General features: G+C 41.3%; 3 protein-coding genes across 8 annotated transcripts; 2 read left to right on the top strand and 1 right to left on the bottom strand.

Moving 5' to 3' along the window:
• The first annotated feature begins 440 nt into the window (after positions 1–440).
• On the top strand, positions 441–11,588 carry atxn1l (ataxin 1-like). Its single transcript, XM_041942387.1, has 3 exons — positions 441–535; positions 2,591–3,783; positions 4,806–11,588. The coding sequence occupies exons 2-3, from the start codon at positions 2,713–2,715 to the stop codon at positions 6,258–6,260; spliced, it is 2,526 nt and encodes an 841-aa protein (XP_041798321.1). The 5' UTR covers positions 441–535; positions 2,591–2,712; the 3' UTR covers positions 6,261–11,588.
• A 3,522-nt stretch (positions 11,589–15,110) lies between these two features.
• LOC121627623 (zinc finger protein 821) lies at positions 15,111–30,095 on the bottom strand. Of its 5 annotated transcripts, none has more exons than XM_041933023.1 (6): positions 30,034–30,095; positions 21,612–21,743; positions 21,352–21,470; positions 20,017–20,115; positions 18,472–18,638; positions 15,111–16,413 (listed from the first exon to the last, which is right to left on the bottom strand). In XM_041933023.1, exons 1-6 carry the CDS (start codon positions 30,035–30,037, stop codon positions 15,477–15,479), a joined length of 1,458 nt encoding a protein of 485 aa, XP_041788957.1. In that variant the 5' UTR covers positions 30,038–30,095; the 3' UTR covers positions 15,111–15,476. The 5 variants fall into 5 exon arrangements, with proteins under 5 accessions (XP_041788957.1, XP_041789040.1, XP_041822688.1 ...); XM_041933106.1 differs by having other exon boundaries at positions 30,026–30,076; XM_041966754.1 differs by lacking the exon at positions 30,034–30,095 and adding an exon at positions 27,286–27,458.
• A 111-nt stretch (positions 30,096–30,206) lies between these two features.
• ap1g1 (adaptor related protein complex 1 subunit gamma 1) lies at positions 30,207–51,820 on the top strand. 2 transcript variants are annotated; one of them, XM_041965099.1, is made up of 24 exons: positions 30,207–30,318; positions 37,227–37,430; positions 37,549–37,673; positions 37,919–38,060; positions 38,235–38,331; positions 39,712–39,788; positions 40,197–40,205; positions 41,592–41,687; positions 41,924–42,004; positions 42,094–42,192; positions 42,276–42,331; positions 42,447–42,560; positions 42,665–42,805; positions 43,278–43,332; positions 43,498–43,620; positions 43,735–43,824; positions 43,960–44,084; positions 44,204–44,308; positions 44,457–44,598; positions 44,930–45,056; positions 45,253–45,357; positions 45,544–45,704; positions 46,802–46,900; positions 47,034–51,820. In XM_041965099.1, the coding sequence occupies exons 2-24, from the start codon at positions 37,230–37,232 to the stop codon at positions 47,133–47,135; spliced, it is 2,472 nt and encodes an 823-aa protein (XP_041821033.1). In that variant the 5' UTR covers positions 30,207–30,318; positions 37,227–37,229; the 3' UTR covers positions 47,136–51,820. The 2 variants fall into 2 exon arrangements, with proteins under 2 accessions (XP_041821033.1, XP_041821758.1); XM_041965824.1 differs by lacking the exon at positions 40,197–40,205.
• The last annotated feature ends 2,942 nt before the right edge of the window (positions 51,821–54,762 follow it).

Raw genomic sequence — 54,762 nt, 5'->3', positions numbered from 1 at the left:
CTTATTATTATTATTATTATTATTATTATTTTCTACGTCTCCTTCGTTATTCTTGCTATTACTGCTATCTGTAACAACAGGATTTCGCCGGCGTGGGATCAGTACAGTTTGTATCTCTTATCTCTAAAGGTGCACTGCCATGTAATGAAACCATTGAACGCGCGTAGCTCGAGCTCCCCCTGCTGTATAAAATTTCACACTGTACATTTGATGCGTTCAAACAAACTCCGTTCTCTTTGGGCTTGTGTCAGCAAGAGATCCACTGATTTATTTTTAACTATCTTTCTGCCAGAAAGCCACATGATCTGTGAGTTTCTGTTAAAACTCTTGAAAAATTACTGGTATTGGTGTACGTGTTTGACGTTTGCGAACGAAATAAAACAGGAAATTGAATAAACGTAGTGACGTCATTGGTGAGCGCCTCTGCTGGCCTTCGAAATGGGCTCGACTCCTTAGCCTTGATTTCTTCAATTGTCCCTCTGCATGTCAACTTTTTTTTATATAAAGAAAAGCCTGTTCGCGATGACATTTGGAGGTACGTCTACACAACAGCACAAAGCAGAGACAGCTTTGACAGGAATTTTGCGCATTGCCATGTTAGTTGAGAGCAGATGTGAGTCGAGCAGGACTGGAGTCAGTTCATGTAGCTAGTTGTAGTTGAGTTAGCCATTTAGCTAACTAGCCGGAACCTCTGGGCTGGTGCCCAGTGATAAATTATAGTGATAACTAAATGGCCTTGTATAACATTAGCTATCATTTGAACGCACCATCTGCGTTTAGTGTTAGTGTACGAAGTGTCATGCTGTCACATTCTTGTGATTACGGGAAAATGATGACTCCCAAGTTGCTAGCTAACTTTAGCCAAGTCAGCCACTAGCTAACGGTAAACATAGTTACTCTGAAGTGAAGTCTAGCGGTAAATACAGAAAACTCTGACTTGTAACTACATTTTTACAGCACCCCCTTCGTATTTAGTGCTGTGCATGGTTCTGTTTCGGGAAGCAGGTTTACTGAGTTTTCTGGACAACTGTGCTGAGTAAAACCAGGAATCCATTCGAGTTTCAATCATTGACTGATGCTAAAAAAAAGAAGCTGTTTCAAGGTAAATGCATGAGAAACATGTAAACCTGCTTCAGTTCCTTCGTGTTAGCTCGCCATTAACCCGTGTGTTTGTTAAAAAAAATCTCAACAGGACTTAAGTGGATCCGTCGCAGCTGTATTGTAGCACTGTTAGGACGGCGCTAAATTAAGTAGAGCGAAACCGAGAGGCAATGGTGAGGGTGTTAGTGGTCAGAGATGATCTCGCTTGCTCTTGGTCTTTTGGAAGGTGCCGCATTTGTAGACGTTCGTGTGTGAGTTCAGTGTGTCGGAGATCGGAGTTGTTATTATTTAAAATAATGCCCTCCACCCAAGCTTTGTCCAAATCCTTTGAACTTAATGGGAAATCCTAGTTAAGATTCCAGAGTTTCCAAATATGTTAAATATATCAGGTAGAATACTGAGTAATGATGCTCAAAACATTAAACATACTTTCATTTCCATTTGGTGGGTTGGTGCAGCAAAAAAACAACAAAAACAAAAAAAAACCCAAAATATATTTAAAAAAATATGTAAATAGAACAGAGTCTTTGGATTGTTTCATTCATTAAATTATGATCTGTAAACATTATACAGTTTCAAAGACACAGATGCAGAATATGTATGATACTGTCAGTGTGGAATAAGAAGGTTTTTCCAACCTCAAAGCCACTTTATAGGGAAATACAAGGTGATGTAAAGTGGTCCAGGTGTGGGAAATATTTAAAAAATCAGTTTGTCATTATTTGCGCTGAGAAGCGCTCTCAGTTTCTGTTTTATGGACAGCTGTGAGGCTGTCATGTGCACGGCATTGCCTGTGGTCAGACTTTCAAAATACAATCAGCAACATGAACATGTGAGCAATCATTCAAATGTCAAACAACCAGTAACTGGAAAAAAAAAAAAAGTCCACAAAGCCAGAAAGCAGAACTGTTCAGCGTTCCAGTAAAGGGACACATGCACTGACTCAACAGAACGAGTATGCTTGGTTTGAAAAGATCTTACATCTTGGCCAGATGAAGTTCATCTTGGGCCGGTCTAATGGTTTATTTTTGCTGCAATGAATAAATGGTCAGTTTCTGCCTCTACAGTGACAGATGAGTGTGGCTGCTCCATTAATGCTTTCCATCTGTGGTACAGCACAACCACCCAAACTGTCAATGACCACAAATAATTCTCTCAAAACCTAAAAATACAGATTGTATGATTTAATCATTTTCATCAATCATTATACTGATTATATTATTATACCTACTATGTTGATAGTATTCTTATACTGATTATGATACCATACTATACTTATATTACGTATGTATGTATGTTGCACTATGACTGAGATACCAACCGATAAGCCTTTCATTATACTGTATACCTGAATTTTAGTTTACTCACAGTGAAGTTAGATTTAATCAAATTTGAATTATTTTAGTATTTTTGTGATTAAGTTGCATGCAAGCTTGGAAGAGATGTGAATTGTGCTGATAGATCCTTTTGTTTTTGTGCTGTTCCTCAGGTGAATTGGCAGAAGAGGTCAGCCAGGTGATTTCAGAACTGGTTCCTGTGCGGGCTGACTGGCTTGCAAGTTTCAGTTCCTGTGCAGTACAGTAAAGCTCCTTGCTTGATCAGAGGATTGCAATGAAACCAGCTCAGGAGCGCAACCAGGAGTGCCTGCCTCCAAAGAAGAGGGACCTCCCAGTCAGTAACAGCAGTGGAGCTGCAGGGACAGCAGGTATTGGGGCTGCAGGAGGAGGAGGTGGTGGCAGCGGAGGTGTTAGTAGTGCTGGTGGTTGCGTTGGAGAAGATGAAGTGGTTTCCATCCAAAACTCTGCAGCTAACAGTGACACTCAGGGAGGGACCCCGTCTGGAGAGTGGCTGAGAGCTCAACCAGGCCTTCATTATGGAGTGGATAATTCTGATGGCATACCAGCGGTGCCCGTTGACCAGTACAGTATGCTCTACAAAGTGGCTCTTCCATCTGTTACCTACTCACCTACCAGTCTTCATCCAGTGTTAAGCCACATCTCTCCAGCCTACACTGTACACTCGCCTCTTCTGCAGCATCCAGGCCTTCCCTATCCTCCTCTCGGCTACGCCCAGATCCCTCATTCCTCTCTCCAGTTTGTTAGTTCCCCTTATGCAGCGGTACCTTACGCTCTACCCCCTGGCTTCGTTCCAGGATCACTAATCTCTCCCTCAGGCACCATTCCTCAGCCCCACGCTGTGTCCCACCTTGTTCCTTATTCATCTGTCATACAGGAGGGTGTTGTTTCCCCACCTCCCCAGGCCCAGGTGGCTGCTCATACCTTTGCCAAAGTTGCAGCATCCAGCGGTGTCCCGCTGATGCTGCCTTCAGAGCAAGCTGCCCAACAGCACCTTGGTACTGTGGGAGTCCTGCCTGCAACGGAAGTTGGCCCTCGAGGGATGCCGGTCTTCTACCACGCTCAGGGCGCCAGGGCTGCTACTGCCACCAGAGACCCCCACAGTGCCCAGCAGGAGAATGAACCAGAGATGAATGGAGGCGATAAAGAGCAGGGAGCCAGGGAGGTTATACTAGACTCAGCCTACATCGCTAAAAATGCACGTCTGCTGCAGGCAGCATCCAGTTCTGCAGCGCAGGAGCACAGCCAAGACAGAGGCCTGCAGAACCGAAGGCTGGAGGGGAGGAGCTCGCCTGGCCAGCGTAGCACTCCAGACAGCGACCTGGAGGTGAGACACTCTGATGGCCTCCTAATGTGTGCTAATCTAAGTATTCCCAATTTTTAGGTGTAAACTGATGACAGAGGCATCCAAAGTCCTTACATGGTAAATGTAATGGTCATTGACACTGATTTTAAATGGCTAGAGAAATCAGATTATGTGTTCATTTCTAAAAATTTGATTACGATAAACCCGATTACTTCTAGTAGTTTGCTTCTGGTGTGCATGGAAATATAGTCATAGTATTCATCTTAATCTGGCCTGACCTTTTTCTTACCTCAGTATTTCTAAGACCTAATAGCACATGTTAATTTTAGACTATACTTCCTTCCTTAGTTGTGTACTGTGGGTCTGTAGGTAATTGTGTAGTCTCTCACAGCCAGATAATTGCCACTTTGTGCAAATCTTGGCTGTATGTAGTGGCATGCAGATGCTGCAGTGAAACCCTCAGTGCTTCTTTTGTGAAGGTGTGCAGGGGAAGAAAACATGTTAATTCCTTAATAACTAAAATAGTTTTGGTCGTGTTCGTTAATTCTGGCTGCATTGACAGCTAATCACTTATGTGAATAAACTAAAAAGGGAGAAATAGTATTATTTTGCAGACTATCTTTATCTATCTTAGTAAGGATTTTTTCTTCCCACAAAAAACAGACAACAACCTGCTGTAAATGGCCTCTATATGGTTTACATTTGGCTGCCTAATTGGGAAGTCCCAAAGAGTTTCTGTAGTGTCTCCCTGTCCTGATGTCAAAACTTTAGTGGTCTGTTGAAGAAGTTGATGAGAAGAACAATGTTCCTCTATTAGAGTCGGAATATTTTCGAGGCCTGGATGATGAGATGATTAATATGTATTCATCTACTTTGCCCCACAGATATTTCATCCTTACATGCTCTAATTCAGGCTGCTGTGGGAAAACATTTGGATGTCTTGTTGGAAATAGTGTCACAATCCATTTTTGAATTGTTCTGCATGTTCCTGTACATTTAAAAGTTGGTCTGACTAACTTTTCATTTCTTTAATCAACTCCCAGGTGCAGCAGGTGGTTGGTCGTTTTGCGTCCTCTAGCCAAGGTGCTAGCGCAGTGCGGAAAGAGGTCTCCTTTGCTCCCTTGAACCTCTCTCAGGGTGCCCAGAGAGCCAGAGATGTCCACGGAGAGAGCACGGGTGTAATTTCCAGCCGGACTGCGTACACGGCCCAGCCTGTGAGCTACAGTGACCCTAGATTGACCGGTCTACAGCAGCAGACAGGGCAACCAGGCCATGCCGTCATGCTTGCCAATGGGCAGCCAGTTCTTATTCCTCTGGAGTATCACCTGCAGCATCAGCCACAACCACCGCAGCAACACTACCCAGGACAGGCTAATGATGCCTCAGCCAGCCATGCCTCGACCACCAGGGCCTCCCCTAACCCAAGCTTTAAAGCCTCTGATTCTTCAGCCAGAGTGTGCCTCCCTGAAAGGGTGGAGCCAACCACAGCTCAGCAGCAGCTCGCCCAGCAGCCTCCTGTCCAGCCTACAGCAGATGTGACTCAGGCCTTAGCTTCAAGCCTCGCTCCTGCCCCAGCTTCTTGCAACCCGTCACACTTCATGAAGGGCGCCATCATCCAGCTGGCTACTGGGGAACTGAAGCGTGTGGAGGACCTGCAGACTCAGGATTTTGTGCGGAGCGCCGAGGTGAGCGGGGGGCTTAAGATTGACTCCAGCATGGTGGTGGACATCCGTGCCAGCCAGCAGAGACCAGGTCTTGTGTCGCTTCACTTCACCGTGGGGGAACAGCAGAGCAAAGTTACCATCGATGTGCCCCCGGAGCACCCCTTCTTTGTGTTCGGCCAGGGCTGGTCGTCCTGCAGCCCCGAGCGCACAGCCCAGCTCTACGGCTTGGCCTGCCATCATCTGCAAGTAGGTGACGTGTGTGTGTCCATCACCCTGCAGCAGCAGCTTCAGGCACAGCAGCAGAAACAGCCACAGCACCATCATTCACAGCAGCAGCAACAACAGCAGAGCCTGTCCAGGACTTTGAGTAAAACCAACGCTTCGTCAGGAACTGGTCACCAGCTCATGGGACCTCCTGCCCCTCAGCAGTCACGGCAGCAATCTCATTTCAGGCTAGACCGCATCCACAGAGAAAGACAGAGGGATGGAGAAAAAGATGGGGTCGATAAGGAGGAAGCCACACATTTTGGGGTCATTGGGCACGCTGAGTCGCCCGTCAGACCAAGTAGGACCTCAGCAGAGCATCCACGGAGCCAGAGCAGTTACCACTTGCACACAGAGGGCTCTGCTTTTGCAGGGGCGAGCATGGGAGCGATGCAGGCTGCGCTAGGTGCTTCTCAGAGGCGCTGGTCCTCACCTGGCCTCCAAAGATACAATATGAAGGGAGACGAAGGGCCGCGCCCTCAAATAAGCACCTCCGGCCACACGAGGCCCTCTTTCATCCCCCAGGAGGTCAAACTGTCCATTGAGGGGCGCTCTAATGCAGGGAAGTAGCATCACATTTGGTAGCAACCGTAGAGGAGACTGCGACGAGTAAGATCGAGTCTGACAAGGAGAGAAAGAGGAAAAAAAAAGAGTGCGAATGTAGCCTCAGAATGTTGAGATTTTGCACACCTAAAATATACAAAAAATACAAGATCTTTGTCTATGTGGTGAGAAGTTCTGGGTCGGTTTGGTTGTCACTCAGCCAAAGGATACGAGCCTGTGGTTTCCCAGCCAGCTGAGGTCTGACAGGGACATGACAAGCTGAGTAGAAAGTATGTAGCCGATGTAATGCCTCTCATAGTCCTCACACACTGCACTTACTCTTCCTCCCTCCCTCCTTTGTCGCCACTTCCTCATAACCATGCATTGGAGGTTACCATCGCGTTCAGAACACTCTTGCTTCCTTTCTGACCAAACTGTCTCTTTGGAAGACCACAGACTACCAACAGTGTGTTTGTAGCACAGTGAAGCAGCTACCGGCTCTGCAGGTTTTGGTGTATGTCACAGATCACAGCCGGTGATCTTTTATCTCCTCCATTCCTAAGATCCCGTTCCCTATAAAAGCATTTACCCAAAAAAAAAAAGGAGAGCGGTGTTGCTGACATCAGCAGCTCCTGTGGCGATGTTGGCACTGTTGACGCTAACTGTCAGCGTATGTTACATTATGCTTCTCCGGCAGGAGTCTGAAAACCTCCTTTGTCAGCAGAGATGCCCTCTCGGCCTGCAAAGAACGGGATCCTCTCTCAGGCCAAGTGCGGCGTGTCCCACTTGTCTTACAATCGAAATAGTGATAAATCAATCAGTCTTTCTGTTCAGCAATCAGTTTCCACTCCAAAAAAATTGCCTTCACTATGCGCCATCATGCCCTCTGGTTTAAGACGAGGGCCCAAACGTGTGTGTGTGTGTGTGTGTGAGTGCGTTTGCATAAATGTCGCGGATGGAATAACGCTCTGTTCTCTGTGATAACTAAAGATCTTGCATTCCCAGTATCATCAGTGAGAACAGGCATCACTTAGCACATCACTTAGCGTTTCACTTTCCCCCCTTTTTAGAGTCCCTTCCCATCCAGAGCGACACCCTCCCTCCTCCTCACAATACCTCAAAGCTTTCCCGACCAGACTGGTGACTTTTAATGCAATTGTAAAGAGCATAATTATCGGAGGAAGCACTGGCTGGTCATCACCAAAGCCACCTGTGGGAATGAACCCGAGAGACGTTACCCAGTCACATCACTGGCTGCAGGCCACTTTAGCCTAAAAAAAAAAACCCCCGGAGGAGTAGAATGAAGGGACTTGGAGAGAAACCGAGTCAGTGATGAGCTGGTCTCTTTGTCCTCAACTTGAGTTACTCTTTGCTCAGTTACCAAATTAAAGCAATAGTTTTATTCACAGCACGCGGCTGTACTGCTCTTCCCCAGGAATCTCTCGTCGTGGGCTGTTTTATATCTCTGTACACATGAGGGGCGAGCTCTGACCCTCTTTCAGCCCTCAACTTTTTCAAGGTGAAGCACTATCTCGCTGTTCATCCTCATCGACGCATCAGTATTTCTCCAGAGGCCGAGCATGCCTTTGACAAATTCTCTCAAGAAACCACGATAGATGAAGCCGCTTCTCTTTGGTTCTCCATCTCACTGATGATATTTTATCTTTTGTGGATTTACTCAAGTGCATCTCCAAGAAAGGCTTGACTCTAATTAAGTTTGTGATCATTATCGAGTTGTCTTCTGTTCTGTCTTTCGTTTGGATGTATACGTTCCTTCGCTTTTGTACTAGGATATACTTTATCCAGTGATAAAAAAAAAATCTTATGATTGTCTTGTGTTGCACATAAAAATGTCACTCATTGACTTCACACTGACCTTGTTAATAGGAATCACAGTACAGTACGTGTTTTTGTAATGAAGGGAATATGTTTGAAGTATTGTTGTTGGTGTTTTGTGGTGAGAGAGAGAAAACTGACTCGCATTTTTAACTCTGTTTACAAATCAGCCAAGATGAATGCTGCAGTTTCCTACGTCTGACAGATTTTTATCCTCTTCTTGATATCCAAAAATCCTTAAGGGTGTAATTGAAAACAAGTGCAATTAGATCACACATAAAATCATTCAGAGGTTTCTAATCAGATGGCATTCCTCACACAGACATTCCCATCGGAAAGTGGAAATCAGACAGAACCTGAGTTCTCTATCTTCTGTCATAGATCACTCGTGGAGTATTTCATGCATGACCTGTAACGTTTCCTTTCATTGGATGTGCTCGGACGGGAGGATCAGTGGTCACGTGGTTGTCGCGTTTGTGTGCGGTTGAGGTGTAGGTGCTGTCGCCCGGACGCTGTTGTGTGTGCGTGTCTACCCGTCCTCTTCGGCTCTCTTAGCTTGAATGGAGCCCGTGACTGCTTGTGGTTCACCGAGCGTACAGTCGGACCCTCCGTCAGCAGACTCTCATCCTCTGGTGCTGTCATTATGAGCAGCTTTAAAGGGCAGGTTCACTTTTTTCAAGTCTGTCTTATTGCTGTCTTTGGCTGCACCAAATGCTTTAAAAAAAAAACATTTGAAGCTTCTATTGAGGTTTTAAAAATAAAACTTTGCATTTCTGTCATCATATTTCATGACGTCATTACCATTAAAGAAAACAACCCTAAAACAAAACCCTCAATTTAAAAAAACCCTTGGTTCGTGGTGTTGAATGAGCTTTTTTTTTGTTAGCGTGGTTGTATAAATGTAATCTACGGTGCTGTTAGATTGCTGCTGGACCGCCTTGTTAAAACAGGTGCTTGCCTCGCTTTGTGTGCAGCGAGTGGGGCCGCAGTGAAAATATTGTTATTGGAAGGCTAAATGTCACCAAATATGGATGGAAACAGAATATTACATATGATAAAAAAGTGAGTTTTTGAAATGATTTCAGGACTTTACAACGCTGCGAATTTGATCAGAAACAATCCTGTGCAGCATGATAATAAGGAAGCCTAATCTTTATGTGCAGCTGTGCTGAAATACATTTAAAAAACATTAAATTTAGTCGCTGTCCACACCGGCTGTGTAAAGATCCCGCAGCTAGTGACTCTTTCAGCACGCATGTGGACAAGCTAGCGTTGTTTTAAGATCAGACTTGAAAACATGTGAACCGTCCTTCATAATGTTTTGCAGTGGGAGATTCTGAAAATCAGTTTACTACAGTCACAGTTTGTATGTTTGTTTCATGCTGTAAGCAATATACATAACACCTGAAAACATTTCATGTCGTCTTGGCGTTTTCTATGCAGTAAACTCAGTATTGTACCCTTCATTGTCTTAAGTACAGCTCTCTGAAGCAGCAGGGCAGGTCGGCTGATGCAGTCATTTTATGCTCATCTGGTTATAGGATTGGTTTGTTTTTTTGCTTTCAATGACCCTTTTATAGGAGTACAAACCAGTATTTTGCTTTGCTACTTTCTACTTCTTGCTCAGTGGTCCCGATCTTCCTACGTGTGGCACACTGCTGAATCACAGATCAGTTAACTTTTATTGTCTTCTTATGATGCCGCACGGTCGGAGCCAAATCTCTCGAGCTTGTCCCGCATCATTTCGGCCCGGCCGCTTCGGCACGCGCATTGTGGGTCAGGATGCATCTGAGGGGATTTAAACGGTGCAAGCAGTGCCACCTGTGACTTCACCTCCTGTTAATTCTCACAGCAGGCCCACCCCATGCAGGTTGCCCCCCCCTCCGCCCTCTGCTTTGAGGAGCGTGTGCCATGTTCAAGCAGGAGAGCTCGACTGCTACCAAGATGTCCAATGAATCTTATTCACGTCACTGATAGTCTGTTGCTGTAAGTAATTGCACTAAATGCCCTCCTTTACAGTGTTGTAAGATGAAAACTGTTGGTGAATTGAAGAGTTTCAAAATGTAAAGCACACAAAATCATGGAGAAATTGCAGGTTGTGTGTTTCTGTAGATAGATGTATTTTTGTTTTGTTGTATAGATCGCTTCGATGATGCTTGTCGATAATGCCTTAAATTCTGCTTTGTACAATGTGTGAAATTTAAATAATGGAATGATGCTTCTGGTAGACTCGGTGTTCCCTTTTTTCAGACAGAGGAGGTCAAAAATGTCAAGGCTCGACATTCTTGTTGTCACACTTATGAGCGGAAATTCATATTTATGTTTCTTTTAGGGTGACGGTGAATTCTGTTTGGACCACAGACGGTTTAGTCATAGGTTGTTTTTTTTTTTTGTCTTTCCTTTTTTTTTCCATTGTCTGTTCCGTTACATTTTTAATATACTCTTAATGCTCCTTTTTTTAAATTCCTGTTTTTTTCTGTGTGTGGAAGTGAAGTAAATGGAAGCTCTTATTTAACCAAACGATGCCAAGAGTGTCAGCAGCAGAAAGTAATCCATGAATTCCACACACACACACACACACACACACACACACACAAATACACACACAAACAGACAGACAGACACGCACACGTTTTTTTTAAATTTTTTTTATTGTTGCACAAGATCAGTAGTTTTTTTATCCCTTGAATTAATGGATTGTGTTTGGTGTCTTCTACTTTGTCCCCCAGCCAACAAAGGTCGGTTTGCAGCAGTGGAGGCTGCATAAATCAGATAGCTTCCCACTGGTGGTAACGTAACAGTTTATTATGTTTTGTGACGTTGGCAGCGGGGATTTTTACTCTGTGTGAACTGCTTCCTGTTGTTCGATCCAATATTGAACTGCAAAGGTGAATTTAGGACGGTTTTGGTGTTGCTGATATCGAATTAATTCAAGAGAACGGTTAAAAGTTTTAAAGAAGTCTGTGTATTTTCAGATTTGACATTGTACTTTTTTTTGGCACAAGGTGACACTGCTTTTTATGTGAAGTGTAACTAAAAACAAGACAAAAAACAGCATCTTTTTTTTAAAAAAAAATGCCTAAATCTGCAAAATATATGCAATGATGTAAATGTAACATTCAATCCTCAAGTATAATCCAGGTTGTATGAACTTTGTATAGTGAGTTTTAATATCGTATGGCCGTACCAATATGTATTGATCTTTATCAGAAGCCTTAGAGTTGTCGACCGGAAGTGCACCCTTAGAATACCCTACACCTACCTGACTTTAACAAAGCATTAATATCTCTATTTTGTTGCATTTTTATTTGTACCGTTTTTGAATAAAATAGATTTGTACTGTATATTTGTACCTCTCTGTGAACTACTTAGGGCGGTTTTTGTTTTTTTGTTTTGCTGTTTTAATTCTATGTACTTTAAGGACACAAAGATATTGTATTTTTATTGTTACAGCTAACTTGGAGACATTGCATTTATCATGTTTGTTAAGTAAACACAATATAATATATATATATACAAATATAAATATAAACTATTATCCAACTTGTGTGCTGTTTTTTGTTTTTTTGCATGTATGCATTTTAGTAGTTGCATTTGGAGAAAGTTGAAGTGGAAGAAGTATTGAGATCTTTTACTAAAGCGCAAACAATAAGTTAAAAGCCCTGGATTCATAATTTTTCAAAGTTCAAAAGTATAATCAGCAATATGTAATTAGAGTATTAAAAGTACACAGATTAGACCCTGTCAGTGGTTCAGTATCACATGCTGCATTACTGTTAAATTATCATGTTAATGCTGCAGTTGGTTATGGAAGAGCTAATCTAAGTACTTCACATACTGTTGGGCAGTTTAACCTGTAATCCTGCATCTTACTCTTCACAGTGAAACGTACAGCTGGCACATGCAGTGGTAGAAATCTATGAAAACCAATAGTAGCTGTAATAATTTGAAAGTTATGATTAACTTAATTAATAATTTAACCCCTACTACGACTCCTACATGCCACTGACAGCATTGACATATTTTACTTTGAAAGACGTGTGAATTAATGTGGTCTGAGTTTCCCACTTTGAAATTTAAAGTTAAAATAAAAGTAAAGGTAAAATGTAAAGTGGAATTTAAAAAAGTGGGGGGATTTCAGTGATTCAGATAGAAAATTAAACTGTTCACTACTCAGAAGTATATATTCAAGTTCCTCAAAACCAGTAAGTGAAATTTTGAGCTAATATTCAAGTCAAGACATGTACAGTGGTAAGTAATGATTAAGCTTCACAATTAGGTATTCAGCTGCTTATGGTTTAAATTTGTGTGGCTATAATTAACATACATATAAAGTACATTATTTTCGTATCAAATTTAGAGAAGCAGGAGTATGAAGAACAGAAACTGAAATACTACCGTACAAGTACTTCCCACCACAGAATATAACTAACTCCACTGCCTCCACCTCCAATAAACTACCAAACACATCAAGTCTGGTGTTAAAGCTCCACCTACACTTTATTTTTAAGGAGCAGTGTGTGAGATTCAGTGGATCTTTTGCAGAATATGGCGCTCACTGTTAAAAGAAGTGTGTGCAGCACAGTGAGAGAGAAGGGACACTGGACACAGCAGTTATAATAAAGTCAATGTTTATTTCCACATTCTTTACCAGGTTTCATCACGATCTGTACATCTGTTAATCCAGTAACAGAGGATGGCTTCCCCAAAGTGCCATCCAGTCAGAATGCATTGATATCGCAGCAAGCATGAATGTTCCCATTAGCAGTTTAGCTCATTCATTTGGCCTTGTTCGGAGAGATTTGTTATGTAAACATGGACATTGAGAGAAAATCCTGATAGAATAAGAAAGGCCAACTCCTTTAACAACATTTCTCTTTTGATTAAACTGTAAAAAACAGGCAGGCATAAACTAACAGTAGAACACAAGCTCATATTGAACCATTCTAGGACAAGTGCAGTTTCACGACATGCAGTGCTTACCTAATCCACATTGACAGAACTGCTCGTAAAGACCGACGTCACCTTCGCAGTCGAGTGTCAGACCACGGACGCCGCAGTTTTCTGTCGCATTAATCCACTGTAGGGCGAAGGGGATCACAGCAATTTCAAAACAACCTCTGAGAATACCCAGTATTCATAGTCTGAGAGAAGAGAGAAATAAATGACACCTGAAGACTTTGTCGATCTGCCCTTGGTACAGTATGTCATGAATAGGATGGCAGTGAGACCCTGTTGCTTTCATGTGCTGAACTAGGAAGAGAAAACATACCTCCAAAGACAAAGTGTCTGCAGGAGAGTCAAACAACTGCCTGAAACTGTCATATGATAGACCTCTGAATGATTCTTATGGACCAGGGTGTTGTAACCAGGCTCTGAGCCCTCTCACTGAGTTAAATTGCCTGAGAAGCTAAACTCTTTACATTGAAGTCTGTTTAAATTAAAGTTGCATTCTGCATAGTTTCAGTGATAAGTGAATCAGTTTCCCTTGGAATAAATAACACATCTGTTGCATAGAGGTTTGATGCACTCCTAGAAAAGCCTCTGAGGATGAAAATATATATGTTTTTTCTCCTTTGTTAAATTTGCTGTAATTAACAGCCAGGTAGATCGACTCTCTCGTCTAGGAGTGACTCAAACAGAACCAGTACTCGTCCTCGTCTCTGATATTCTTTGAGGAATATTTCAGAAACTGCTTATCTGACACTGTAAATGTTTGCATCTGGAGAAGAGGTGAAGTCAAGAAAAACTGGAGGTAACCTTACAGGCAGGGAATGAAACAAGGGATGTCCAAACATGGCCTCTAATTGAAGCATTAAAACAATTTCAGACCACTGACGGTAACAAAATAACCCCAACGTTTTCACAAGAAAATATATTCACATCATATTGCATAAATATGTGCTGGAATGAGGTGAATGAATATAGATTAATAAGATCTCTCTCCCAGTAAGGGCTGTATGTGTTATGGGAGTAGCCCCAGTGCTCAGTAACGGATGGGGACGAAATGAAACAAACGAACAATAAAACAGGTGTTCAAAATGAGTTCTTCTGTCATATAAATCAATAAATATCTTTCATTAATTCTGCTGACAGACAATATAAATTAAGCCCAATTTAAGTGGTACAGGTCAACATCTGTTGACGTCACTGCAGCTTTACGAAGCATGTGAATGCTACAGAAATTGCATTATCTGCCTGTGATCCTCTATATAACAATAACCCGCTTCCATATATTGTAATTTACTCACCATGAGAAAAACAAATGTGTCTTTGTGGGCAGAATTCAAGTAACGCGACAAATTCTGTTGTCAGCAAGTAACATACTAGGAACTGCTTCATTGTGACCACTTACTGGAACATTTTAGCGCAATATTCCTTAATGTGATGAGCCCAAAATATATAAGAGGTAACTAATGTATTGTACAGTACAATAACAGCAGCACAGACTGATTTTTTCATGTGAGCCAATGAAAAGCTCGGTAACACAAAGTAAAAAAAGAAGAAGAAAAGAAATGACATTGGCAAAACATTCGGAGTGTAACAATGTAGGGAAAAGGAAACAGATTCAAATATTGGCAAAGAGAATGTAAAGAGGCGAATGCATTAAGTTGTACAACTCAGGAGATGAGGGGGAATGTTGCTCAACACTGGGCGTGTTTAATAGGACCAGACATTCAGAGCAAATCAAACTTGTGGAACTGGTGAATGTTTGCATCCTATCAAAGTGCCTGAGTGAGAAATGCAAAAACAAACTGTGGAAAAAGGAAAGGACCCGCATCCTCTGTAGTAGTGTACAGTACATAGAGCTTTGGAAGCCTGGAGTTGGAACGCAGTAAGCCACAAGACAGAGGGCGCAACCACGGCGCCGGCTGAGGTAGTAGTTTGACTGAATGTGAACTTCCCAGGGACCCGCGGTGGCAGCCTGAAGAGAGAGGTGTAGCTACCAGTAAACCCGAGTCACTGGGCTGGCGGAGTGGACCAGAAAGGAGGGGGGCTGTGGCTACAAAGTCCCCACTCCTGTCACTGAAGGTCCATGTGCAAAAACTTTTTTTTTTTTTTTCCTCAAAGGAAGTATAACTGCTCCAACTAGAATGAAGTGTGTTAAATCTGCTAGCCCACTGACGAACAGATAAATCTCTTTACAACATGCTTTTATGTCATCATCCATACAACATGAAACATTCTCAACCCTGTTCCCAAGGCTTTCTACACTGTAATAAATTAGAAACTGAAGTAGTTTTTGCTGTATTTAACAAAGCAGTTTGAGTGTGAAGCTGAAGAGGCTGGAAGTGAACCAGCCTGGAATGGTTCGCTGTGACCATGGCAGCCTGATGGCAGAGTGCACAGGTTAATGATGCTGCTAGAAGCCAATTGGTTTCCCCCTCCCGGAGTGGCCTGGTCCAATTAGGGCAGCTTCATGAACAGACCATTATCAATGGAAGGGACAGGCATAGGGCAGGGGAACTGAAAGAGACTCATGTCTGCTGTGAGGGCAGCCATCGCAGCAGGGTCGTGCTCTATCTGTGTCCTCAGAGCAGGGTCGATCTTTTCCAGCCGTCGCTTGATCCTCTTCGCCTCCCTCTCGCGGATCAGCCTGGCCTGCCTCTTCTCCGGGGTCTCGTTGGCCCTCTTCAAACGCATGGCCTCCCTGTCTCTCTGCAGCCTGCGCGCCCGCTGCTCCTCGGACTCCTGCATCCTTTGCATGCGTTTGGCCTCGCGGTCCCGCAGCCTCCTCATTTCCCTCTCCTCTTCCGTCTCGCACGCCCGCTTGTTCTTCTTCGCCGTGCGCTCGCGCTCTAGACGCTGCAAGCGGGCCTCCAGGGGTTCGTTCTTCCTCCGCAGAGCCCATTTCCGCATCGGCGACTGGGCCTCCACTAGCTGCTGATAGGCCACGCAGCTGTTGCACACCAGCAGCACCCCAGCGGGATACACGGGCATTGGGCTCAGGATGTCGGGGATAGGAGGAAGGCTCGAAGAGGAGGAGTTAAGCGCATCAGGGATAGATGTGAGTGACGGACCTTCAGAGAGGAGACTGTCGGGTAGTGAGGGAAAGGAGGGTCCTTGGTCAGAACCTGTGCATGGTCCCGGGCCGTGACACTGGCTCGAGACGTGGCCTGGTCCCTGGCAGGTGCGATGGGCTTGACATAGGTTGGGATTGAGGTCAGGTCCTTCACAGGGGCGCGGGCCCTGGCATGAACTGGGGCCTGGTCCGTGGCAGGAGCAAGCGCCGGGGCCCGGGCTGGTCATGGGGCTGCTGGAGAGGGAATGGGACATGGAACAGGCGTCCCTTCCACCGGTGATGTCCATCCTGGTTGTGTCGAGGACATCTTTAAGCTTCTCCCTGAGAAAAGACACAGTATTAGAAAGCTGGTCAAAGTAGTACATCTCCTTACTTATTTTCTTCCATGCCAGCATCACACCCCGATACATGTTCTCCATTCTGAAACCTGACCTCCTGATCTCCACAGCTTTTCTTTCAAACTTGCGCATTAGTGAGGCTCAATTCTACATTTCAGAGGCTTAAAAGTTAATGTTATTGCTGCAAATTTCATTTTCCTTGTTCAGATTTATATTTATCTCTCTGGTCACAAATTTCTGATCTCCTTCATTTCTTTACTTCACAAGCCATATAATAACTTTATTTATGTAGTACCTTTCAAAACATTGCTACAAAGTGCTTTACAAACAAGGTATACAGGTACAAACTAGAGATACACCGATACCGATATCTGTCCGATATTGACTTAAATAGGTATCACGACAATGGGCCGATATGCATTGGATGCCATTATCTTAATAAATAATAATTCAGTACATTTACATGTTTGCATTTATTTGTTACATGTTGTTCTTATTGATTAAACACTGGTATCAGATTGGTACCCAGTAAGACTAAGACCCAAAGTCCAGGTATAGGTACCGAGACTGAATAAGTCAGACTGGTCCATCTCCATCACAAACAGTCTGTCCCTGTGTTCTTTCCACCTCCAGAGCTAATGATCACATCTGACTGTCTACGCTTAATAAAGAAGTTGGACTTTGTGTCCTAGCAACTATCACCAGTCTGCATCAAGGGCTAAACTGTTTGTTATATGACTGTAATATTCAGCTTGCATAACAATGACAGTGAAGAGCACGACACAGAAACATTAATGGCTATTAACACTTGTCAGCCGCCTTGCATTCTTGTTAGCCACTAGCCAAAATCTTATGACCAAAACCTGCTCCGTATGGTCCCATATCTTTAGACAACAGTTGATTTTGGCATCATCCATCAAGCTGCGATGATTGACATGATTTGAAACTATTGCATCCGGTGTGGAAAAGATGACTCATTTCCCAAACAGTCTACAGTATTTGTTTCAGAGATGAGCAAGATGCTGTGTCATGTGACCTGTGGTTAACTAAGAGAGGAGTTGAGCGCACCGTTGGCAACCCAAGAGGAGGTGACTGTTTCCAGATAACACTGTGAGAACAAAAACTCTGTGTCAGATGCTTTCAAATTGACTTCATTCACGGTTAATTTTCGCTGGCTGTAGCAACATCAAACAGCTTTTGCACACACAACTGAGATGCAGATTTTGTACATCTGTGCTCAGCTTATACGGATTTATGGTGTTTTTCTAAACTCATAGTAACACCTGATTCTGCCAACTGTAAGAGCTCATGAATTTTCTTTTCTTTCCTCTCTGATCAAAAACACATAACGGCTTCTCACTATGTTTCTCCTTCTACAGTGCATCTTGACCTTGCCAGCGCTGTTTAAATTTCAATGTAGTGGTAGTTGCTTAGCAACATGCAAGTTTATTTCCATTAAATCTGTCATTCCAGTACTAATTTTATTCATCCCTCATGTTCTGCATCCTCCCTAATCTCACTCTCACCACTGCTCCGTTGTTTTTGTATATGTGGACTGAAGACATACTGTATTTTCAGATAATTCTCTGAATGCACAGTGCACACCTTCTGATAGATCTGAACATCTTGCACTTACACTACATTTTATGTTATTTATTTATTGTTTTTTATCTTCTTCAAAACTGTGAAAGACTTAACATTTTTAACTTAAATGTATAATATGCAGGATTTTCCCCCCAAAAAATGTGCAATGTATAAACTGTTTCTGGGCTGTCAATAAAGGCGCACAGGTGAGGTTGGGACTAGACAACAAGGTAGCGACAAGCAGCCAGCATCCAAGAGGAAGCTACAAAAATGGCAAGCGCAGCAGCACACAAAATACAGCGAGCGCTAAGTGGACAAAGCGCTTCTGGTGGCGTTGAGCTGGGGAGGAGGGGCCATAATATCGCATTTATACCTATAATAATCGCATCTATTTCCTGTAAGAAATGAAAGCAATGTGCATTAAAGACCTGAGAGTTACAGCTGAGATGAGCCGAACCTGTTAAAGTTGTTGGTGTCTGTGAAGCGTGCGCCACAGACAGCGCAGTTGGAGAGGCGGTCCTCGGAGTGGATGAGAAGATGCCGTCCAAGAGAGCCAGGCGAACTCAGGGCTCGCCCACACACTGGGCACACATAGCTCTTGGTGTTGCTCATCATAGTTGTGTGCTGTTAAACACAGCAAAACAAGATAAGAACAAGAGACTGGGGGGAAAAAGAACTGATTTAAATACACAACCAACATTAAAAGATGTCAGCTTTCTGCTTGCTGTTGTGGTTCTCAAAAGTTAGAACAGAAACAAACTGGGTTCAACAATAAAATTATTGAGTCACTAACAGAGAATTACAGAACGAGTGAAACACTTTTCTGCTTGTAAGCCTCCCAGTCCTGATGGAGAGCCTGACAAGCTGAATATGGCTCTGAAACATTAATGAACTTATATATTTTAAAACGTAGATAATCAGTTATTTAAAAAAATCAAACATTGAAAAATATTTTTTATAAAGTTTAACAACTGCTAAAAAATACAATTATAATTGATGGTGTAAAGCTAGTATTTTATTCAAAATAAAGTTAACTTTTTTAGAAAAAGCAGGTAGCAGATACACATTTTTTAATGCAACAACAAAACATGTCAATGTTATAACATAATTTAGAATAAAACAAAATCAAGTTGACCAACTGGAATAAAGTTTACAGGCTAACATTTACTGACAGGACATTTCTAATATTACAAATAACTTGAGCAGTATTCAGATGTGGTCTCAGTGCTCAGTGCCAAGAAATGTAATTACTGCAACACCAATTAATGACCAGTGTCACTGTGGCAACTGACATTCTTGAAGCTTGTGCCACGGGCCATATGATTCGCGTGGGTTAACAAGTCAGACAATGTTGTTATTGCTCAACATTACAGTGGCAGAATGCACACTCGTCTTTCAGCAACTTTAAGTGCAAGAACCACAAACTGCCTGACATTTGCAAAAAAAACAACAACAAAAAAAACCCCAAAACATGTACAGTGTTCACTGCAAATGCTGAAGTAAGGTATAAATCAGCTACTGAATGTGACATACACAGAGAAGGATAAGGAGTCTGGAAGAAGAGGAGAACCTGCAGCCGCAGCATTTTTAGGAGAGCTTTGGCAATTATTTAGCATCAGCAAATATAAAATAATCTTTAAAATATTTGGCAGTGAATCCAATATTCTGACAACTTCTATTGAGCTATAACCAACTTAAGAATGTAGCATCTCGTAAACCAACTTTGACCGTTTTTTGTGAAGATCTGAATGAGTTTTTCTTCAGTTTTGGTTTTAGAAGACTCGTGTGCAGTTACATGACACAGTAAGCAGTGGAGTGGCTCATACAGATCAACACTTTGTCCCTCCACCTGCAATTCACTGAAGCACTGAAAGCTACTTAGGGGCTTTAAAGGTGATGACCTCCTGGCTTACTAGAAACGGACTGCAATAAAAGATCTAAAGCTGCTTTGTTTTCATGCTTCTGTCCTCGATTAGGACGGGAGAGACAATGTTGCTCTCACCTGGTAGACATGAGAGATGAGCTTCTCGGGGCTGCTGAAGTCCAGCGTGCAGAGAGGACAAACAAAGCTGCTGCCGTGATCTGCCCCTTCCTCGCTCTCCTGAGGAACATCAAGCATCATTAAAACACAGCAAAGCCAGACACGTGCTAGTATATTATCCATTTTGATATGTTTTTGTTTTTTTTGTTTTTTTTTTTTTTTTAAATTGTATACAATCAATTTTGTTCCCATTTGTAGAAAATTCACAGTCCGTATCCTGGCGAGTGTAATTTAAGTAGCAAACTGAAGCAAGGCTGAGCTGATTATAGCCGCTGGAGTCGCTACTCGCTGCACATGTTTCCAGCTGAAGCATTATTTCTGCAAGTGGTATGTGGTGATGTGTTGGGTGTGTGAATGAGCGAAATTCTCACAAGCTTGCGTGACTCACTAACAGTGACATGATGCTGTGTGCTGTCACAGATGTGACTCACACACAAGCAGAAATACAGAAGGTGCAGGAACAAAAAACATATTGGCTGATACCAGGAGAGTTCTGTGTTTCTCGTTTTTCTCCTCTGATTTTCTACTTGTGTAGCGTTTACAAAAGTCACACAGTTGTCCCAGAAGTGCCCAATAATTTTTGTGACTGAACAAAAATACCTTTTCACCTACAAATTTTACTCATTTGACATAAGAACCCAAAACTTCCATGTAAATGTTGGATATATGTTACAGTACATCTGCTCACTAACTGAAACCCAGTTTGTGTTTAACGGCTGTAACAGATGGGAAGGAAGCACTGTGAAAATGTCAGATATACGTTACAGATATCAGTATGTCCTATTCCAGTTGCTCCCTACAGTACTTCAGTCAAATTTTCTGCCATTTCTCTTTGGTGCAACACATAAGCTGTGAATGCACAGTTAAATGGACCTGTACAGTAAGTACGACAAGACCTGCGAAAACTGCAGAAGATACATTAAACTCAGAGTTGACATCTACATCCAAACTAATATTCACATCGACTAGTAGTAGGGAGAGTTGAGAAAACCTACATTTTCACAGCCCACACACGTCTTGCCACAATAACAACCGCTTCATTTACAAACCACATATCTCAAAATGAAACTGGGCACCATCACGGGGACGCAGGGCAGATCTTTGTTAATAATTTATCTCTGTGGAGTCTTGTTTGTATGATCATGGCACATGACCAGCTTCACAGTACAGGGGCCTATAGAGTAACACATGGGCAGAACTCAAACTAATTCAAGATGAGGCAAAATACTGTCAAAGAAATAAACAGTACCACTATGAGCAAATCGGACAAGTGGCGCAATCTAGCAGGTCTCTCACCTCTTTGACTCCCGCTCCTTGCAGGCGGCACTGCGATCTCTTGGTGGTCATGTGGTCGTCGGCGGAGGTGTTGGAGGATGAGTCTTCACCGTGGTTGTCAGGGTCACTATCACTGTCTTCTATGGAGGCAAACACAGCCCTATCAATACAGACAGACAACAGAACACAGAGCAGGGCTTACTCTCACTAACACCCCTCAGTCCAAGGACGTCCTACAGAGTCCATCCAGTCCCTCCTCGCCCCGGCCCTCCATCCTGTACCTGAGATGCTATCCTGCTCTTGGATTTCCTGGGAGTTGTTGCTGCAGCATTCACTGTCTTCGGTGAACTCGTCCCTGCCATCCATGTTAATAGTGTGCTGAAGTCCTGTGATGCCTGAAGTGTGGAATGGCCCTGGAGATAGAGACACAGTAGCTATCAGTCAGATAAAGCGTTTCCAGTGAGGATGTAAACTGTCAGAAATATTGTCTGATAGTTTTGTTAACATATATTATTTATACGCATTATTTTCATGAAAATTGATTTGTTTTGCATCAAGACAAAGCAGGAAGTACGTTTACGTTCCACATTGTGCAGGGACACATTAATTTGCTGATGACGCTGTTAGTACGATTAAGATTAATAAATTAATTAGTCACAACATCTTATTAACATCTCTGGGTGTGTTATACCAGTTATGGCAAGGTTGCAATTTTTAGTTTTTGCATCAATTAGATAAACTACCTTGATATATCAGATATTTAATTTGACAAAAAAAACATTTTCAAAGACATGCCTATCTCTTTTTATTCCATTAGCAAGTTATCAATTGATTTTCCAGAAAATATATTCCATCTAAATGTACCTACATGGCGCCTTCTTTCAAAGCCCTGGATCAATAGTAAAATTCCAAGAACTAAACAAATAAATCCAGTGTGACAGGCTGAACGGCTGGAAATAATGAAAGATGTCTGTGTTTGCACACAATTAAGAAGATTGTTTTTGTTTGATAAGGTCTGCCATTTCCTACATACCATGAATCAGCCAAACACAGACAGAAGCCACTTCATAAAATATGAGGATACATAAAACTATGTCAAGAAATTCTGTCTATTTTAATAAAGAGGCCATTTTTTACCCATACACTGTATCCAGCATGTGAGTTCTTTATCTCCATAGCAACATAGAAACAGCATCTGCTGTCATAGCCTACCACGAGAAGGTATGAATTTTTCAACAGTAATGCATTCACCTATACAGCGAAGGATTCTTTTTGTTCACGGTGCAGCACATAAAATGTGTCCAGTGTGATCCCACAACATTTTTGCTATTAAGATTAGATTTACATTAAGCAAAGAAAGGTGCAAATTATTCCAGTAACACAAAATGGTGACAAAGGTGTAACCTTTGATCAGAGCAGCTCAGTCCCAGATAGTAAATTATTAAGACTCCAAACTTTCGGGATCTGCTTTAGGTGTGGACCACGAGAACTTCCTCGCCGATTTGGCTGCCTCCGTACGAGCCATCTGACACTGAAACATAATAAGAACGCTAAGGAGGCGAGGCGAGCTCACTGACATACGTGAGTGCACATTAACTTCATTTGCATCCCAACCCCCACTTTTTCACACACATATACACTCACGGATACATGCTAGCTCTGTTCGACAGCCATGCTGCAGTCCCACGGGGGAAGCAGCCTGCACTCCTTTCCTCTAGCTAAATGCCTTGCTACTCTGTGTTTCTCTCTCTCTCGCAGTACCACCCACACACTGAACAGCCTGGCTCGCCCTCTGTCCTCCCTGCTTGCATGTAACTTCCATATCTATACCATCAGCTCTTGAGGGGGAGGATAACGCTTCATACCATGGCAGCCCATATGTGGCTCATTTAACTCTTTGTGATGCCACTCTTTGTTCGATGGCGGCCCTGTGGGATGCAGCATTCTGTAAAATCCCTTCACTTTTCTTATTCTCACACTTGACCGTGCAAACCTGTGTTTAACTGCCAGCGCCGCTTCACTGGAGACAGTTCTGTTGAAAGCTCCTCTGGCATTGACACACAAGAACATCCCACTTCGCATCGCTAAAATTAATGATAGCTTAAAATCTCCAGTTTTCTTCCCTTGTGTGCTCCCTCTCCATTAACACAGATCAGAGATGGGAGAGAGATCCTGACTTCAGTTACCTGAGACTGACAGAAGTAATTACAGCCCTCGTCACAATCCTGAGGTATTGGGCGCTCTCACACACACACTCTCCCTCTCTCTGAGTCTGAGGAAAACAGAAGCAAAATGTTTGAGGAGGGTTGTCATTGTACTATTTTGCCAGTGGTGAGAAGTTAGTATGTGAAGGCAGTTTGGGCACTTTTCCCATAGAAATCAAGGCATTCATTAGCACTGCTAGAGTGGGCTGGAGTATTGAACTATGAACTACTACAACAAGCTGGCTTCACGGCGCATAGCCAATGATTGATGTGTGAGAGATACCCATCCCCCCACTGCTAGGGCTCTGTCTGTACATCTGTCTCTCCTCGCTCCCTCCCTCCCCCCCTCCCTCAGTCTCTGCCACTGTGATGTTATCTCTGAGTCTGTGTGTCTGTAGGCAGGAGGTGACGCAGTGTCTGACTGAATCCAGACAAAGAGACAAACTCATCAGCCAACAGACACACAGAAGAGGAGAGGGGAGGAGGCGAGGCAGTGTGTGTGGGGTGGTGGTGGTGGGGGGGCACAAAACAAAACAGACAAAAGATAGAATGCCAAAACTCTACTCAAACACCAAGCAATGGGGGTCCTGTTGAATTCAAGGCCCCCTCCTTCTCCTTTTCAGCCGCCGTCCCCTCCAAAACACACACATGCAGACGCACAACACGTCTGAATCTGCAGGAAGTGCTGGGGCCCCTGTCTTTCCTCCACATACACGAGGATGGTGGACCAGACATCTGATCAATACTCACTCTGATTAACTGGTGACCTAGTATTAAAAAGTTTGGCACCGAAACACTCAAATTCTCCTGTGTGATAATAACAACGTGAAATTGATATTTACACACTTACACTGGGCTTTTGATCCAGCCGCAGGACTACACTGTTACCATGAAAGCACGCTGCAATCACAGTTCTATCAAGACACATTTGTGCAGCACGTTTGGGAGAAAACATCTTATTTATAGCACTTTGCAAACCAACTTCAGGAACTTCAAATTAGATGAAATATCCAATTAACAAATGTTGCAGCCTCTGCCTCCACACATGTTTAGTCTGACTCAGAGACTGGAAAAGTTCTGAAATAACCTGAACAGTATTTATTATAGTAAACTCTTCACGAAATAGGTTTCCAGAATGTTTACAGTGATACATGCACCTGTACTATTAAACAAACTGATTTGTCTATTTACTGTCAACATGAAGGACACATCCACTTTTCTCTATAAGGCATGCACCACCTCCAGTCCTCATTAGCTCTTTTATAATGCTGTTTTTCTCAGTGTTGTTGTAATCAAAACTCCAGGACGAACACAAATAGCTAGACAGACAGCGCTGTTGTATTAGTGTCTGGAATTCCCTGTGTGTGTCTTTGTGTGTGTGTCAGCCCGCCTGCCTGTCAGACTGTCTCCCCGCTTGTCTGGTCTGTCAGTCTGTCTGTCTGTCTGTCTGTCTGGTCAGACCCTCTCATGGGGGACCAGCTCTGTGCATGCAATTCATACCTCACAAGAAAAGACAGGTAAAACAATCAAGGCAAAGCAGAGGGAAAGTCACCGTACATAACACAGAACTTGCACTCCAGTGACACAGCGGGAGCTTCGGGTTCGTCTGTCGAAAAAATGTTTTGGATTTCTGACATGAAGTACACTAACTTATGCCAACAACACGTTCTCAGCCCTCCTGAGGGTTTTCAGCTCCCACTCTGGACTCTTGTAGAAGTGTTACAGACCGGCAAATGAGCTCATTAGCTCGCAGGGATTACTGCAGTCCCAAGTGCAAGATATATTTCAACAGCAGTTTAAACAAACTATGTTTAGAAAGGAGGGCTGCAGCATACATAACTTCAGCAGATTACACTGGGCAATCCCCTTCTGTGGACTGTGTTTAAGAGGTCAGCATGCTGTCCACCAGAAAGGGAATTCGGGGGGGCAGAGGGCCAAAAGCCAAAGCACAGAGGGGGACACCAATAATAGTTTCACACCAGGGGTCTCCCCATTATTCCATGAGGTACATTTTGTACATTGTGTGCCAAGTTTTCATTAGAATGTGAAATCGAAATGGGATGCTCCCGTTCATAATCCTGCAGTGCCACTGATGGCATGCAGGAAAGCCCTGCTTACAAAAAAGGATGCTTCAAGACAATGTGCCCCTCGGAAAACACTTGATCGATGAGAAAATGTGTACAAATAGGCTTGTAGGAAGTAATACTGCAGACACTCATTCTGAAAAGAGACACAACAGAAACACTGATTTAAATGACTGTCATCCTTAAGTCCAGACAACTGCTCACATTTTGCATAGCTGACGCTCTGCTTCGTTTTTGCTGATTATGTGCTCTGTGGGATTGCAAGTATTTTCATTATCAACTCATCTGTCAATTATTCTGCTGATGAATTGTTTCGTCTGTAAAATGTAATGTGCAGAACCCAAGGCCCCATCATTTTCCCAACAGTCCAAAACCAAACAATGACCATTATATATGAAATATATAATATATAAATAAATAGGAAAGGATGAAATCCACACACTTGAAAAGCTGAAACCAGAGAGTGTGACTTAAACAATCTGGTGACTATCACAGTCTATTTCTTTTCTGTCGACCCACTGATCGATTAATTAATTAACTGCTTCTGCTCCGTTGTGCTTTCCTCCTGTCTTGCACTGAAACTGAGATGTCAGAGCAAACTAAGTTGACACCACGCAGATCCGAAAGTTGAAATGCTTGTCCCCTCTGATCACAGTTAACAATGCGCTGGCTGCGATGAGACTCAACGCCTGCTTCCTCTTAACACCAGACATGCTTTTGCTAATTTAATCTACAGACATCACACCTCAAAACAGAACCCAGAAACCAGAGACCTGGTTAGCCAGAAACCATGACACACAGGCTAACTGGAGGAAGATACTGTCCAAAGGCTTCTTGTAAATCTGTCTACTGATCTGAAAACACACAAATAACGATATAAACTACTTGTCCCCCAGCATGTTGCTGAAAGTAGCATATTGACACACATTACCAATTTCAAGAGAGAGATATTTACATTGCTATGTCCCAGGAGCTTGTACTTTATGTTTGGAAGTAGATCACAGTGATGAGTAGCATTACACATCACCAACATACCAATCTTGCTTAGCTTGTCAAAACATAACAGCTACTTCTAAATAACTACTGAATATTTACAAGAGATCCGCTCCTTTGCATATTTTCATTTATCTATTGGGTTACTTATCATTTTCTTTTTTTGCTGCCCAGATTTTGATTTAAATTACTCAACAATAAGTATCGCTGTCCACATGCTTTATTTCTGTCTCTTTTGTTTTCACTCATGTGTAACTATGTCAATATAACTACTCAAGGGGTCATTGTGGATTAAAGAAAATAAAAATCCTAGACCAGCCAGCAGGGTCTTGTGTTGTTTTCTCACAGAAACTACAAGCTACAATGAAAGTAAGACCTGCATCACGACCGAAACCAAAAGAAATCCAGATTTAAATGTCAGCTGCTAACAAAATACAGTCTGAATGAACAACATACAATGTGATGGTATGTCAAGAGGAGCCCTGTCTGTATGAATGTATGCCAAGCCATCACTGAGAAAAGGCAACATAAAATAAAACAGTTACCGCGGGTGGCTACAAAAATAACAACAATTCAACACATTCCTGTTAAACAGCCACAATATACACAGATACTGGAGGTGGCACCGATAAATAACTGCTCAAACAGTATTAGACAATACCTGGAATACCTACAGTCAACTTTGAAGGGGTTGGCCTGTTTTCGCCTGGACATATTATTGCCCACTCCCGGCAAAAAACTGGAATCTCCTCCTAGCCCCGGACGGTTACCCTGAGACCAGTCCAGGTGTCCAGGGTCCGCACTCAGGGGACAGATGATGAGCAAAACAATAATAAAAAGACGGATCAAATCGCGTATTCGATCGGCAGAGCCGGGGCCATTTACGGGGATGAAACATAAAAAACGGAAACAATTAACGGTCACATTCTTGCAGTCGTTAAAAAAAAAGCCCCGTCTCCAGTCGATCGGGGGGTATAAAATGATGTCCAAGCCCGACCGGAGAGACGCCGAGCGGCCCCGAGCTGTTCCGATCTCGAGCCGCTGGCACCCGTGCACTCACTGCAGCGATGCACGGGCTCAGCTGATCTCTAACGTAAAAGCGATGAATCTACACCGAACAGGATTGTGGGATATGCGGGTACGCTTGGGAGTCCATGCTAAAGATACTACGCTGCGTTCAGGTCATGTGGGAGAAAAAACAGTCCGTGTAGGGAAACCTCGCAAGATTTTCGCAGATACGCCAATATTTTAGAGATGAGTCTTAACGTATAAAAGTGGCCGAAATATACGTCTGGTCGTTACATTGCTACACTTAAAGATGTAAGGTGTTTATAAGAGGAACAACATATTATACTTTAGTGTTTAAAATAACCAGAATTAATACAAATTAAAGTAGTCTAGTTTGAACATTCTGGTATACTTTTCAACATTCAATATTAGGTGAATGCAAGTGGACTGGATACTAGAAAATGGGATATTAAGAGAAAGAAAGAAATGAGATCAAATAAAGTATTATCCTTAATACTTCAAATCACTGAAATAAAATTTCCTTACTAGATGTCTTTTAGCTTACACAGATCGTCTAGTCTAAATTAGAGCAACAACATACCAACAATATATCTGATACCAATAAATCAACCAATAGTTGTTTTAACAACATAAACTGTTTTGATAATGATCCCTTAATTTGGCTCTTCATTGTGATCAAGTTCTGTACTTGAAAACAAACTTGTCAGTGCCCTCTGGTGGACAAACCATGCAATGACGACACTAAATGACCACTAACTCTTCTTTGGCATTCCCGTACTGTAATGGTTTGTTACTTATTGGCTGAACCATACACAGATACTGATATACTGTATATACGATAACATAATATCAGTAGATAATGAGGGCTCTAGTGTGAATAAGTCTGATTCTCAGTGGAAACTATGTGGCATGTACCTCACAGAGTAGGACTGATTTTTATGGGTTATTAACTGTTGATAGCATAGACTACACCAACCAAAACACTGTATCTGGAAAGTCACATTGCTTTGGAAAATATTAAGTGATTTTTTTTCCAATGCCGAACACAATAAAAATGTAATTCCAATCACCTCCATTAAAATATTGTTTTGGGGTGGCGACAGAGACAGATATCTCAAAACCTGGCCAGATTAAACCAAAAACATCAGCATGGCTACATAACATATGAAAAAGTGACTTGATGGGAGTGGACGTGTATTAACACTATCACAGTGTTCATTCATACACCCTAAGGGTTACAGTAAGACTGACAATAAATAGTGCTGCTTACAATTTAAAAAAAAGTCTAGAGGCTACACAAAATGTGGCCATTTCTAATAGGAAAGACCTAATTAAATAAACAGCATCATACATGAAAATTAGCATCACATAATCTGCATACAACGTTATGTTATATGTTTGCCATGCCATTATAAAATAACCCTTTTTGTTTTTATGCCACAGTCCGAAGAGTTTACTGGTCACTCTTGATAATTAGATCCACTAGTACCTATCTGTTACATAGCCTGTACTGAACTAGCAACCCGATCAAGATATGTAACTCCAACCCAGTGCATGCTGGAATAGTTAACCCGCTTTAAGCATGAATAGGAATAAGTAATATCAATGGACGAATGAATTTCTGTGTGACAATCTTAAAGTGGAACATCACAGAAATTGAGGTCCAAAACTCATATGCTATTTCCTTATGACTTTACGTTTGATCACAATAAATTGGTGAACCGTGTCAACTTGACTATATTTCAAGTTTATTACCCTGTCTAAATATTATCGTTATTGAAGAAAGCTTTTATAACGATATTTGCTTAAACTCGAGGCCAAATCTGATGTGGTCCTTTACCTTATGTTTAATAAACCATTGATCAAGCCCAACCTACAGAATTATTTCTTGGAGACTACAGTAGGAACACTAGGTGGCGCTCCGAAACACTCAACTGCTAATGTCATAACATTACATGTAGTCGTCATCACTGACTGCCACGAGTAAACGGACCGCAGCACTGCATTAACAGGGTAAAAATGTATTCTTCCGCATGGTTAAGAGAAAAATATGCCGTCTCAACAAAATTATCTCTTCGTGTCATGACATTTGCGGCGTTCTTATAACAAGTGACTGAGGGCATACATTAATTTTCAAACTGAAAGCCACGTTACACACAATTATCTATAGTCAATCATCAATGAGATCAACTGGATAACGTTAACGTAGGCTAGCTGGCTAAAGATAACAAGCCTAACGCTAGCCCTTTATAGTCAACGCGAGAACGATAGAAGAGAACAAGATTAACTTACTAGCTAGACATCGACTAGCAAATGATTACCAGAATTAACAGTACAGTCACCGCGCTACGTCTCTCGTTATCATGAAGACATAATTCAACTAACGTTATTACCCATGGTGTCCAGTGACGACTGGCATATCAGGTGGGAGTCTCGGGCAGAGGTACAGACAGTGAAGAAGTCCCCCAGTACAAGCTAACGCTACGTTGATGATAAACTTCAGCTCTCGACAGCCAGTCCGCGCTTCTTTCACAAACCTCTGGGATATGTCAGTGTAACCCTCCGCCTGCGGTAGATGTGCTGAGGCTGGAGTAGCCACCATTTTGCATGTCTAGTGTGTTCCTCCCTCCATTGCTAATAGAGACGATTCCAGTCATTTTCTGGCATCATTACGGCTAGTAAGTATATTCTAAGAAAAATGCGTCGGCAGAAATGTATGAAAATGGCTTAACGTGTGACTAATCATCAGTGGTTTGTTTGTATCTACGTTGACAACTCTCACTGTGGCGCTGCATAGGAAGTCGCAGCCCTCAGTACACCGGGGTTGTGCCTGTCAGCAGCTAAGTTAGCTAGCATGGATAGCATAGCCTTATAGCAGTAGCCTTTGCTAACTACCTGCTGGGCTAGGGATGTGAAGCTCAATAGCCATTTATCTTGTGTGGTTGTCCACTAAGTCGTAATCATCGTGACAACACGTAATGCTGTTTTCTGTGTTATATGTTTTTAGCTAGCTAACACAACTCACATTTGCCTCTTAGTTTAGATCGTATTTGCACTGGCTATTAAAGAAACTAACGAGTGGTCAGGTAGCTAGCTAACGCCATAGAGGTCTGTCTAGCTTGATAATCGAAATGCTTCTAGAAGGCCTAAACTACATCATGTCCTGATCAATCGGCGACCAAATTCAGGTGTCATGCCCAGCCTGTAATGGCCCCTTGTTTCGGTTTCCCATCATTGTCTAATGCTGTTGATGTAAACCTTCATTTACCGAAAGAATGTCAACCAAGGTGAAGCTGCTGCTGTAGTGTCAACCTAATATGTTGCCCTCTTACTGAAAATATTAGTGAATACTAGTGTTAGCTTGTTGTTAGCTGACTTTTGCTAGCTGTAATTTGTGTTACCTAAGTAACATTCAGCATTTCACGTTTGGCCTCAAAGCTTAGTAATGATATTAGACTTCCCTAATCTTTGACAAATTGTATATATTTCAACAATTAGTCAGCGTTGCATTTGGACATCCAGGAAGCTAACGATAGCTAGCTCAGAGAGTGAAGATCGTGGACTCGTTTTTTGCTCTACTTTTTCAAGTTAGCTACTTTGTGTTAACGGCGTGTTAAGTACGAAGGTAACATGAAGACACACGCCTTTTGAACATACGTATATGACGTATACTACATCAGAGGAAGACCCGTTTTCATGAAACAATTTTAGTGTTGACGTTAAGGAAGTCAGCCGTAAGTAGGAAGTGGGCAAATGAGAATGATGTGCAGTGTGGGTGACTCCTTACATCTTTGTTGCATCTCTGTTTGATAACTTTGAAGCATTCGAGTAGTGCCATTCCAAAATATATATGAGCTCCTGCGTAGTAATTACTCATTTAAGGAATACAGTTGTCAGATAATTACTGTTCCTTATGATATCCAGGATTTAACAGAATCCATAGTTGTCCTTTGATGAATAGCTCAGTGTGATAACATATTGACTATAACCTTTTGCTTTAAACAAGACGGCTATTGTCATAATGAAAACCACTTAACTTTGACCTCTGCTGACACTAGGCATGTGCTGACTTACCATATGGTGTAATACTTATTTGAGCAGGTGCATTATCTAGAGCATTCTTTTACATTAAGGTTAGCAGTTATTAATCACACAATATTGTATTATTGTCACTGTGTCTACAAATCATTCTCCCACAGTATATAGTGAGCATTGTCGCTGTTTTGGTTACACATTTGACTTGCACAGCAGCTGATTTTAGTCAGACAGAGTCTTTACTTATTGTTTTCTCCTTCACAGTAACAGTCTCCCAATGTCTGTGATGGAGGAATTACTGCAGGAGGTAGCATTAATAGTTGTTTTTGAGCATTAGTGTTGGTTGCTGTGCAAGCTTTGCCTACTGGCTAGTTTGCAGCCTAACATAGTCAAATAAATCACTGTATGTTTAGGTGAACTAAACGTATAAGCAACAAATAGCAAGAAGCAACAACTAGTGCTTTGGAGGAAAGAAAGGATGAAGATGGCTTGGGGTGAAGGACATGAACCCTTGTTCATACGCAACTAGTTCTTCATTGGAACTCCATGATACTGCCATTTGGTGTTTGTTTGAGATCTGTTGAGCAACTTCTGAGCCACTATTTTCAGCTACTGAATCACATGATGAAGTTACAATTAAGCTCAGTAATGGTTCTGGGCTTTCTCTATTGACCACCAGGCTTTGTAAATATACTTGAAGTATATTGACACGTATTTAACAATGTCTTCAGCAGATTGAGAATTCCTGTGTTAGTGGACCTTGGTGAGAGGAGGAAGGTGGGGTAGCTGCAGACAGTGTTGCATTCACAAGTTAACTAACCTTTGCACATCAGTGTAACAGTCTGGTTTAATTTTAAATCAGTCATACTGTACTCCACACACAGGAAAGGAAAATTTCAAGAATCTGAAAAAGCCATAAAGGTGGGATCAACTCTATTTAAGTGGGCTACCCAAAAATTATTGTATACACGTGAAACACTGTTCATAACATTTTGGCAGTCAAATACATTTCATACTATTTATTAAGATGCAGGACCCAAGTTTTGACTGTGCTTATAGGAAGCAGGGGATACATGTAAAACGTGTTAATTTGATTTAATATATTCACTTGCACATTTTACTCTTCCTTGTTGTGCATTTATGTAGAATTATCCTTTATTTGATGTGCTACTAATCACTTGAAGTTGGTGATAATAATAGAATGATCTGCTTTGATAGTATTTCATTTATAACATCTGAGTGCATAGCTGACCACAGAGAGAAAATAAAGAGACAAAGTGCAGGTTCCAACAGCCTGGCAAATTGAGTAGGGAAAATGCATCTCCCCAGTGGTGTCTCTGATGTTCTTCATCTTGCAGCTGTCTAATGATCTTTTTGTCGAGTTTAACTGTTCAACTCTTTCCCAACAAAGAAGGTAATAGTGGATATTACATCTATGTCTCATGGTGTTCAATGATCTAAAGTAAAAACACTGTGTGTATCTCTTAATGCTTCAGATATAGTGTCTTAGACTTGACAAATTGACTGTTCCCTGTGGTAAAAAGGAGGTGTGGCATGGTTTTTCTTGTTGTTGGTTGTCAGGCTCTGAAAGCTAATCTAGGCTGGCTCTCCAAATCTCATGAGAGGAAAAGCTTGTTATGAACATTTCTAAGTACATGCAAAGTATGCCCATATAGGGAATGATAATGCACAATCTCAATAAATTACTCATGGTGTTGTTCAGGTTCTCAATGGCTTGAAGAAATTGAGAGGTCTTAAGGGTAAACAATCTGAGATACATACATACTTAAAACGAGATGCATATGAAGCTGCTGTTTTGTTGTACACCTGTGACACACTTGTGTCATTCTGTTTTTTTGACTTTGGCAGTTTAGCACAGGGCATGGACCTGCATCTTTTGACGTGTTACACTTGAGCCACTTATTCACATGTACACTGAGACATTTTGTCTGGCAAAATCTGTATATTGTCTGTGTGATCACCATCTTAATCTCTAACATGGCTGCACAGCAGAACAGTTCCCTGTTTGTCTTTGTAGTAAGGTTCAGTAAAGCTGACCTTGGTAAGTGAACCCTAGGCTGTTGCTGCCCAAATGCTGAATGAGCTTGAGGCTCCCCCGTCCTGTGGTAATTCACCTACGATGTGCTCAACCCCTCCTTTTAAGTTTTGTTTTCAAACTCAAGACAGTGTTTAACTTGCCAGAAATAATAACAATATTAAAAAGTCAAGGCAATCATAGACAATAATAAATGTGCTTTGTTTTGACTGCCATTGTACTGCAACTGCAAGAATGAGGAACTGTAATTTAATCTGCTCTCACCAGAAGCTGGATTTAACTTCTTTAATGTGTACACATTTGATTATAAGCACAGCAAGAGGCAGGTAGTCATGATTCATGGAGCCCAACACTAGGTCCATTCAGCTCAGGTAATTTAAATGGTGTTAAGACAGTCAGCAGGTCTCTGGTTTTATTAAATGTGGCCTTGTCTGACCACCCTCCCCATTCCTCTTTGATCACAGTGAATTCCTAGATTCTCTACAAACCACCACCGTATGCAACAAAGGATGCCCTCATTCCCTTTGTGTCTCGATCCTTATTTCCCTCAGTAGACTGGCATAGTTTCAGAGAGTTTCATTTGATCTCATCAGCTATAGTTAATGATAAAGAAAGGTAGAGAGATGTTCCACTATTGTCATTCAGATAAAAATACTGCAACTGTCACAGTCTACAGGTTTTGAAAAAGAAGAGTCAGGTGGAAACCAAGTATCGAAGACAACTTTAAAAATGATATTGGGTTAATTTAAAGCTCATTCTTCACTGTCACCTTAATCTATAAATGCTAAGGGCTGGAGTCAGTGTCATGTGGAAACAGGACCTGGAGTTGATCATCCATGCAAGGCACTCTGGCAATTAGCCAAATCACGACCTAGTAAGAAGTCTTATGGCTGGGCTTTTGTGAGAACAGTAGCAGCAACATTACTAGATAAGATTGATGCTTGCAACACAGTTTTATGTATAATGGTCTCACAGAACCACAACACAAAGTTGTCTTTGGTCTTACACTGCATATACTGTCATGTATTAGTGCCATTGAAAATCATATCACTATCATATACCTCTGATGCTTGCTTAACAATCCAGCCGGAGGAATTACTTACTCAGCTACAAAATGATTATAAGAAACACATTATTAAGGCAGTCAGAATTCACACATTTTTTGTAGTGTAGTAATTGTATAGTGGAAAAAAGCACAATCTATTTCTTGTGTGACATGTTTTGTGATCACTGAAACCTTCTACCTGACTCGGTTTATAAAACCACAAGTTGACAGTGACTTCTAATCTTTGGAAGCTTGTCCTTATAGGTTTGATTTTCTAAAAAACTTAATCAATGCGGTCTCATATTTAGAAGAATCATATTTGTGAGAAAAGTTGCGTGTATCAGAGCAATACCATCCACGAGTTTATCACATTATAAGATTTTGAATGGTGTCTGCTCTGTCCAAATGCCTTTTATGTTACTGTCTACCAAACTGGATTTGCTCAACAAGTAATTACCATCGCTTGTGTTGCTGTAGCAGCTTAATTATGTACTGCATGCTGCCAGATAAAAGGCTTCATGAGATGGGAGACAGACTGTACCTCTTTCTAAGTCGAGCGGTCACCATTAATAACTTTCCAGTTTGGTTAGAATTGAAGATGAGATGTTGAAATGTGTAGAAAAATTTGAAAAAACCTAATGTTATGCATGTCAACATTTACATTCAGAGGTAACAAATTCCAAACTTGGAATTTGATTTTTGTGTTGAATATTTTCATTGAGTAAGAAAGCAACCCCGTGGTTGAAACTTCTAAAACCTTTGCTTTAAAACTGATATATGCTGTCTTGCATATGGAAAAAAAAACTGAAATTTGCTGCTTTAAAAAATGCAGTTTTCATCATATAAACCACACATTTCCCAAGTGTGTCTCATTGTAGCCCATACGTTGCATATCTTACCTCTTCATTTTTCTTGGCATATTCACAGTCGGTTTAGTTTTTGTAAAACTTGGTAGACTACTGACGTCATATGCTTCCTTTTTCTAAATGAAAACACCTTGCCCTATTCTGTTAAAGACTTTGTCGATCTGAAATTCTGTGAGAAATTAGTTTCTAAGATGTAACTTTGGAATAGAACAGAAGTGTGACAGGGTGGCTTTGAGTCATGCAATCACCTTGCCTATGTTGCCTATTTTGAAGAAGTGAACATAGTTACTGTTAGATCTGTCTATTTGGTAAAGGGCATTTTTTTTGTGTGTGTTGGTACATGTTAGCTACGTAAACCGTTTATCAAAGCCGCTGAGAATATCTTTGACAGGTTACATGACTGTCTGTAGGCTAATTCACACACATATACTCTTGTTAACGGCTTTGCTTAGCCTGGGGCTAAGTGCAGTGTGAAAAGCCTATGAGGTAAAAAAAAAAAAAAAAGCACTCTAAACGAAGCGTGGTGTGGCTGCATTTCCTCCAGAAAGGCAATGATATCAAATGTAAATTGTATAATGCTGCTCTTGTTGTAGCACTATGTTGTACCACATCAAAAACAAGCACCGGTCAAGTCTGAGGACGGCTCATAGCGAAAGATCTTGTTGCTGCTAGCCAGGGGGAGAAAGTGTGATGCGTGCTGGTCCAAGGCCATCACCCAGTTGGAATGCTGAAAGATTGAGACTGATATGCTGCCAATCAGTGTGGTAGAGGGCGATGCATTCAAGATAGTTCGGTGCCTTGAACCATAGTAAGTTATCATGTCAAGAGACACTGTGACTAAATTATTGGAAAAACACTTGAAGGAAAAGAAGGTTAAGCTAAAGGCCAAGCTATCCAGGACAGACAAGCTAGCTTTTGACAACCGACTGCTGGGCAGTTCTCACAGCTTTTCATCAGCACTGACTGGCAGATGCAGTCCAGTGTGTTCCTCAGCTCAAAATTTAGTGGTTTGTTACCGAAAAAAGCAAAATTAACCAAAACTGACATCCCTAATGTAAACAAGAGAATTTATTCTCACAACTAAGCATGCACTTATAAATATTTAAACCTCTTCCTGTGGCTTAAAGCTTGTGTGCTCTCAGAAGCTTCTCTACTAGGGAATGGGATTTCACATGCCATTCTCCTTTTCCTCTGCACTTTTAATACTATTTAAAAAAGCAGTTCCAAATGCAGTAGTCATCTATTTGCCTTCTTAACCAAATATTAATCATGTTCCATCATTTTCTTCTTGGTTTGTCAGCCAAAAACAGTAAGCAATAAGACAATGTGTTACTTGCTCTGCATTGACTTTGTGACTGTAACACTTACACTTAAGTGCAGCTGGTCAGCAATCAAATTTCTTACTGACTGACCCACTACCATGTTCTTCAACCAAGACTGACATTTTAGGTTAATAAGAGATATAAGAACCTGCACTGAGAACTCAGTATAAAATATAAAATATTCTGTTTTTGCTGTAGTCTTGTCTAGTGGCGACCCTAAGGCAGTCAGCACCAACCTGTTTCTTTTCTTCGTGTTTTCCAGAGAATGCCAGCTCCGATCAGACTGCGGGAGCTGATCCGGACTATCCGGACAGCACGGACCCAGGCAGAGGAGCGTGAGATGATCCAGAAAGAGTGTGCTGCTATCCGCTCATCCTTTAGAGAGGAAGACAACACATACCGTTGCAGAAATGTGGCAAAGCTACTTTATATGCACATGTTGGGCTACCCGGCACATTTTGGGCAGGTTTGTTTGGGGATAGGAAAAATTAGTCGAAGAAGCTTTTTGGATTCCCAAGAGTGACATAATTTTTACAAAGCTTATACCTTGTGACAGTGTTGTGACATGATGATATGTTTTCCAGCTGGAGTGCCTGAAGTTGATTGCGTCCCAGAAGTTCACTGACAAACGAATAGGTTATTTGGGAGCTATGCTGCTGTTGGATGAGAGGCAGGACGTCCACCTTCTAATGACAAATTGCATTAAGAAGTAAGTGGAAGGTCCTCAGTGAAAATATTGCACATTCTGCTTTAAAGATGTTGCTTTTTTGTTATGAACGGGCACAGTAGTTTGGTCTTGATGAAAAATGAAATTCCTCCCCTGTGCTGTAAAGTATGAACAATTTGGAATGCCAAAATCTACCTTGCCTGCTAATGGAACTGTCATGCAAAATGTTTCTTGTCTGTATGCTATTCTGTGTCAGTGGCTCATTCAACTCTCTTTTCCCATCACAGTGACTTGAATCACAGCACACAATACGTCCAGGGCCTGGCCTTGTGCACTTTGGGCTGCATGGGTTCCTCAGAAATGTGTCGTGACCTGGCTGGTGAAGTAGAGAAGCTACTCAAAACATCCAACTCCTACTTGAGGAAAAAAGTAAGCCTAATCTGTGTTCTTATGTTAATGTGAATATTTGAAGGATCTAAAATCTGTGGTTGCCTATTCATGAATGAAAACGTAGGCATATGCGCTGAACAGTTACACTAAACACCAAAAAGTGACATATTGTGTTAAAGGTTGGACTTAATTGAGTGTCTTCTGTTTTGACAGGCGGCGTTGTGTGCAGTTCATGTCATCCGGAAGGTTCCAGAACTTATGGAAATGTTCCTTCCAGCTACAAAAAACCTGCTGAGCGAGAAGAACCATGGTAAGTGTAAACGGTTTGTCAGTATGATGTTGCTGCCTCGTGGGGAAGTATGCACATTTTGTCCTATTTCTTTTCACTCACAGTGAACAGCTGGGCGGCTCATGTCCTTTTTGTGGTGTCCTTTGGCAGAGGAGAGTGGAATTAATGAGTCTGTCATAAACTCTGGGGCTTGTGTGTCCCCCACATAGGGAGACGTGTCACAGAAAAAGGTTTTTCTGTAACAGTCCTGAAATAACTTGATCTTCTTTGACATTGTGTAGCAGTGCAATAGCAATTGTTCAGTGAAGATGATTAGAAAACTAATGTATTTTTTTGCTTTTTATAGATCATTCAGTCTTTCGTGCAGTGTATGCCATTGAATAATGTATAAATTGAAGATGGTGTGACATGGCCATGAGATACACAAATATGCACAGAGCCGTGTCAAGAATTGCTAATGTAAAAATAATAAATTCACAGAAATGTTGCATTCGTAATGCATGTAGTAACCAGACCACATAACCTAGTTTTCTATATTGTACATTTACTTTTATTCAAACACTAAACCTGCTCAATGATGTGAATAGGTTGTCTCACATGTCTCAAATTTATTACAAGAAATGTAGTCAAAGTTCAAATTTTACACATGACTGTGTTGTGTGGCTTCAGAGCTCATCACCACTGCCATCATTCAAATGATGAGTTTTCAACCTTGTAACATTCAGATCAGGTCACAAGGAAATGACTAGCCTGTGTGATAACCTTCCCGATTTATGGTGCTGTCACCTGATGTCCTCTGTTGTTAATCATATGTATACCCGTACATCATATTTTTTGACACCTGATTTGGGCATTTGTGAGATTGGTCAGCCTGGATACTGATGCAAAGAACTGCAAGAGCAAAGCCTGCATATTGTACATGTCTTTTAATGTATGTAAATCATATTTTTGACATTAGGTCTGTGTTCGGACGATAAAGCACTGCATGGCAGTAACACAGCACATTCATTCATTTCAATGAGACCACTCCATTGGTACAGCAGGGTTGCCAAGACTTAGGGCGCCATCAGAAATCACATTGTCCTGCAGAAAAGTTGCACCTGGCTCTTTGTTGTTGAACTTTTGCTATAACACAACATAACTGGCTGGTAACATACTGTATTGACCAATCAAATCGAACAAACACTTTTCAGAGTAAAAAATGTAAAATCTCTTCACAGTGTTTTGGTTATGATAAGCCTTTAAACTCTTGTATTTATGACTCAAAGTGGCCCTCCTGAATCGTTTTTATTGTGTCAGCAGTGCCTACAACAGCCTTAGCACCATACGTTTTTAGGTCTGGATGCCCAGATAATTCAGTTCATTCAAAACAAATAACCTTGATTGTTTCTATTCCCCCAGGTGTTCTCCATACATCTGTTGTCCTCCTCACTGAGATGTGTGAAAGAAGTCCTGACATGCTGGCCCACTTCAGAAAGGTACAAACACATTCTCCTACCCAAAGGATACTAGAATTGTGCATTTGTCTTAAGCTCATGTCACATTTCATTCTTCTTTTTGCGTACACATTTCCTTTTGGTATAGCTAAGCTAGACAAATGTGTTGAACTTGAAGCTTGGATTGCGCTACAGGTTTTGTTCTATATTCAAAGAATGTCTCAATCTTTTATCTCCTACCGCTGTCTTTTCCTCTTGTATTTCAACTGCTGCTGTACCTCTCCTCCTCTAGGTGAACAAAACTGTGCCAGAAGCACCACCCCTCATACTCATGATCTAAACATTATTTTAAGCTCTCTGAAAGTGAATGATTTCCAGTTTCCCCTCCCTAACATCTACCTCATATTTTTTCTGTCATTTGTCTTTGTTACAATTCCTGCATTGTGTTAGAATGAGAAGGTAAGAGTACATTCTGATCTCATAGCTGGTGCATGCTGTAAATAGTAATCACTCCTCACAGTCACCTCAAATGTAACCAAATTTGTGTTGAGTAATGTCATGTTGTGCTTTAATTTATAATTTTAATTTCTTTAACTTGTACAGTGATCATTACAATGTCAGTGTTTTGAATATTTACTAAAAGAATTTTGGTCCATTTGTCAGATACATTTCTCACTTCTCACTAGTGCCATTATTGCCTATAATGCAACTCATTTGATTACTGTCTATTTAAAAGCAGTTGGGTGGGTGTGCTTTCACATGATTGCCACAGGTGTTGTCACCAGGAGCAGATGATTTCCGCTGTATCTGTGTCTCTGTAGAGGGTATCTTATTTGTTATGTCAGTACCTGTCTTAGGTCTGTACAATTGTTGAGAGGTGGATTTCTGTATTGAGAAAGAGTTAAAACTTTGGCAGACTTAGTGCTAGAATATTACGTTAAGGTTTAGATTTTTTTCTTTTTAAAATCCCACTCTGGCATTTTGGGTTGCTTGTTTGTCGTATCATGCCCACAGTATAGAAAACATATCAGTTTTAATAGACCAGTGGTCTGGAACACAGTCAGTCTGATGTAACAGAAAGACTGCAAGCAGGCCGAAATAACCCTAAAAGTGAAAGAAGTACAGCCTCACTCACAGCCTGCTGTATTTACATGACCTGTCTTGCTTGTGGGTAAGCTAGTCACCATTACATTTAATAATTTCCAGGAACTTAGTAGTTTTCCTGCTGCCAGTCAAGGCTAAACACGTCATCTGTACTAGGTGCAAAGAGATGAAACAATGCCCAATCTTCAAATTTAATGCTAAGACAACAAACTGTTTCCCAAAATGTTGGCGTGTTCCTTTATGGTTACATTTTGATTACCTGATTTAGAGGTTATAGAGGAAATCGCAATTATGTAGATTAGAAAAATAATTATTGTGAAAAGAAGTTTCCTATCTTAATATAATTCAGTTTTTTTTTTGGCACTGAATGAAACTCTAGTTTTAAAAATACATGTTCAGATATGTGTTGAAGATTTTCTTTTTCTCTCAAAGCCAAATGTTCTAACCTAATATTTTTTTGTGCGATCAAGGTTTTAATGTCACAGCCTCAAAAATGTGACTATTCAATCACCTAAGTTTAACCATATTGCTTTACATTAGTTAACAAAAATCCCAACCCCATCGCTCTTGGTTTGAGTTTGGCTGGCTGCCTGCCACTGTCAATGAGAAATTATTGGCCTTAAAAGTTAATGAGGAACGATGTTCTAAAAATGTTGAAGAGGAAAAGTAGAAAATTTGAGAGATCTACACAAAATATTGTGATACCTCTCCTTTTCTGTTCTGTTGTTGGTCTTTTTGTAGTTGGTTCCACAGTTGGTGAGAATCCTGAAGAACCTCATCATGTCTGGATACTCTCCTGAGCATGATGTGTCAGGCATAAGCGATCCATTCCTGCAGGTAAGTATCCATATGTAAAGCTGTTGTGTCATAAAAGGTGTTAAAATGTCCTAATCCTAATATAGATACATTTTTCACACCTAGCTAAAACAGGCTAAACCGTGACTATAGAAAAAGAAGCAACAGTACGCCAAGGCGGGGGCCAGAGAAACCAGAATTTACCTCTGGGGGTCAATAAAGTACATCACACTTGTCAAGTGAACTTTAAGGACTGCACTGTTTGTGTGTTTTCTTAGGTGCGGATATTGAGACTACTGCGAATTTTAGGCAAGAGTGACGATGACTCCAGTGAAGCAATGAATGACATTCTTGCACAGGTTAGAATTAAACATAATCATTGCTTTTGGCCAAAAGCTTCTTTGAGTGAGTGTTATTTTGACAAATGTACGATATTTGTACTTCACAGGTTGCAACGAACACAGAGACAAGTAAAAATGTAGGCAATGCCATTCTGTATGAGACTGTGCTGACAATAATGGACATCAAGTCTGAAAGTGGACTGAGGGTGAGTTAATTTAATATAAAGGAAAACTTGGTATAAACACTTTTTTCTTGCCCAAATCGTTAACTTTTATATTTATCTTACAGGTCTTGGCCATTAACATACTAGGTCGCTTCCTTCTTAACAATGACAAAAACATTAGGCAAGTAATTCACTTCACGTTAACATTACTTGACCTTGCATGCATCGAGCCCTCCAGAATGTTAATGATTTCTCCCTGATGGCATTTTTAAAAAAAAATACACTTGGCATTCCAGATATGTGGCATTGACATCTCTACTAAAGACGGTACAGACAGACCACAACGCAGTGCAGAGGCATCGGAGCACCATCGTGGATTGCTTAAAAGACCTGGATGTGTCGATCAAGAGGTGATTCACATTGCTTAAAGTGTGCAAAAGACTTCAACTTGACTTCTACATCTCTTGTTGTTTATCCTAGTTGTTTCTGACCTCTACTTTTCATTGTCGTGTAGACGTGCAATGGAATTGAGCTTTGCCCTGGTGAATGGCAACAACATTAGAGGCATGATGAAAGAGCTGCTCTACTTCCTGGACTCCTGTGACCCAGAATTCAAAGCGGACTGTGCATCAGGGGTCTTTCTAGCTGCAGAGAAGTATGCCATTCACACACAGACTTCGCCACACACTACAGCTGTGCTCAGCTGCTGTAATTGTAATTGTTTGATACACATCCTGTGTGACCTTGTTGGTCTTGTTGGAGAGATTTTCAGCTCTTCATTTTCCTTTTTTAGCACTTAAAGCACAGATGTCTAGGTTGATAGAACGTGTTAAAAGTAGCTATCTGCATAAATTAGATACATGTAGACTTGATGTCAGTTGTGAAGAGGTTATAAAACCCCCCTGTTGTATTAGATAATATAGTATGCATCATTAAAGTTTGTGGTAGCACAGTGCACAGGGGATGACTAACACTGAAATGCTGTATGATGATAATTTGAGTGATCCATCGTCTGACAGACTATGATGATACCATTTATTTTCTGACAGCATTTTTCTCCTGGTCATTTAGAATTTAGATAACTTTCTTCAGTCCTGAGACTAATCAATGTATTCTTTGTGTTCCAGGTATGCCCCTTCGAAAAGATGGCACATAGACACCATTATGAGAGTCCTGACAACAGTACGTACATTACAAAAACACTCCAGTGCCTCTGATGCTCTTACTAATACATATATAACCTCCTTAGCAACCGCAGCTTTAGTTTGACCTGCAAACCTCCAAATAAATGCTTTTTTTCTTTGATTGCTGTGCTTTTCTCATTGTTATCTCTGCTCATCCTTACAGGCAGGGAGCTATGTGCGAGACGATTCTGTTCCCAACCTCATCCAGCTCATCACCAACAGTGTGGAGATGCATGCCTACACAGTACAGAGACTTTACAAAGCACTGCTGGATGACATCTCACAGGTCAGAACAGTTCTGGTTTGGGTCATGATTCGATTTGGGAATTTCTGTCTTTGGACCATACAATGATTATGTAATGCACAGTTTGTGTTTCAAACTAGCTTCTGTGTTATCTAGCAACCTCTAGTGCAGGTGGCATCCTGGTGCATAGGAGAGTATGGGGACCTACTGGTATCAGGACAGTGTGAGGAGGAGGAGCCCATCCAGGTACACCTGGAGGAACATAATACATGCCCATACACAGAAACACAAACTAAAGACCACACTATGCACAAACCATACACCTCAGGGAAACATTAGGCCATCAGATGTAGTGTTTTTCTCTCATCCTTTTGAAATTAGGTGACTGAGGATGAAGTTCTGGATGTACTGGAAGGCCTTCTGGTGTCCAACCTGTCCACACCTGTAACCCGGGGTTATTCCCTCACTGCCATCATGAAACTGTCTACTCGCTTCAGCAGTGTCAAGTGAGTAATGGCCTTTTACACCTATCCTATATATTGCAAACATTTGGGTGCCAACGCGATTCATAAGTTATAACCAATGCTACCTTTTGCTAAACTGTAACTTTTGAAATTTGTTATAGCCGAATCAAGAAGGTGGTTTCGATATATGGCAGTAGCATCGATGTGGAGCTCCAGCAGAGAGCTGTGGAGTACAATGCACTTTTCAAGAAATATGACCACATGAGGTGAAACTGCATTACATTCTACCAGAAATAAGAATGACATCATCACAACTGCATTGTACCAATTAGATGATAAAGAAAACCCTCCAGTTGATGAATTTGGTCCGTCTTTTGTCTCCCTCCTTGTTCTTTGCTTGTTCCCTGACTATAGGCCAGCTCTCCTAGAGCGAATGCCCATCATGGAGAAAAGTGCTACTAACGGCCCCACAGAGATTGTACAGACAAATGGGGAAACGGAGCCCTCTGTCGTGGAACCAAAACATCCACCAGCTGTCACTCAGCCAGCCAGCCAGGTGAGAGCAGTTTTAATTACTTCATTATAAAGAAATGAAGGAGCATACACATCTCAGGTCAAGTAAGTAGATAAACAGTGTGTGTGTGTATATATATATATATATATATATATAAACAAACACCTTTTTCCACACCATGAGATCAAATATTACTTGATTGACTTGTTCTGAACATGATAGAGTTTCTTTAAATTGCTGGATCTAAGACTATTTAGAATGAATAATTTCCTTTAAACCTTTGTGGTATTATTGTTTCTTAGTATGGTGTACACCTAGGTGCTGCAAGTACTTTTTCAGTTTTTCATGCTTGTGTGTTGTATTTGTCTCCCAGGCTAATGATTTATTAGACCTGCTCGGTGGTAATGATGTGGTGCCAGTAATCCAGACCACGATGCCCACAAAGCCTGCCTCAGCTGGAGGAGAGCTACTTGATCTCCTGGGTGACCTCTCGATAAGTGGTAGGATGTTCTACTTAAAGCACTCCATTACCCCTTTTAGAGCAAAGCAGGGTCCTGGTATAAACCTGTGTTTCTACCACCAGTGTGAAGTGATGTGTCCAACCTGCGCCTGGTCCTGTTCAGCAGTAACATACTCTTGTTCTAAAAAACAAAACAAAACACAGAAACCATGTGTGTCGCTGTCCCCTCTTTCCAGGCGGCCCAGCCCCTGCTCCTGCTCCCTCTGTACCCACTTCCCAACCCCCTTTCCTCCTGGATGGTCTCTCCTCTCAGCCCCTGTTTAATGACATTGCAGCTGCAGGTGAGAGTCTGTTGTCCCCCAACCACTCCCAAATATACAGTAGTTTGTGGTATTGTCCTTGTCCTTATGAATTAAACCACTTGGCCGTTTTGTTTTTCGTTACTTGGAATGCCTTGATCTAATGAACTGTTGCTTATCATATCTCTAAATCTTTTGATGGTCTTCCCCTCTGAAATCCCTATATAGCTATTCCTCCTATGACGGCATACAACAAGAACGGTCTAAAAATAGACTTCACATTTGAGAGAGCTAATCCCAATCCAAACATCGCGGTCATCACCATCCATGCTTCCAACTCAACAGAGGCAGATATGACAGACTTTGTTTTTCAGGCTGCAGTACCAAAGGTAAGCAGGCACAATCTGACTCTGATATTACATGTCTAAATTGCAGTATGTTCTAATGTGTAATGGTCTTTATTACTGATGAGTTTCCTGCATGGTTTTACAATGAGAATGTCCTAAAGTTTTGCATTTCAGATTTTATACATACAGTATCACTAATGTGTACATCATGTATACAGAACCTGCATGAATGTACATTTTGGGTCTGTAACCAGAAAACAGAGCTAACTTTGAAGCCAATCGTTAGTAGTAGGAATTAATCATTAATAGAGTAGCAATGTCTTTGGTATGCTGTCAATAGTAGTGTTAACTAGTTGTGTTATTTATGTTGTATTTTGTTGAAATCCTTTTTTTTCCTTAATCTCTCTCTTTTTTTAATCACCTTCATAAGAAATGCTGTAATAGTCACTACTTTGGTCTCATGTTTGTTACCTGCATTATTCTCAAAGTTGGACTCAAGTAGTCTATATGCCACAATTACTGCTATGTCTCTCCACCAGGAGTTACAGATTTTAAAAACGATAGGCTCTTTCACTGGGAAATATTGCTGACCACAAGTCTGCTTGGCCTCAAGAAAGTAACATTCGAATAAGTGCCACTGTGATCTGTTGCTGTCTGAAATTTCGATCAGATTGTTTTGGCAGGAAATCATGAAACATAAAATATACTCTGTATGTTTTTAAGAAACTAGCTATTTAGTTTAACATTCTGAAAGCTACTACTGGCCTTCGGTATTCACAAGGCAGCCCAAAGATGTTGCTCAACTCATTTATTAGTTCCAACATTTCCAAAGTTTCAGTCTGTGTTTGCCTAGAAAGAAAGATAAGCCGTAGATTTGTATTGTGGAGATCGGGCAGCCATGATGGATCATGCAACAAAAATCACTGAGCGAAGTTTAGCTTCCTGCATCAGCTATTTCACAATCATATTATCTGATTGATGATTTTAAAAAGTACTTGAGTCATTTAGACTGACGATCCATCAGTTGCGGCACCCAATCAATGTGAGCGCATCCGGTTTTATACTGCTGTAATGACCCCATTTCTCCATGGGTATCATTAAATTTTCATCTAACATAGTGTCCCCTATCTGTTTGTCAGACATTCCAGCTGCAGCTCCTGTCCCCTAGTAGTAATGTTGTCCCAGCACTCAACCAGGGAACTGTCACACAGGTCATTAGAGTTCTCAACCCACAGAAGGTGAGTTTATCCTTCACAAATTCTGCTTGTTTTTCTTTTGTTCTTTGATGCACACATTGAAGACCTTTGCAGCCTTGAATGAATTTCACAAATTTCTTCTTTTATAAACATGATCATCCTCACAAAATTTCAGCAACAGCTACGAATGAGGATCAAGCTGACGTACACCCTCAAAGGCTCGCCTGTGCAAGACCTGGCTGAGGTTAATAACTTCCCCCCTCAGTCCTGGCAGTGATGAGCTGCTTCTGTCGCTCTTGAAAGCCCCTCACCAAGGGAACTATGAAAATGATTTTCCTTTCACCTCCCTCCTTTCTTCCAACGGATCCTCCTGTGACGTCACTGCAGTCCGCTGCCCTCGAGTTGCATGGGAAGCAGCAGAGCATCTAACCCCGGAGAAAAATACCAATGTTATCAAGACCCTCTTGACTATTGACATCACCAGAATAATTGGGAAAACATATCAATCAATGAACTTTCTCTTTTCTTTCTTAATTGGTTTCAATTATATCTTTGCGTAGTAGTACTATTTTACACATACGCCCTCCGCCCAGCACCGTTACCATCCTCGAAAGCACATATGCACACCATTCACTGTGGTACACTTAACCTCTCAAGTCACTGTAGAGGAAAAAGTTGGCCACTATGAGCACTGCAGTAACCATAGTTATTTTATTTTAATTTATAATTAAGCTAAAATGCAGTTGAAAGATTTTGCCCCATCGCATTTATGATTGGCTGTGCGTCGCATTCAATTTTTTTAAATATATATATATATATGAACCTTCAGTCCTATGATGGCAGCAGAAAAAGCTTGTAAAAGTCTATTTAGTGAGGTCATAAACTTCTTGAATAACCCTTTTTTGACTTTCCACACCATGAGTGATATAACTTGTCAGAGAGTTGTATTCATTTTGAATTACATTAATTTGCTTGAAGCATGTTTGAGCATTGTTAGGATTACAATCACACCTTGACTCGAGCTCGGAGGGGGTTTTTCTGGTAGTAGGCCTCTTAATCCTATGTTTCTATAGGAAGTATTCTACATGTGTTTTGTCACAATGATAAGAGCATAAGCAAATACAAGATGCCCAGTTTGGTCACCTGTTGCTATTTTCAGAGAATGTGCTCAGACATTTCCAAACAGCTCTCCTAAAATCATCTCATCTGTAGCTTTAGTTTTAGATCTGTATAATAAATTCAACTGTTACTTGCTCTGCATAGTTTGAGGAGGTTCATTCATTAGGATGGATAGAATCCAGGCCTGAAATTTATCTGACAATAAGCTGATTGCATTTGTGTTGGAGATCTGCGTTTAAACTTTTTCTGAATCTGTGTCCTCACAGTCGAGCTTGCAATTTAGATACATTTCAGATTTGTTGATCTTAGTCACCATGCACATACATGTAAATGAAGCTTGTTATGAATGTAGTTACATGCACTGAATGCTTTTTCCCGTCAAGTCTTCTTTTTCATGGCTGTCTTCTTTGATGAGGACCCTCATCTTATTGGCACTATTTTTGTGAAAGTATGTTTTATTTCTGCAGTTATTTGACTCAATTATTTATGCCTGATATCAAAGTGATGTGCCTTTCTGACTTAGCTAGATAAAAGCCCCTGGACTATTGAGTTCTGTATGAGCTTCGTTTGTAAGTCTGTCTGTGTGCTGACCGTGTTTTCAATTGAGGGAAATGGTCCGGCTGGATTTGAATTGGTATATCTCTTCCTTTAAGTTTTTCTTTTCAACTTCTATCTGTCATAATGAGTTAATGATTAGTCACCCACTAATACTGGCCCACCTGGATGTCCACAGCACTGTTTTTTGTCATAGTTTTGACAAAAAACATCAATTATAGCTACATGATCCTGGTAGTTTCTTTCTGCTGGATGTCATTAATAACAAGTCCTAAAATCAAAAGCAAATCTCAAAGATTATGGCAGCTAATAGATGTAAACTTTTCATAAGCTGGCATCAAGGTTTCAAGTGTTTTTAAAAAATATACATGTTCCACTAAAGTGAAATATCATGAAGATTTTCCCCACTCAATAAATGTTGAGGTGTGTTTGGGTCACATGGTGAGGTACTGGGACGGGTTGTTCTTTGCTGACTGTTCGTATGATTTCCTGGCTCTCGTCTTCTCCAAATCAGAATTCTGACCATGCTGTCGGGGACAGTAACCTTAATACCTCACAGTGTTCTCTCTTTTTGTTAACTTTCAGTTGCAGTAGATTGAGAGCTTTGTTTAGTCATAAATTGCAATCAAGGGGGGCATCTGCATGAGAGAAACTAATGGTAGTTTGTACATCTCATTACTTAACAAGCCTAGCAGCCCTGCAATGCTGTGTTGAGATCCTCAGATGTTCAATCAGGCTATATACTTCTTCTCACTATGCTTCACTTTCTTCTAACTTCTGTGACCAAATCAGAGAAACTATTAGCTTTGGAAATATTTTTGAGCTATGATATGTGTATATGGAGAAAATTATTTCAGTTTCACTTTTTTTTCTGCTGTTGACAAATGCTATATTGGCTTTTTCTGTACATATTGAGGGCTTTTACAATTTTGTCTCTTGTACTATCTTTCATCCTTTTTTTAGATACCATTTTCTAAAAATTCCAATTATTCACAATGTATATTGTCTAAATAGATCTAGTCAACATCAGTCTATAAAGACTTCCCTGTATCATCACTCATTCATTGTAAAAGATATATGATCTGCTGCCTGTACATTGTATATAGTTGTAAAACAAACAAAAGCTGATCAAATTAAATAAAAACCCACATGAAGATTAGCTAGGAAGTATAATTGTATGCATATATGTACAAAAAAAAAGAATCTTAAAAGGATGCAATTGAACTGCATTTGATTTACTATTCTTCATACTTCATGATCAGATGTGTCATCTTAACGTCTTTTACAAGGGTTGTCGGTGAGTCAGAAGGCTACTTGTTAGGGCTCCTTTGGGTGTTGAAATAAGGGTTGAATCCGTCTAAAGAGGTGTTGTCTGAATGATGTACTGTACTACTGAGAAACCTAAGCACAGTGCTGCACAGCAGCAGAAGTGGCACCTTGCTTCATCTGCTCCCCTGCCCCTCGAATGCCTCATGTATCCACACCCTCCTTCGAAGAGGAGCAGCTTTCATGTAAGGCTTCCTTCTGGTCTTTTGTGTGGCTGAGTGTTCTTTAATCTTGACAATTCACATCTATTAAACTCTGCTGAACCTACAAATTGGTTTGTGAGGTGATGCCCCTTGGTCTTGGCGTGTTTGCTCTCATAGTTGCTTGGTTACCTTTTTGTCTGCCGTGCAGCATATTCCTAAAGGCATCATGTCTCAACTAAGCAAGACCACCACTGTTTTTTTTTCTTCATTATGGTCAGAAGGTTTAAATTGGAATAGTTTTCTATCTGGACAAGAGCTGATAGAGGTGTTGTTATATGCTAGGTCGTTCCAGACATGTATATTGGAGCAGCAGTGCCCTTCCTTTGGTCTGAACAGTACAAGGCTTTCTTTTAGCTTCCTTTCTTTACTTTTGCTCCTTATCGCTGATGTTATTTGCCTCTGCATGGCACACCTTTCACCTTCTCAGTGTAGTCTCAAATGTAAAAGGTGGGGATGTAACACATCATTACAAATTGATCTGAGCCCTCACTATTTAAAACTCTGTGTTACATGGAAGGTTATGAGGGAGGAAGGCAATGGACTGAAAATGGACTTTTCTGTCTTTCTTTTTTGTTTCCCCCCCTGTTAAAAGTTTATGAACATATAGTTTGTCTATATGTAGTGCTACATAAACAGCCCCAACACTAACCTGGGATAAGCCTGTCCTACAAGCTAATAGCCACAGGGGGGAGCTGTGCAAAACGGAAGGCTGATGGGATGGGAAAGGAAGTTTCATACATCTATTCCTGAATGTTTTTGTTGGTGTTGTTTGTATTGTCTTATTCAACCAGTATGTACCCTTGTCAATCACATCTGATCAGTTCTATCAATGATACCGTAATTCATGCAGTTTTAAATGTACAAATGAAAATGAACCCAACATAAGTGCTTTGGCCACTGTAACTTAAAAGGAAGAAAAGAAACGGAACAAATACCCATCAGCGGTATGATCAGCGTTTGAAGTGATGTGAGTGTGTGAGTGTGTGTGTGTGTGTGTAAGAGAGAGAGACACACAGAGAGAAAATAATGTTCGACAGAGCGTGATAGTGTGTGACATGTCTGTTATCTAGATAGGACATGATTTTTGGCTGCAATTTCAACTTTCAGCTTCTAAGCTGCATGTGAAAACCAGTGTAAATAATGTCATTTCTACTCTTGACCTGAGACTCTTTTTGAAATGCAAGAAAAGTTCAAATTATAAAAGTCACACCACCTTCATGGGTCAGTACTAACATGTACAATAGGAAGTTGCTCAGATAGTGCTCACAATACTGTTAATGTTTTTAAAAGGGTGATGAAAGTGCACATCCGTCATTTGGATAAATTGGGTAATTGATTTTTGTTTTGTTTGTTAGGGTGAATTCAGTGTGTAAAGGGCTTGGAAAAGCATCTGAATTGCCACCATCTTCACTTTCCTTGTTGAATCAAAAAGAAAAAAAAAAGCATTCATTGTATTTTGAAAACAAAATCTGTTTGTAACCCCCAGACCTGTCCTGACTGTAAAACAATGTGGTAACTGATTAGTTGGGGGAGGGTGGAGGCATGAGGTTCACTTTTCCAGTCATGTTTGACATGTTGAACTGAATCCCAGTTCCATGGCTTCAAGGTGAGTGTGAATGTCAGACTGAAAGTATGAAATGATGATTAAAGATGAGAAGTTGTAAACTATTAAATGGGATATTTTCAATTTATGCTGTGTACTCTTGTCTTTGGGTTGGAGAAAATGATCAAGCAAATAAAAAGTCAAATAAAAATCTAGTTGAACTATGGTATTTTGTTTTCTTGGTTTGGGGGTGTGGTGTAACAGTCTGATCTATTAAAAATGAGTCCTGGGCTCGTTAGCGACTGAATTCAAAGATGTGAAATGAACAACCAGCAGCCATGTAGCTTCTTTTAGTAGGCGCCTGACAATGTCTCATGTGTACAGGTTAAACCGGGAGCCTGAGGGGCCCCTGTGGGATTCACATCCCATCCAGCTTCTTGTGTGTACTTAAAGAGAATGAGTGGGCTTTGGTGAAGAGCTGACATTGAATAAGGTTAAGAGTCTAAAGGGCTTTTTTCACTGAAGACATTTCGACTCATAGTAAGAACAGTACAGGTGTAAGTAATAAAACAAATGATGGCTGGGTTCCAACTGCCTGAGTTTCCGGGACCTGGGGTGGAGCATGCTGGGTCACTGTTGTGGTTTACTGGGCCTGTTGAACAGAACAGACCCGTCCTTACTGTTGTTGACATCACCTGTGCTTTTCCTACCACGACAAGTCAACATGTCTGCTGGGACAAAGGCCTGCTCCTGAACTGACCGGGGGATTCAGACTGACAGCCACTCGTGGACAGGTGTGTAGCTGGGAGTTCCTGACACTTCATTTATTTCTCTGTTAGTTGTGCATATTGCCAAACAAATGTGTAAGTAATGAAATGACCACAAAAGCATTGCCGCTCAGTGAACCTGTGAGGCACCTGAGAGTTCATGGTCCAAGGGGAACCTTACCTGGTTGGTAGTCCACCCTCAATGGTCCTCTGAACTGCTAGCTGGTGACATATCTTCTCCTGGATGTCTCCATGATTTTGTCTGGATTGTTGATAAGAGTAAAATCCAGAGGACTGTACTTGTGTTAACTGAATTTCAGCTAAAGCCACACAAGTAATCTTGCGTTAATGGTAGCTTAGGTTAATTGTGTAAAGTGCACAATGTGTGTGTGAACGTATCCAAAACAAGGCTAAGCTAATGACTTTGAATGCTAGCTGATTACTAACGTGTGGCATGAGCAAACATATTTGTTGTGAACTCTTGCTAGTTAGCTTCATGTCATCGCTAACATTTTGCTTTAAATGACTCATTCAAAGGACAGCCTACAATTGAAATTCATAAAACTCTGAAAATCTATGTTGTAATTAGACACCCTTTACTGGGGATTTGTAAGATTCACCTTATGGCTTTATTAATTGTCAATAAATCATTTACTGGTGCTTTATACGTCAGTTCTCATCCATAAGAACTACATTAGCTAACAGTTAGGGTTGCCAGATTGGCAAGAATATCTGCAGCCATTCAATAATGTCAAAGTCATTAATAAAGATTCAGTTTTTCACTTATAATGAGCCATCAAGTCCGCAGTTATCCGTGTTCCTGTCAAATATAAACCAAGCAAATCTGCTGTTACAAATGATCAGTCAGTTGGTCCCATGGGATTAGAGATAACGAGATATTAATAAATGTAGTTTGCAGGATGTTCCACAGCTCAGAAGGTAAGTGCTCAAACCTGATGAACTGAAGAGCAACGCTTATTAAAAACAGAGCATCACCACGCTGGATGAGCATAATTTTAATATTTTTCCCAACCTGGCAACCCCAACGTTTGTATAGTGAGGACCAAAGACCAAAGTCATTCGTGATTTTTCCTTATGTACCGCATCAAGTGGTAAAAGACTTCCCTTATGATTAATGTGATACGCCTCTCCCCACAGAAAGGGGCAGGGGTTGGTGATGAATAATAAATACCCTGAACCCGCCCATTTAATGTTTATTGATCAGCTCTCCAGCAGGCCCATCTGACAACAGTCAGATTCAGTCTGGATATGGCGTCGCTGCACCGACACAGGATGAATTTTCACCTCTCCGTGGGAATTTGCCAGTCGCGTACCGGGACCGCACTCCTCGCTTTTTGTCGCTGTTAATCGGGAGCATACATGGCGATGGAGGACGAGGACAACAGTACAGCGGTCGTGGCGACTAACACCCAAACGGGCATCAAGAAAGGAGGTGATGTCGGAGATAACGGCTCTTGCATAGACAGGCAGCCGGACACGGTGGTCCACCAAGCGGGGCTGAATCAGACTGCAGGTCGCGGCAGCCGCAGTGGTCCGGGAGCTCATGCTGCAACGGGGATCCGAGTGCTAAAGGCAAGTCATGACGGGAGGATTCACTTTCTTGTTATGCAGTGGGCTATTCAAGCAGAGCAAAGTGCTCGACAAATATCTCTGTATTGTGTTACATGTCAAGGTTTTTCTTCCATTGCAGTAGGTGATTGAAACAGGGCAAAGTGCATGGACGCATGCCTCGAATATTATGTAACAGCTGTGATATCCAGTGATTGATATCCTCTGGTTGATGATTGATCCGTGGATGATTGCCATTAAACAAGGAATGTACCAGAGCCAATTAACAGGCACAAACCACACACACACACAGTAGGCTGCTTGAGCTTTTATGGGAAGGCCCACTGCTTAACAGTTCTTCTTTGACATTTTAGGGCAAGACACCTGATGTATAAAGTCATGAGGTAGCTGCTTGCAAGGCAGCGACTAACACATGCTCACACACAGAACCTCAGCTGGGCTGTTCGATATACGTGTATGCCTCACTTAGTGACTGTATGACAAGGACAGGCACGCATAAAATAACAGAAATCATAAAAGAAAACAGGTCACCCTGTTAGTAAGTGCATAATAGTAAGTGAACTGCTGATTCATTTTGATTAATGCTGTAATTCAGTCAGTGTGAAGGGAGCAGTGCTTGCCAGTCTGTTTCGTGCCTGTTAAGAGCAACATGAAATAGATAATCAAGTTGAGTTTTTGAGGATCAGTGAGGAAACACACCCTGGAGTGTTAATTAGATCCATATCCTACCTGCCTGCCCATCGTTGCAAGAATATGGCCATGTTTGGTGATTTGCTGAAGCACAAGATACAGTTTGTGTTA

This window comes from Chelmon rostratus, chromosome 1 (genome assembly GCF_017976325.1).
Source record: "Chelmon rostratus isolate fCheRos1 chromosome 1, fCheRos1.pri, whole genome shotgun sequence".
Classification (NCBI taxonomy): Eukaryota; Metazoa; Chordata; class Actinopteri; order Chaetodontiformes; family Chaetodontidae; genus Chelmon; species Chelmon rostratus.
This window is presented reverse-complemented; position numbering and strand designations above follow the sequence as displayed.

Excerpts from the sequence above, each read along its gene's own strand:
- atxn1l (XM_041942387.1), top strand. The coding sequence starts at position 2,713 with ATGAAACCAGCTCAGGAGCGCAACCAGGAGTGCCTGCCTCCAAAGAAG. Across the intron at positions 3,784-4,805 it reads CTCCAGACAGCGACCTGGAG|GTGCAGCAGGTGGTTGGTCG; the intron begins GTGAGACACTCT and ends ATCAACTCCCAG.
- LOC121627623 (XM_041966754.1), bottom strand. The coding sequence starts at position 27,325 with ATGTCCAGGCGAAAACAGGCCAACCCCTTCAAAGTTGACT. Across the intron at positions 20,116-21,351 it reads AAGGAGCGGGAGTCAAAGAG|GAGAGCGAGGAAGGGGCAGA; the intron begins GTGAGAGACCTG and ends GATGTTCCTCAG. Across the intron at positions 18,639-20,016 it reads TCATCTCTCATGTCTACCAG|CACACAACTATGATGAGCAA; the intron begins GTGAGAGCAACA and ends TGTGTTTAACAG.
- ap1g1 (XM_041965099.1), top strand. The coding sequence starts at position 37,230 with ATGCCAGCTCCGATCAGACTGCGGGAGCTGATCCGGACTATCCGGACA. Across the intron at positions 42,561-42,664 it reads CTGGATGTGTCGATCAAGAG|ACGTGCAATGGAATTGAGCT; the intron begins GTGATTCACATT and ends ATTGTCGTGTAG. Across the intron at positions 44,309-44,456 it reads AAGAAATATGACCACATGAG|GCCAGCTCTCCTAGAGCGAA; the intron begins GTGAAACTGCAT and ends CCCTGACTATAG.